This window comes from Schistocerca nitens, chromosome 9, assembly GCF_023898315.1.
Source record: "Schistocerca nitens isolate TAMUIC-IGC-003100 chromosome 9, iqSchNite1.1, whole genome shotgun sequence".
Lineage (NCBI taxonomy): Eukaryota > Metazoa > Arthropoda > Insecta > Orthoptera > Acrididae > Schistocerca > Schistocerca nitens.
The window spans coordinates 339,698,429-339,770,517 of NC_064622.1; the positions used below are offsets into that span (position 1 = coordinate 339,698,429).

General features: G+C 42.9%; 1 protein-coding gene across 1 annotated transcript; it reads left to right on the plus strand.

Moving 5' to 3' along the window:
- Positions 1-17,414: 17,414 nt before the first annotated feature.
- Positions 17,415-40,404, plus strand: LOC126203186 (calcium-binding protein P-like). Its single transcript, XM_049937428.1, has 3 exons — positions 17,415-17,524; positions 34,837-34,939; positions 39,581-40,404. The coding sequence occupies exons 1-3, from the start codon at positions 17,513-17,515 to the stop codon at positions 40,237-40,239; spliced, it is 774 nt and encodes a 257-aa protein (XP_049793385.1). The 5' UTR covers positions 17,415-17,512; the 3' UTR covers positions 40,240-40,404.
- Positions 40,405-72,089: the final 31,685 nt, after the last annotated feature.

The window sequence follows — 72,089 nt, forward strand, 5'->3', positions numbered from 1 at the left end:
GGGCTGATGGCGACAGCCCAACCAGAACATCAGATTGCAGCAATGGATGTGAAGCTAGAAACAGTCTAGCACACAGCGCCATAAAGTTAGAACCCCAGAGTGCCGCAGGTAGAGGAGACAGCCAGTGGGGATGGGTTTCCACAGCAGGTGACGATGGGCTTGAGGTGATATGCAGTGGGGTGGGCTGTAGCGATGGGGGCTGCACCCATGAGCCAGTAGCTTCCAGTGGTGTGTGGAGGCGCATCTGATCAAAGTGGGGCATCACCAGTCCATCAGCCATACGGACGTCACAAAAACGGCGTGCACAGTGGCGGACAATAGTGGCCAGTACCCATTTTGGCGATGACCAAACTCTCACGTCCACGTCAGAAACCCCGGAGCGAAGCAGCCAGATGAACCTGTCAGGTGCAGCATAGGCAAGTGGAGGAGCATGCATGGCTGCTAACCAAGAAGCAACCCAGCCGGACTCCACTCCACAAGAGGCATGACGTGATAGGTTCTCGGAAATGGAGAATGGCTTTGTCTGGCGAAGAATCCACAACAACTTATTTCGTTTGGTACTTGAATGTGCGCACTAGTCGTTCCACCTCGCCATTTGACTGCAGGTGGAATGGCAGCGCCATAACATGATGAATGCTGTAATGGGAACAAAACAATTGAGAGGTGTGAGAAACGAACTGGGCCCATTATCAGAAACTAAGGTACAATGCCCCCCCATGAACCATGGACCTTGCCGTTGGTGGGGAGGCTTGCGTGCCTCAGCGATACAGATAGCCGCACCGTAGGTACAACCACAACGGAGGGGTATCTGTTGAGAGGCCAGACAAACGTGTGGTTCCTGAAGAGGGGCAGCAGCCTTTTCAGTAGTTGCAAGGGCAACAGTCTGGATGATTGACTGATCTGGCCTTGTAACAATAACCAAAACGGCCTTGCTGTGCTGGTACTGCGAACGGCTGAAAGCAAGGGGAAACTACGGCCGTAATTTTTCCCGAGGGCATGCAGCTTTACTGTATGATTAAATGATGATGGCGTCCTCTTGGGTAAAATATTCCGGAGGTAAAATAGTCCCCCATTCGGATCTCCGGGCGGGGACTACTCAAGAGGATGTCATTATCAGGAGAAAGAAAACTGGCGTTCTACGGATCGGAGCGTGGAATGTCAGGTCCCTTAATCGGGCAGGTAGGTTAGGAAATTTGAAAAGGGAAATGGATAGGTTACAGTTAGATATAGTGGGAATTAGTGAAGTTCGGTGGCAGGAGGAACAAGACTTCTGGTCAAGTGACTACAGGGTTATAAACACAAAGTCAAATAGGGGTAATGCAGGAGTAGGTTTAATAATGAATAGGAAAATAGGAACGCGGGTAAGCTACTACAAACAGCTTAGTGAACGCATTATTGTGGCAAAGATAGATACGAAGCCCACACCTACTACAGTAGTAAAAGTTTATATGCCAACTAGCTCTGCAGATGACGAAGAAATTGAAGAAATGTATGATGAAATAAAAGAAATTATTCAGATAGTGAAGGGAGACGAAAATTTAATAGTCATGGGTGACTGGAATTCGAGTGTAGGGAAAGGGAGAGAAGGAAACGTAGTAGGTGAATATGGATTGGGGCTAAGAAATGAAAGAGGAAGCCGCCTGGTAGAATTTTGCACAGAGCACAACTTAATCATAGCTAATACTTGGTTTAAGAATCATGATAGAAGGTTGTATACATGGAAGAACCCTGGAGATACTAAAAGGTATCAGATAGATTATATAATGGTAAGACAGAGATTTAGGAACCAGGTTTTAAATTGTAAGACATTTCCAGGGGCAGATGTGGACTCTGACCACAATCTATTGGTTATGACATGTAGATTAAAACTGAAGAAACTGCAAAAAGGTGGGAATTTAAGGAGATGGGACCTGGATAAACTGAAAGAACCAGAGGTTGTACAGAGTTTCAGGGAGAGCATAAGGGAACAATTGACGGGAATGGGGGAAAGAAATACAGTAGAAGAAGAATGGGTAGCTTTGAGGGATGAAGTAGTGAAGGCAGCAGAGGATCAAGTAGGTAAAAAGACGAGGGCTAGTAGAAATCCTTGGGTAACAGAAGAAATATTGAATTTAATTGATGAAAGGAGAAAATATAAAAATGCAGTAAATGAAGCAGGCAAAAAGGAATACAAACGTCTCAAAAATGAGATCGACAGAAAGTGCAAAATGGCTAAGCAGGGATGGCTAGAGGACAAATGTAAGGATGTAGAGGCTCATCTCACTAGGGGTAAGATAGATACTGCCTACAGGAAAATTAAAGAGACCTTTGGAGATAAGAAAACCACTTGTATGAACATCAAGAGCTCAGATGGCAACCCAGTTCTAAGCAAAGAAGGGAAAGCAGAACGGTGGAAGGAGTATATAGAGGGTCTATACAAGGGCGATGTACTTGAGGACAATATTATGGAAATGGAAGAGGATGTAGATGAAGATGAAATGGGAGATACGATACTGCGTGAAGAATTTGACAGAGCACTGAAAGACCTGAGTCGAAACAAGGCCCCCGGAGTAGACAACATTCCATTGGAACTACTGACGGCTTTGGGAGAGCCAGCCCTGACGAAACTCTACCATCTGGTAAGCAAGATGTATGAAACAGGCGAAATACCCTCAGACTTCAAGAAGAATATAATAATTCCAATTCCAAAGAAAGCAGGTGTTGACAGATGTGAGAATTACCGGACAATCAGTTTAATAAGCCACAGCTGCAAAATACTAACACGAATTCTTTACAGACGAATGGAAAAACTAGTAGAAGCCGACCTCGGGGAAGATCAGTTTGGATTCCGTAGAAATATTGGAACACGTGAGGCAATACTGACCTTACGACTTATCTTAGAAGAAAGATTAAGGAAAGGCAAACCTACGTTTCTAGCATTTGTAGACTTAGAGAAAGCTTTTGACAATGTTGACTGGAATAGTCTCTTTCAAATTCTAAAGGTGGCAGGGGTAAAATACAGGGAGCGAAAGGCTATTTACAATTTGTACAGAAACCAGATGGCAGTTATAAGAGTCGAGGGGCACGAAAGGGAAGCAGTGGTTGGGAAGGGAGTAAGACAGGGTTGTAGCCTCTCCCCGATGTTATTCAATCTGTATATTGAGCAAGCAGTAAAGGAAACAAAAGAAAAATTCGGAGTAGGTATTAAAATCCATGGAGAAGAAATAAAAACTTTGAGGTTCGCCGATGACATTGTAATTCTGTCAGAGACAGCAAAGGACTTGGAAGAGCAGTTGAACGGAATGGACAGTGTCTTGAAAGGAGGGTATAAGATGAACATCAACAAAAGCAAAACGAGGATAATGGAATGTAGTCGAATTAAGTCGGGTGATGTTGAAGGTATTAGATTAGGAAATGAGACACTTAAAGTAGTAAAGGAGTTTTGCTATTTGGGGAGCAAAATAACTGATGATGGTCGAAGTAGAGAGGATATAAAATGTAGACTGGCAATGGCAAGGAAAGCGTTTCTGAAGAAGAGAAATTTGTTAACATCGAGTATAGATTTAAGTGTCAGGAAGTCTTTTCTGAAAGTATTTGTATGGAGTGTAGCCATGTATGGAAGTGAAACATGGACGATAAATAGTTTGGACAAGAAGGGAATAGAAGCTTTCGAAATGTGGTGCTACAGAAGAATGCTGAAGATTAGATGGGTAGATCACATAACTAATGAGGAGGTACTGAATAGGATTGGGGAGAAGAGGAGTTTGTGGCACAACTTGACCAGAAGAAGGGATCGGTTGGTAGGACATGTTCTGAGGCATCAAGGGATCACCAATTTAGTATTGGAGGGCAGCGTGGAGGGTAAAAATCGTAGAGGGAGACCAAGAGATGCATACACTAAGCAGATTCAGAAGGATGTAGGTTGCAGTAGGTACTGGGAGATGAAGAAGCTTGCACAGGATAGAGTAGCATGGAGAGCTGCATCAAACCAGTCTCAGGACTGAAGACCACAACAACAACAACAAGGTACAATGGAATCCTGGAGTGAGAGAAGATTGGTACGGGGCGCACTCAGGTCAGCTGAGAAGCTACTCGGCCGACCAGTAACTGTTCGATGCTCAATAAACTCGACAACGATCGGGAGAGCGGTGTCCTCACTACTTGCCCGTCCACAGCGCATCCATGACACCATTGGTCAAAGATGACACGGTGGTCGCTCGGGCCCAATTGGTCTGATCCTGAGCACTATGGCCTTAACATCTGAGGTCATCAGTCCTCTAAACGTAGAACTACTTGAACCTAACTAAGGACATCACATACATCCATGCCCTAGGCAGGATTCAAACCTGCGACTGTAGCAGCAGCGCGGTTCCGGACTGAAGCGCCTAGAACCGCTCGGCCACAACGACCGGATCCCAATTGGTCTTTCTGCGACCAGAGCGCGGTACTTTCCCTTCCCACCCAGCATTGTCAGTTACTTTTTGGATATATTCCACTCTGTGCCTTCACTTTCCAATTTTACGCTCTGTAGCTTTCAAGTACCATGGAGTACTTAACACATGTCATATGTCCCTGTCCGTTCCTTTTGTCATTGTTTTTCCCATGTTCCTCTCCTCGACGATCCTTTGGACAACCTCCTCATTTCTTATTTTACCAGTCTACCTAAATTCATACATTCTTCTTTTGCACCACGTCTAAAACGCTTCTACTATCTTATTTTCGAATTTTTCGACAATCCATAGTTCACTTTCATACAATACTGAACCAGAAACCTAAATGCTCAGATACCTTTTCCTCAAAGTAAGGCCGATGTTTAATATTAGTTGACTTCTTTTCGCCTGGAAGGCCCTATTTAGCTGTATTAATATAATTTTTATGTCCTCTTTGCTTCATACATCAGTTGTTTCGCTTCCAAGCTAGAAGAATTCCTTCACTTCAACCTCTTCGTGGTCTCCAAAGTTGAAACGTTGCTGACCTCACATCTGGTACTCCTGCTACCTTCCGTCTTTCCTCGGTTTACTCTCATTTCACACTCATCAGGCTGCTCATTCCATTCAACAGATCTTGCAACCCTTCCTCACTTTCACCGAGAAGAGCAATGTCTTCCACCTGTTTTTGCTCCCCTACCTATTAAGTTTGAATAAGGAATGCAACCCGGGGTCTTAGGTTATTTGACTGTGGTGAGGAGCCGTTACTAAGAGCCTAAAATACAAACACCTGAGAATATTAATTTAGCAGCATAATAATGACTGGGCCCTAGGATACGCATGTGTTCTCTGTTAATAAAGTTCCGCCGCTACGAGCGTCACTTACCTCAAAAGAATACTCAATGATAAAAATACGATTAACCATCTGCCTGAATCACATACGGAAACTGCTAATAAAAAGGAACTGCACTCCCTGCAAGTAATTGGAAATAAAAGAACCTCACTTTCGCTTCATTTAGTTCGTAAACAAAACGAAAAACTACTGAGAATAAGTTCAAATGGCTCTAAGCACTATGAGACTTAACACTGAGAATAAGTAAAATGGTACATTATTTAAAGAAAATTACAGGCACTGCATCTCGTAGAATTAAAATTCCTTACCATTAACGAATGTTAATAATAACAGTAGCATCCTTTGTCCGGCGCAACCATAAACACGTCAGTCCAAATCTGGGTACGTATATAAGACGGACGATTACATAGTTAAATTACTCTTCCTTTTTTCCGTGAGAATTGCAAATTGTTGATTACTTGATTGTAGGGCGCCCTCACCGCGTAGACTTCAGTTTCCCGAGTATTGCATTCCCCGGAACTGACAGCTGGCTGATGATTCGGAAGCCCTTTGCACCAAATCGATTGTTCTGAAAATATTGATATAAGGATTTTTTCCAACTTGCATCCTGTCTCCCATTGCTCAGCAATAGTTTCGAACAAATATTTTTCCTCATTTATACACTCCTGGAAATTGAAATAAGAACACCGTGAATTCATTGTCCCAGGAAGGGGAAACTTTATTGACACATTCCTGGGGTCAGATACATCACATGATCACACTGACAGAACCACAGGCACATAGACACAGGCAACAGAGCATGCACAATGTCGGCACTAGTACAGTGTATATCCACCTTTCGCAGCAATGCAGGCTGCTATTCTCCCATGGAGACGATCGTAGAGATGCTGGATGTAGTCCTGTGGAACGGCTTGCCATGCCATTTCCACCTGGCGCCTCAGTTGGACCAGCGTTCGTGCTGGACGTGCAGACCGCGTGAGACGACGCTTCATCCAGTCCCAAACATGCTCAATGGGGGACAGATCCGGAGATCTTGCTGGCCAGGGTAGTTGACTTATACCTTCTAGAGCACGTTGGGTGGCACGGGATACTTGCGGACGTGCATTGTCCTGTTGGAACAGCAAGTTCCCTTGCCGGTCTAGGAATGGTAGAACGATGGGTTCGATGACGGTTTGGATGTACCGTGCACTATTCAGTGTCCCCTCGACGATCACCAGTGGTGTACGGCCAGTGTAGGAGATCGCTCCCCACACCATGATGCCGGGTGTTGGCCCTGTGTGCCTCGGTCGTATGCAGTCCTGATTGTGGCGCTCACCTACACGGCGCCAAACACGCATACGACCATCATTGGCACCAAGGCAGAAGCGACTCTCATCGCTGAAGACGACACGTCTCCATTCGTCCCTCCATTCACGCCTGTCGCGACACCACTGGAGGCGGGCTGCACGATGTTGGGGCGTGAGCGGAAGACGGCCTAACGGTGTGCGGGACCGTAGCCCAGCTTCATGGAGACGGTTGCGAATGGTCCTCGCCGATACCCCAGGAGCAACAGTGTCCCTAATTTGCTGGGAAGTGGCGGTGCGGTCCCCTACGGCACTGCGTAGGATCCTACGGTCTTGGCGTGCATCCGTGCGTCGCTGCGGTCCGGTCCCAGGTCGACGGGCACGTGCACCTTCCGCCGACCACTGGCGACAACATCGATGTACTGTGGAGACCTCACGCCCCACGTGTTGAGCAATTCGGCGGTACGTCCACCCGGCCTCCCGCATGCCCACTATACGCCCTCGCTCAAAGTCCGTCAACTGCACATACGGTTCACGTCCACGCTGTCGCGGCATGCTACCAGTGTTAAAGACTGCGATGGAGCTCCGTATGCCACGGCAAACTGGCTGACACTGATGGCGGCGGTGCACAAATGCTGCGCAGCTAGCGCCATTCGACGGCCAACACCGCGGTTCCTGGTGTGTCCGCTGTGCCGTGCGTGTGATCATTGCTTGTACAGCCCTCTCGCAGTGTCCGGAGCAAGTATGGTGGGTCTGACACACCGGTGTCAATGTGTTCTTTTTTCCATTTCCAGGAGTGTATTTTCAATTAGTACTTTAACGGAGACAAAAAAGGAAACGACGGGACCGTTACACATCGTGAATTATAATCCCATTACAGAACATTTTTTTTCAATTTCCGTCATTGCTTTTTCGATCTATTAGACTAAACTGTTGGGGCGAAGGACTAAATATCTGATTATATCCTAATTCGGCCGGTTCAAAAATGGCTCTGAGCACTATGGGACTCAACTGCTGAGGTCATTAGTCCCCTAGAACTTAGAACTAGTTAAACCTAACTAACCTAAGGACATCACAAACATCCATGCCCGAGGCAGGATTCGAACCTGCGACTGTAGCGGTCTTGCGGTTCCAGACTGCAGCGCCTTTAACCGCACGGCCACTTCGGCCGGCCTCGGCCGGTTCTTTGTTAGTCTTCCATTCTAATTCCTCCCTGTGGGTTCTTCAAAACTATCTGGCTTGTGCCAACAAAAATATGAGCGACATCCCTACTAACAACAGGAATCTGTTTCAAAGATAGCTGATCGTGTTTCGTTAGTCCTATATTATAAGCTTCTTAGACAGATTAATAATACTGAAGCATTTGCTGGACGATGGTCTAGTAAGTGACCTAGATGGAACAAACTTTCCGAGAACTGATTTTCACGGCTGAAGTTAGAATTGATAAATTCCGTGTAGAGAGCAACACACTTCCCGAAATCAGCTATCATTTGAAATCGGTGATGTGCTAAGATGAACTAGATGCGTTCAGACGTCTAACGACATTTTTTTACTCCGTACGCAGTGACTTGTACTAAAGAATACCTGAGCGTGTGGAGTATCTATCCAGGCTGAACTACAGACGTTATCTTTGTTGGAGAACCATCTCCAGACAGAGAAGTATTTCTGGTTAACGGCGACAGGGTCATTTTTAATGTCTTAACACAGACCTATCATGCTGTCACTTCTTATAGTCAGTGTTTTATACATATTCCTGTCCTCGGCGTTTTCGCGAAGAAGTTCCTCAGTACACGTTCCATTATAGTTTTCTTTGTAGAGGTGCTTTGATCCAGCTTTCATTTCTGACCCGTACGAGTGTGCGGAATCAATAATGTGTGTGTGTCGGTGCCTTTGCTGGATTCGCGAGTACGTATTAGGTTCCTTGTCTAGAGGAGACAATTAGCATACCCTGACTGATGCTCAGCGGTCGGGTTCGCCGAGGCAGTAGTGTGCTGCAGAAAGCGCGGACAGTGCCTGCCCTCATGGGACAGGAGTGCCACTTCCTTAAGGACGCAGCTGTGCATCGCGAACCAGCCAGTACCTTGGTCACTACAGGTTAAATGCCTGGGGATCATACTAACTTACACACCACATATTCAGGAAGGAAAACTGAATACCACGAAGGTGTTTCGGACTCTGATCTCCTTCTTCAGCAGCCGCAGTATCAACCTGTAAACTACATTGAAAGGTACAGCCGTCGCTCCTTTAATGGTTCGACTTCATGCGGTTCTGCTTGCGCCACCAGTAACCGACGACTGCAGTGAAATCCACAAGCAAACAGGAGACAAGATCAAAGATCAGGCAACGAAACTCTTCCAAAGGGTAGAAGGGAATAGAGGAGCTATCCGCCAACGAGTGAGTGTAGGCGAAGCGTTGCCTCAACCATCACACAAATACAAACTGCCTAGTGCAGTAATTACGAACCCACAGGACCATCCTGGTTGAGGGATCATCGACGTCAACACGTCCACCTCCGCATCTATCTAGCCATTACTCATTGTAACCACCACGTCTACAAAGGACTGAAGGATCCACTGAGATGAAAACCCAAGCCTAAGTATATCTGAATCTGCAGTTAACAAATAATGTGGAACCCTCTCCCAAGCCATCACTACAGAACTACAAATCGCAAAACACGATCACTCTTCGGAAAAAAGTGCTGCTTACTGACATCGCCTCCTGTTGTGGCCGAGCGCGTTTCGTCACAGGGTTATTTGGTAACCGTGATAGCGTTACGGAGATGTTTAATAAACTCAAGTGGCAGACTCTGCAAGAGAGGCGCTCTGCATCGCGGTGTAGCTTGCTCGCCAGGTTTCGAGAGGGTGCGTTTCTGGATGAGGTATCGAGTATATTGCTTCCCCCTACTTATACCTCCCGAGGAGATCACGAATGTAAAATTAGAGAGATTAGAGCGCGCACGGAGGCTTTCAGACAGTCGTTCTTCCCGCGAACCATACGCGACTGGAACAGGAAAGGGAGGTAATGACAGTGGCACGTAAAGTGCCCTCCGCCACACACCGTTGGGTGGCTTGCGGAGTATGAATGTAGATGTAGATGTAGATGTACTTACGGCCCTTGTTCTTGGTGCGTTTGCTGCGGTCCAGGCCTGGCTGTTAACTTCGAGAAGTGCCTCAAGAAGCAAATTGCCCCAAGTGCACTAATAGTGGCGCACGCCACAGGCGGTTATAAAATCGTCATTCCAAGGATGGTCACAGAGTAAAATTATCTTGGTGAAAATCTTTAACACGTAGTGATATTCTTCTGAGTTGCATGATAACAATTCAGTATTGTGTTTCTTTTTATTACTACTTCAGCTCCTATAATGTTTTTAATATAATTATAGTTTGTTGTACTTAAGCTATGTTGATTTCGGGACTGTCAAAGCCAAATATAGTTAACAACACTCAACCATAACTATCTTGTGTGTATGCAGCTGCAATTATAAGTGTTTTAAGGTTTTAGCTACGTATGTTTGTGCAAGCTGCGTGTGTTCTGTGGCCAGTTTATGTTTTCAAAGGTATAAATGCTGTTTTTAATTCTGTTGCTTTCATTCTGTTATAGTAGCACATTATTTGTTATCCCGTTCATTTATTATTACCATTTCAAGATGATAGTACGGTTTTTAGGCCAACGCCGGTGAACCAGAAGTATACGTCATTTATTGTTTTTGGAAACAAGAGCGCTTCATTAATACAACTAGTTAAAATTTTTATTACTTTTATTGTTTAATACTCTGATATTTGAGCTAAAGGCCATTAATCAACTCGTTTGGCTGAAGGTTGCATTTATTATTAAATTCATAGATATTTTTCTTTTACTGCTTTTGTGATGAAATCTCAAAATGTGTTTGCAAAAAAATATTTTACATTTAGTGTAAAATTAAGTCAACAAAAACTTTGAGCTAATATTCTGGTTAAAATTAGCTCCGTCACTTTATCATCAAACCCTCCGCCCACAATCTTCATATCAATTTCGCTGAATTATTCCAGGTATGGATAACATATAAGCCGCGCAGAGAGAGTCCAGAGCTGTATGCTGCTCGCCAAATGTTTCCAGAGGAAATTTTAAAGTTGGTCATCTGTGCATAGCTTTGAATCGACAAGAATAAAGATAAGTTCTCTGTCATTCTGAAAAAGCAACAGTTACTTCTCCATGACAATCAACTGATCCTCATGAATCCCAGATTTACTGAATTTGCTGTATTTACAGTTTTACATAATTTTTGGTAATCACTGTAAGTTCTTTTCAGGCATGTTAAAATCCTTTTTAGCCGATTTTTGACACTGCAGTACACCTTTGAGTATGTTTGTACAGGTGCTGCCCGTCATTACGTTTCATAGGTGAAAACATGTTGAATGAGACCATAGTTTGTTGTCCTCAGACACTTGCGATGACCCTAGAACCATTGCCGTGAATTCACTATGTCTGTTAAAATTACATTTACGCCACAGGCCGGATATTCTATACATATTTGACAGGCATAAATACAGTAACTTTGAATCTCTGGATCTCTTTAAGGAATAACGATATCACAAAAAGTTTCGCAGTTCCGCGAGGACATCATCCTAAGAACATATGGTATAAGATCCGACGATTTTTATTTAGAAGTGGCCATCACCACAACTGTTACTTTCGGTACTCAAAAATCATGAATTTTCGACTGTATTTTGATACTGGATACATATTTTCGAAAACGGCACAATAGCTATTCAGGATAACAGCCATTTGCTATGATTAGTTATTTGGGTAATTGCTGCCCACGGTGCGAAACCAGCTAATTATTAGCTTTGTGCGGTTTTCAGCATAAAAACAATAAATTTGAATTTCTGAATCTGTAACGGATTATGATATCGAAAAAGGTTTCGAAGTTTCCAGAGAATATCATCTTCAGAACATATGGTAAAAATTTCTATGAACAGAATTCACAGATATGCCCGTCCCCACAACTGTAACTATTCGTAACTAAAAATCGTTGTTTCTCCGGATTTTCTTCGGAACCGCACATGAGCAAATCGTGCTTTTATAGCCGCATGAGGTCCACCCTAGATCACATCTAATTCAAAAGAACCAGCTGATTTGCTCTATTTTCCTGGGTGGGAGTAAGTGTGTGGTGGTTAAATTTTGACCGTATTCTGTAGGATGGCTACGGCATGCCTATTCTTCAGTGTAGGACCGACAGCAATTTCCCCGTTCAACGTAATGAGTTCAAATTAAATTGACAAGGATATTCTTTAAATAACTTTATGTGGCTGGAAAATGTATACTATGCAGAAAATACCAGGGATAGTCAAAATAACTTGAGCAGTGGTAAGGATACCTGTGTTTGACCGTCAACAACGCAGGTACGGCACGTGTAACGCTGGACTCTGCGTGTTCAGTACAGACTAGGCATCAGTGTAGGTCGTTTACGAGTAGTGCACACTTCGTATTTGCATTCAGAGACGGAGGTCGATGTGCAATGAAATACCTAACAGAGTTCCAGAGAGCAGATTGTGGGGGCCCGATTAGCTGGAGTGTCACTAACCAAGACAGCCAACTTACTGAATGTTTCAAGAGCAACTGTTTCAACAGTCATGACAGCCTACACAAAACATGGAAAGACCTCATCCTGTAAACGTAATAGAGAGCGCAAATGAAAACTAAATGACAGAGATCATAGTACACTAACACAAAAAATGGTTCAAATGGCTCTGAGCACTATGGGACTCAACTGCTGACGTCATAAGTCCCCTAGAACTTAGAACTACTTAAACCTAACTAACCTAAGGACAGCACACACATCCATGCCCCAGGCAGGATTCGAACCTGCGACCGTAGCGGTCGCGCGGTTCCAGACTGTAGCGCCAGAACCGCTCGGCCACCAGCGGCCGGCACACTAACACAAATTGTTTCAAAACAACACAAAACTACGGCGGCTTAAGTGACTACAAAGCTCAACAGCCGTCTTCGAGACCCCATATCTATCGACCCTGTCCGCCCAGAACTCCATAAAGCGAATATTCATGCACGAGGTGCTATACGGAAACCATTACTGGCTACAATCAACGAAAGAAGCGTAAAAAGTGGTGTCAGGAGCATAAATCTTGGACAACTGATCAGTAGAAACACGTCATACAGTCCGACGAGTCAACGTTTTCGTTATTTCCATCACGCCTGGTTTACGTCTGGAGAACACCAAAAGAAGCCTATAATCATGGTAGCTTGATTCCAACGATTAATCATGGAGATGGAAGTGTGACGGTGTGGGCAACCATATCATGGTATTCTTTTGGTTCCATCATTGCTCTCAAAGGCCGTGTTACAGCCAACGATTATGTGAACATTTTAGGTGATCAGGAGCCTCATGATTCAAATGTTGTTCCCCATCAATGATTCCATATTTTAGGACGATAATCCAGACTCGAGGAGAGTACAATAGTGATATGAGGAGCATGCAATTGAACTGCAGCGTCTTTCCTGGCCAGCACAGTCCCCGGACTTGAACATTATCGAACCATTGTGGGCGGTATTGGAGTGCAGGTTCCGGAGCAGAATTCCGCCTCCCTCGTCACTACAGGAGTTAGAAGAGGCTCTACTCGAAGAGTGGTATGACATTCCATTGGAGTATTCCAAGAAGAATCACAGCTGTATTACGGGCAAATGTGGGTCCAACCCCTTATTAATAACATTCCCAAGTAAATACAGGTGTTCACATTATTTTGCCTATCCGCTGTAGTGATGATAACGCTACATAAATGATGTACCGATCAAGAATCATAGACGCGTACGTTTTTGGATACTTCAGATAAAAGCAGATAATTATAGGCCTGTTACAATTTCATCAAACCTGATTTAAGTTTAAGTATTTGTCGCATATGTACAGCACTAAAGCCACTAACTATTATTCATTCGAGCTAATTCTCTGAAAGTTTAATGCTGTCGTTAGTGTTAGTTGCTGCTGATAATGCGCTTCGTGTGTAGGAGATGAGCGTCTGACGCTTAATCAGTATCGTGCATCTGTGACAGCGCCACCAACTGTTTTCCAAAGAGATTCAGAAAACACCTTTCAGTTATTAAATGGATGGCAAAGTTACGAATCACTCAGATATTAGATGTGTTATATACTTACATGGGATCTTGTTGCACGTTTGAGAAATACAATCGTTTTCCTTGAACTATTAGCCTGTAGCGAGAATATAGTTGACTTTATGTTTGCGGAAAGCATGACATTACAGGAAAATAAGTAAGATCTTCTTAACGCAATGAAGGGAAATATACACCGGTTAAAAGGAACCTTATTTTAGCAACAGTACAAACTCCTTATGAAGAGGATCTAAGCTTTCTTACATACGAGTAGCTCATACGGGAATTAATCAAACACATGTATGATGTTATTTCGTAAAGATATTCACCTTCTCTGTAGATGGTAACTTTAAAAACTTTGTGCTCGGCATTAAGGCAGGTCTCGTCATGTGGGAAGCTGTGACCGTACGTCACGTAAATGGACATTTGGAGAAATGGAAAAGAATTTTTTTTTATGAGATGTGTGAACCATAAATTACCTAAGGACAAAGTACGTCTGCGCGATGTATAACAAATAGTAAAGATTGTAAATTATTATTATTATAAAAACACAAATATCGATGTAATTAACAAAACACAGTTTATTGTATAATCTCTGTCTAACGTAGGCCATGAAGATCAGAGACAATGCTTTGATTTAATCATCTCTCCTGTTTTTGTTTCGTTTAGCGGTAGGCCGCCATTGTAGTGCTGTCTGATAATTAACGTAAGTTTTATCTGTATTTTTGAAAAATATAATAGAAATTGTTATTAGAAAGTGTGTATTATTGACTTAATTCTAACCTCTCATGATCGCAACCAGTAATTCTCATTAACCAAGGTTTTACAGAACTTCGTAGTGCAGGGATCTCACTTCCCCTAACAGGATTTAGTCGGTCATTACACTGACGATTAATGTTATTAAATGTAAATGCGAGAGACTTCTCAGTTTTGGTCTTTCATTAATTTCAAATTTAACGACAGTAGTGATAGATTTCATTTACCAAAATTCACAGCACTGAATGAGTCCAGTATGTTTCATTTTGGCCGCCTAAAGGCAGATGAGATTTTCTCCACTTTTTCCTTGCAAAAGATGAACAAGAAATATTGAAAATATTTTCATTCAATAAGTTCCGCAATATGTCTGTTAATCTTTATGTAGTTTGGTACATAAATAACCAGTAGCTCCTGAGACCCATATTAATAATTACAGTTTGCGTAAGAATACGCATATTTTCTTTTCTAAATAGCAGCGCTCACTCAAACTATCTATTAGAAGGCGGTGAGACATTTAAAGCTCCCCCAACAAAATCATAAAATATAATTATAAAAATGAAAATATATAATTATCCCGTGATTAAGTGCACACCCACCCACACTATATATATATATATATATATATATATATATATATATATATATATATATATATATATATGAGGGGCGTTCAGAAAGTAAGCTCCGATCGGTCGCGAAATGGAAACGACTATGAAAATCCGATAAAGCTTTGCACAGATGTGTTGGGTAGTGTCTCTAGTATAACCCCAGTTAGCATCACGTCGCTCTTCTCATTTCTGAGCTCGCAGTGAGTGCGTAAAGATGTCTAGAAAATAGTGTCTGCCGCCAAGTACGAGGGCCTGGTGAGAAATTTCGCCTGAAGCTATGCAGCTAACATTACATAACTGTCGTGCTGTTTCTTCTTCAAGACAATTCTCAGCCGCATTCTGCAGGGGCAATGAAGATGCTCCTGCATCGTTTTCAAATGGAAATGTGAGATTACCCACAATACAGTCCGCAATTGTCTCCCCCTGAGTTTCATCTCTGGTCACATGAACCGCTGTCTTTGAAGACAACATTTTGACACAGACAACGAGGTGTAGGCCAGCGTGGAGAATTGGCGGAAAGCACTGGCGGCTGCCTTCTATGATGAGGCTATTGAAAAGTTGGTACAAGTCTAAGTCAGAACGGCGACTACGTAGAGAAGTAACTGAAAGGTGTAGCTAATTGTTACAAGTAAAACATTTCTGATGTTCACTGTGGTTTCAATTTGGCAATCAATCGGAGCTTACTTTCTGAACAGGCCTCGTATATATATATATATATATATATATATATATATATATATATATATATATATATATATATATATATATATATATACCGTGTTGAAGTATTAGCCTGTAGCGAGAATATAATTGACTTTATGTTTGTGGAAAGCATGACAGGGAAATAAGTAAGATCTTCTTAACGCAATGAAGGAAAATATGGACCAGTGAAAAGGAACCTTATTTTAGCAATAGTCCAGACTCCTTATGAAGAGGATCTAAGCTTTCTTAAATACGAGTAGCTCATACGGGAATTAATCGAACACGTCTATGATATTATTTCGTAAAGAGCTTCACCTTTTCTGTAGATGGTAACTTTAAAAACTTTGTGTTCCGCCTCACGGCAGGTCTTGTCATGGGGGAAGCCTCGTCAGAGAGGTCCACGGCAAGAGCGTCTAGGGGAGTGGTTCCAGTGGTGCTTCCGCGTTGCCTTCCACTGACGATGATGAAATGATAATGAAGACAAACACCCAGCCCCTGAGCGGAGAAAATCTCCGACCCAGCCGGGATTCGAACCCGGGTACCTTGGCGGACTGACCTCCTCGCTGACCACTCAGCTATCGGGGTATGATTTTTCCTGTTGAGTAAATACCTTTTTTTTTAAGTGGTAAATTACGGTAGACTTTTCACCTTCGATACTTCAGTTAGCTACAACTGCATTTATGTTCAGATATCCTAGATACATTCGTTGTGAAATGGTGACCAGCAGCTAACCAGAGAAATTTATGTTCAATATTCTCTACTTAGGTCTTTATGGTGGTGTCATTAGACAGTGTTCTTATACTGAGGAATCGACAGAGCTGAATGAAGGTGATGGGTATACATGCTGAGTAGTCGTCTAAAAGATGATTTACACAGATGACGTAATACTTCTCGGAACCGTATTCTCTCAAAAACCTGCCTGCAACTTTTTGTTTCCACTGTAAACTAACAAGTGTTTATTCACGCAGCGAGCCACGCAACTTGTTAACGTCGCCTAAAATTCAAAGGAATATCGTATAATTGCTTACGCGAATGTGTCGTTGCACAGAAGTAGCCTTTTTCAACTCGTTAAAGAAGGGAAATTTTTGTTTTCCTGTTACATATTATCATCAATTATTAATATTCGTGACCCCTACACATGCAACAAATAATACATAAAAGATAGTAGTTTTCATATTTACAGATTATTCCGCCACTTCTTGGTAGAACAATTTATATTTAAGGTCGAGAACCATGAAAACTGGATATGTTCTTCGGTCGTAGTTGAATAGAAACACTAATAGTCGTTTTCATGCCTGATTTAGAAGCGGTGCGACTGCAGTAATTGCGCTTTATGCTTTCCGTCGTCCGCCTAATTGAGACTGCCCGAAACCAGTTCCTCGGATAGTTCGCACGTAGTTTATGGAGTAAGTAAAATTTATTTTATCTAGATCTTTAGGGAAAAAGCACTAACCATCTGTTAACCTAATCACGGGTCTTCCATATTTTATCGAACGATTTTCGGCAGAGAAAAAATCGACCACGATCTGAAAGGAGGGTAGAGCAAATGCCACCCGGCGCTGGTGACCCGACGTGCCCACCAAGTACCCAGGGCCGGCAGCCGCTTCCCTCTCGCCTCACCTTGGTCCAGACTCTCAAAGAGGATGCGCCGGCAATTATTCGTGAGCAACGGCCGGCCGCCGGGTCGGTCCGTCTGTTGCGTCGGCGGCTCGCGATGGAGGGGCAGACACGCACGGAACGGAATCCTTATAAAAGGCAAACATCCCACAGTCTCACCTGTCAAGATCCTCCGACGCAACAGAGATGGCACACCTGGTGAGTACAGCGCCGTCAGCTGTAGTTGTTCCGTCTTACGGCAGGTCGAGGCATGGTACTTTTTTCTTCTATGCCTCACGCTGTCCCTTAGTTGGCATCTTACCCTATTTATCTTTACCATCCTTGCAATTCATTGATGGAATATGCTATGTCGTCTCAATATGTGGTCTAGCGATTTTTTTCATTTTCCCATATAGCGTCTAAGTGATTTCTGTTCTCCCTAACTCTTCTCAATACCTTCTAAATTCCCTCACTCTGCCTTCTTACACCTAATCTCCTCCCTACAAAAATTTCCAATGGCACAATCCTTTTCTCCTCATCTTTTCGTAATATCCAAATCTGCCTTTCTTCTTCTTCTTGTTTCTGTGGGTATTATTAGTCATTTGACTGTTAAACCCCCTTCGTAGTATTATTGATCTTAACATCTTTTCCTAGGCCTTTCTATTCTGCTCGCTGGGTAATAATTCATGAGTAATTTTGGTATTTTGTCATCTTCTAGTTGTTCCTGTGTGTTTCTTAATCTACTCCATAAAGGTTTTCACTCCAAGTACTTCTTCAATGCCAGCATCTCCCGTCCTCCCGTGTGTACCCAGCTTGTACCCACCTACTCTTTATGGGAATCGCACCTCCGATTCTTGTATTCTCGGCTTATTTCTTTTTAATACACTACACAACTCGTATCTATATGTTATGGTTAGTATCGACATTGTTTTGTAGAATTTAACTAGAATTCTGTTCTCACTTTAGTTCTGTCTGTTCTATAAATTGTTCTGTTAAAACAATTAAATCTTTGTAAATTCTTTTCTATGTCCATTTCTGTCATGAATGAGACAATATTTCCCGAGACGTTGAACAAGTGTAGCTTTTTTATTTTCTAATAATTATTTTCAAGGAAACTGGTTTCTGACCCCTGAAATCGAAATTATTTTTTGTTCCTTGCTGATACTAACAGATTACTTAACACATCTTTTATGTTTAAAATATGAACAGCTGTTTGGAGTTCGCCCTCGCAATCAGCAATCATGGTGTGATCATGAGCAAAACAGGTAATGTCACAGAATAATTCATCATAGGTACAAAAAAGTAAAGTACTTATTCATTACTTCAGCATTTCGTAATTATATATATTAAAAATAATCTGAGACAAATTCCATTCTTGTGTGACTACCAAATTTGTTCTCATCTTTCATTTTCCGTTTGCTGCAATAGCAGTTTATGACGTTTGGTACATGCTTTTTACTTCGTTATTTTCGTTGTAGAGTTATTCCTCTTCAAGTACCTGCGCTGCATCATACTACGCTCCATAAACAGGAACTGACCAATCTTTTCCTCAGGTTTTGATTCCATGTTCTGCATATCAATTTCCTCTTCTTTAGAAAAATTTTTTATGAAACGATGATAGGCCTAGACGGCAAATGCGAAGAACTGAGAACCAAAATAAACGAGGAAAAGACCAAAAGCTTGCTACCGTGAGACAATGTCGAGGACGCCAAAATCATGACAGACATACTGCTACTAGAACAAAACTTGCTCTGTTTTGCTGTGTTTTTCAGACAAGAGTGTTGTCGTTGAGAACAAGTGTGAGGGACGATTTTCGTGGATAAGATATTTGAGAAGACGGACAGTATAGAAATCTTCGACCTTGTCTGTATGCAACCAGGATACCAGTGCATGTGATAGTGAAATATGATCAAAGAGTAGAACATCACAGATGTAACTAATACAAGCATCCATAACCAGTTCCAGGCGCCTTGAGTTTTCTTCCGAAAGAACTTGCAAGATAACATCGCTTTAATCGATAATTTGAGGTGTGTGTGCTTCAGGTCAAGAGGGTGTACAATGTCATATTTTTGTAGGGCATGGAGAGATGCTGATACCTTCTTGCACATTGCAGTTCCGAGCTCAGTCCGGTTTATATATTCGTCTATTATTGCTGCTGGACTCCTTGGTGAAGGAGAGAAGTTAATATTTGATCACTTTAGGATTTTGGATGGATTGAGTTTTCACCTTATATCCTGTGCCCATTCTGATAGTGTAGACAGGTCGGTATCGAAATTCACAATTAATGTCTTCAGCCTTATTGGTTTTGCGTTTAAATACTACTGGAGATCATCAGCATACGTGTAGCATTTGCAGGAGGACAAAACTAATGACGTATCACTGACATAAAACGAAAGGAATGCAGGACCTAACACAGTACCCTGTGGGACGGCTGATGCTACCTGCCTCCATTGTGGGCACTGTGCGCCTCCATCGCTGGCGAGACAACAGGTATGAAGGAAACCACGCCACTGCACTTATCGAGCAATTTAGGCCTCTAAATTTGGCAAGTAAAATGTTGAAGTCGGCAGTATCAACGGGTTTTCTGAATTCTGAGGAGCACATAATAGTTGTCTCTTGTGCATCCATGGCAAGCTTCAGTTTGCTACCTTTATTAAGGCTGATGCTGTGCTGCGATGATTATGGAAATCTGACTGATATTCGTCTAGTAGGTTTTCTGTAGTTAGGTACTTTGTTAGCTGGTCGCGGGCTATATATTCTAAGGTCTTGGGCAGTGCAAGCAGAATTCAAATACGTCGGTAATCAGAGCAGAGTGTGTGGTGACAAAGTCCTTTTTAGGTAGCATCTTAACTAGTCGCTGTTTCCAGAGCTAAAGAAAAATTTTGTTGGTTAAGGAGTGGTTGAAGCTATGTGTTGTAGAGGGTAGTGGCAGGTCAGTAATAAGCTTCATAATTTGGACTGTCATGCAGTCGTCTCCAGTAGATGATGATCCGATATGCATGATGGCTTTTCTGACGGTGCTGTAAATAACATGCTGAAAAGTATTTTATTATTACAGTCGTTTACCCCCATGAAGTAATCAATTAGACTGTTACTTTGTCTTTTAATATATGGGCTTGTCTGAGTTTAGGACTTCTCACATCTTCACTGGCTGTTCCGCTTCTGCTTATAAGGAATATTATTTTCAGGAGGAGAGCGTAGTGTGCATGCCCAATGTGTAGCGTCTCTGAGGTTCATGAGCTGTTTTAATTCTCTATCTTCTTACTTTTCCGGTCTTTATAGAGCATAATTGTCATATGGTTTTGTAAGTTTGTTAGTAAATCAATGAAGTTTTTCATTTATCATCGAGAAAGGAATAGAAGACGTCTCGCAAATCATTACTTTTTTACTATTAAATCTATTTGTCACACATGTTGCTGACACTGTCCACATATACCACGGGAATGTACCTGCAACATTATATCATTATCCGACACACGGTTCAGGAGATATGAAATCTTTAATCATTAAGATGTATGAAACCTAGTTTTTCTTAAACCGGAGCGCAAATAATCCAGACTATACAATCCATTGTTTGATATAGTTGTTGGATGTCCTCCTGAAAGATAACGTGCTAAATTCTGTCCACTTGGCACTTGGCACATTGGATTGTTGATAACTGAAAACATATTCCCTGGTCGAACGAGTCTCGTTTCAAATTGTACCGAGTGGATGGACGTGTAAGGGTATGGAGACAACCTCATGAATCCATGGATCCTGCACGTCAATGGGGAACTATTCAAGCTGGTGCAGGCTCTGTGATGGTGTAAGGCGTGATGTGGGACCCCTGACACGTCTAGATAGGACTCTGACAAGTGGCACGTACGTAAGCATCCTGTCTGACCATTTGGATCCGTTCATGTGCATTCTGACTGACTTGGCCAATTCCAACAGGGCAATGCGACAACCCACATATCCAGAATTGCTACAGAGTCGCTCCAGGAACACTCTTATGAGTTTAAACACTGCATCTGTCCACTAAACTCCCCAGGCATGAACATTATTGAGAGTGTCTGGAATGCCTTGCAATGTGCTATTTATAAGAGGTCTGCACCCCCTCGTACCCTTATAGATTTACGGACAGCCCTGCAGGATTCATGGTGTCAGTTCCCTCCAGCATTACTTCAGAAGTTAAGTTAGTCGCGCCCATGCCACATTGGTTGAGGCACTTTTGGGTGCTCAAGGGGGCCCTACACGATATTAGGCACGTGTACCAGTTTCTTTGGCTCTTCAGTGAATGATGAACTTATAAAGTTCGTGGCGCTTTAGTTTTGACAACATATACGATGTTGTTCTTTAAATACAACATGTTCCACAATGTTTTGACGATATCAAATTTGAATAACACATAAACTAATAGCGGAACTAAGTTGAACATTTTACACCAGATACATTATTTATTCAAATTTTCTTATGAAATACTGTATCGGACAAATGACGACCATTCTCGGTTACACCTACACGAGACGTTTCACCCAGTTTTTGAACAGCTCTTTTGTAACTGCTGGAAGACTTATGGAAATTTCATCGTGAATTTGACCTTTTAACTGCTGTAAGCTTTTGGCACGTTTTCGTAACGAACAACTAGGATTCGCTTGTGAACTGTTACTCACACGTGCGATGTTCTCAGGAGTTCGGACGGTGCTCCATGCCTGGTTGTCATTGGACTGGATGCGCTGGAAGTTGCGTGGAACTTTTTTACGCAGTTCAGTGTTACTGCGCGAGCAGAAATTGGATATCGCGGCTGAATGTTGAAATGCATACGAAAAGCACGTTGCACGTGCATGACAGGTTCGCCGTAGCGAAAATAGCACTCCAACGCGAACGCACGATGCTACTTCGACTAGTTTGACATAATTACTAACCTGAATATGGGATTAAAAGTTGACAATCCGCACTATTAATAGACGGCATCACGTCGCTGTATCTTGCTTTTGGCACACGTTATTCAAATGGGAAATCGTCGAAACATTGTCGAATACCCTGTAGGTAAGAAAGTTAGTCTGTGTTATTGCAGTACCTGTTCATACCCACTAGCAACATAAGATATTAAGATATTAAGTCATCACAGCCAATGAAAAATGAAACATTTCTTCTTCTAGACTGAGCTATGAAGTAGATGTTGTCAGGTTGCACTTTCCTGAGTAATTGCTGTTACATGGTGTAACTATCATTTAACGCTACTAAAAAGCTAAGATTCTGAAAGTATTGATGTTTCCAAACCAAACGTTTGCTGCATTTAGCTGACGCTACACCAGACAAGATCACTATCTTGGAAAATCGGTACAATGAAATACACTCACGGAAAAAAAAGAAACACAACACCAAGAAGAAGCGAAATAAACGAATGTATGTAGGCGTGTTTCTACAACTCAGATGTCTATTCAACTCTCGCGCCAATAGCATAACAGAGGCGCTAGTAGTGCCACATGAGGACGTAAATCAGGTTGGCTTTAAATACACGCTGTAACGGTCGTGACCGTTTGAGATTGGGCTTGGTGAGTTGATGTTAGTCAAGAATGCCTCGAAGGTCAATCAACACCTCGCTGAGTTTGAAAAAGGTCGTGTAATAGTGCTACGAGCAACTGGATGTTCCTTCTGCAATATTACAGAAAGACTTGGTAGCAATCAAGCCACAGTACTTTATTGCTGGAAGCGCTGGTCCCGGGAACGTGCGATCGAGAGAAGACCAGGCTCGGGGCAGCCACGTGGCTCGGTGTATGGCTCTGGCGCATTGTATTGCGTTTGTAGCAGCGATTTTAGCAGCCATTGGCACCACAGTAACGCAACGAACGATTATAAAATGGTTACATCGAGGACAGCTCCGAGACAAACGGCCTGTAGCATGCATTTCAGTGACCCCAAACCACCACAATTTGCCACGAGGTGTCAAGCGAGAGCTCATTGGTGGGCAGGGTAGAGATCTGTTATGCTTTCTGATGAAATATGGTTCTTCCTCGGTGCCAGTGATGGCCGTTTGTTGGTTAGAAGGAGGCCAACTGAGGACCTGAACCCAACTTGTCTGCGCGCTAGACACAAAGGACTTGTGTCTGCAGTTATGGTCTGCGGTGCGATTTCGTATGACAGCAGCAGCTTTCTCCTGGTTATCTCACGCACCGTGACAGCAATTTGTACGTCGGTCTGGTGATCCGACCTGTTGTGCTGCAATTCACGAACAGCATTCCAAAGGGTATTTTCCAGCAGAATAACCCTCGCCCACATACCGCTGTTGAAACCCAACATGCTCTAGAGCGTGTCGACATGTTGCCTAGGCCTGCTTGATCACCAGTTCTGTCTCCAATGGAGCGCATATGGACATCACCGTACAACTCCAGCAGCGTCATTCACAACCAGCATTAACCGTCCCTGTTTTAACCGACCACGTGTAACAGGTATGGAATTCCTGCCCCCGCTCCCACGAACTGACGTTCAGCAACTGTACAACACAATACATGCCCGTTTGCATGCCTGCATTCAATATTATGGCTGTTACACCAGTAATTAATGTACTAGCATTCCGTATTTGCAGTGTCGTATCTAGCGCTTACATAAACGTGTTAATCACTTAAACATGTTACCTAGACAAACTTATTTCTGAAATTTCATACTCTACATTAATTATTTTTTATGTTGCGATTTTTTTGTCAGCGTAGAACGAAATACGAAACCGTCTGGGTGTCGCAGTTGCTTAGCTTAGAATTTCACGGAGTACTCTATTAGTGAGTTTGATACGCAATGTAGAGAACAGCTGAGCTGCAGTCAGTCCAAGTCCACCGATGGAGAGCTTGCGGATAGCGCAGATCTGTTCCGAACAGACTGCCATTCATCCCGCCGTCAGAAACTAAAGTTACATTGATCTCTTGCCTGACAGTAATAGCTCATTTGCGAACAAGAGAAAATCAGAATCATGATCAGCTGGAAACGATAAATCTGTGGAATGTGCGGGATTATAGGGTTCATAATGAACTCACTGGCGTTGCGGATTCGCCTTACCGTCCGTAGATGGCCAGAGCCTCCCATGGAGGTCACCTAAAGCGGCGGCTTCTGCCAGACTTCTAACGAGAGCAGTTTTCCAGCTGATAAGTGCAGTGAAAGTGTGAAGAACGAAAGCACCTGGAAGTTATTTTCGATAGAACAGAGGCTGTAACAGAGAGATCCATCTGAATTCACACGACTGTACTTTCTACACGAATAAAGATAGAGACCTGAGATGAATTTTATTCATATGCATCGAAACTAAAAGCTTACCTAGGCGCAAGTTCTAACTCACAGGCTGATGTGGTTGATGCAAAAGATCTCCCTCCTGCGCCTATCTTGCTCGCTGGTTCATTATACGAACTGCGTCTAATCGAGAAAGCGAAAACACAACAACAAAGGAATTTTGTGTTCTTGTTTCAATAGGTACAATTCAGATCAACTGTGCGACGAGACTTTCGTCATGAGTGCCGCGTCAACGATGGATCTTCAGTGAGGAACGCGCGGAGCGAACGTTGCATCATGGCTTCCAAGACCGCTTAATTTCGCGGTATGCGATTGTTTTTGTGGAGTTTCTGGGAGGCTACGTTTCTGTGCATACATTTGAAAAATGTGAATTGATGCAGATGAGTAGCAGAAACAATAATGTGATGTAGAATGAAATTTTCTCTCTGCAGCGGAATGTGTTGAGATGTAAAACTTTCTGGCAGGTTGAGTACTGTGTACTGCACCGAGACTCGAACTGAGGATCTCTACCTTTCATGGGCCAGTGGTCTACCAAATGAAATATCCAAGCACGACTCACGACTCACACATTTACTTCCGCCACTAGTTCATCTGTCTTCCAAATTTCTTAGAAGCTCTCTTGCGAAATTTGCAAGACTAACAACGCCGGAAACTGAAAATTTCATTCTGGAAGCATCTTCCAGGCCGTGGCGAAGCCATGTCTCCGCAATATCCTTACATCCAGGAGTGTTGGACCTCCAATTTTCGCAGGTGAGCTGCTGTGAAGTTCAGAAGGTAGGAGATGAGGTACTGGTGGAATTAAAACTCTGAAGGTGGGGGAGGGGGGGGGCGTGAGTCATAGAGATGGTAGAGCACTTTCCCGAGAAAGGCAAAGGTCCCGAGTTTGAGTATCGGTCCAACACATAGTTTCAATCTGCCAGGAGATTTGAATCATGTGATTTTTGTATATAATATAAGTGATGTGCCTTAACAGATTCACCTAGATTACCAGAAGCGGTGAATCATCTACAAACTGAGCGACGATATATAAACAGCCGGGTAACCTACGGAACATTTTTCTTCGGCGTAATTGTCCTGTCTGTTACTTAACTGTAAAGAGTATTTACAGCAAAACTGAAATTGTCAATGTTTAATTTAGTTTTTATTCCAGACTGGTTGAACTGTAGCATGAAACAGAGGGATGTTGTAGTAAAAATGAATCAAACAATACAAATCTATCATATAGAGTTAGAGTTTTCTTCAACAAAAAGATAAGAAAACCGCAACACAAAAATATATCAATGATCCTTGCAATGTAACAATAATAATAGGGAAGTCTTGCCTTTGAAGACGATCAAGAACGTTCTATTGAGCATAAAAGAACAACAACTTTTTTAGAAATTGGAAATTTGTGGTAAGCTTCTATGGGACCAAACTGCTGAGGTCATCGGTCCCGAAGCTTAAACACTACTTAATCTAACTTAAACTAATTTACGCTAAGGATAACTCACACACCCATGCCTGAGGGAGGACTCGAACCTCCGACGGGCGAAGCCGTGCGAATCGTAACAAAGCGCTTAGACCACGAGGCTTCCTCGAGCGGCAATTTGTTTTCCCACAGTGTACATTCTCTAGGGATTGGTCGATAAGAGCATATGTAACAAAAAAGATCTAATGAGCGTATGTCAGGAAATGCATGCTTTCCACGCTAGAGAACTTTCATTCAATCATACATTCTTACAGAGACTGTAGTCTAATACGTTGTACCATGCAGCCACAATTACAGTCTGTGTTGAATATGGTTTCCATGAGCCTTAACGCTTGCATGTACACGCAGTAGCAAGTTCTGTCTCAGTTGTTCATAACACCCAGGCTGCATCCGTATAGTGTCCAAGACAGCGTGAATACGTTTCTCCACACCTGGAATTGGCTCTGCGTACACGATACTTCTGAGATGGCCCCATAACCAGAAATCACAGGAGTTGAGATCCGGTGAACGAGCAGACTATGCAACTGGACCCCTTCTCCTATCTGTCGACCAGGGAATACGTGATTGAGAGCGTCCGGACGTTAACGGTAAAGTGGGCTGGAGCACCATCGTGTAGCAGCCATCTAACTGTTCCAATAATTAATCGCACTTCTTCCAGCAGGGCAGGTAAAGACACCCACAAGAAACATCTATAGTTACGACTTGTTAGGTGACGTGTAAAAAATACTGGTCTCAAAATACGGTCGCCCATTGTCCTGGCCCAAACATTCTAGCTGCACATATGCTGACGACTCGCTGTCACCATACCATGGGGTTTCTGCAACTATCGCGAAGACGCTGTTATGAAGATACCACTCCGCGTAAATGTGGCCTCATCTGTGAATAGGATCGCAGACACAAATCCCGAAATCGCGGTTGCCTGGTGAAGAAACCAGTGGCAAAACTGCTCCCAATGTGGAAAGTCTGCACACGTTGCAAGCGATAAGGGTAGTGGCAGTTGTGATGGAGGATGTTCCACACGGTCTTCTGGTTTACCCTTTACTGGCGGGCCAACTGCCTGGTACTGACGCGGCGGCACCTTCCACAGTATCGATCACATTTTCCTCCAAGTCTGGTGTCCGAACATTTCGGGTACGTCCTTCATGATTTCCTGAAATGACCCTCTCTCAGACAAACGGCGAAACACTGTTACAGACATTGAGTGCAGTGGTTGGCAGGCCGGTGTGGCCGAGCGGTTCTAGGCGCTTCAGTATGAAACCGCGCGTCCGCTATGGTCGTAGGTTCGAATCGTGCCTCGGGCATGGATGTGTGTGCTGTCCTTAGGTTAGTTAGGTTTAAATAGTTTTAAGTTCAGGGGACTGATGACTTCAGATGTTAAGTCCCATAGTGCTTAGAGCCATTTTTTTTTAGTGCAGTGGTTGTTTCCGGCGGGGATATGTCTCCTGATACTGCCCGCTGCCCGCCGCTCGTTGCCATTTGCCTTCCCCTAACAAGGGAACCTCCCCATCGCATCCCCCTCAGATTTAGTTATAACTTGGCACAGTGGTTAGGCCTTGATAAACTGAACACAGATCAATTGAGAAAACAGGAAGAAGTTGTGTGGAACTGTGAGAAAATAAGCAAAATATACAAACTTAGTAGTCCATGGGACATACAGGCAGCATCAAGGAGAACGTAAGGAGCGCCGTGGTCCCGTGGTAGCGTGAGCAGCTGCGTAAGGAGAGGTCCTTGGTTCAAGTCCTCCCACGAGTGAAAATTTTACCTTCTTTATTTTTGCATAGTTAGTATCTGTCCGTTCGTTCATTGACGTCTCTGTTCACTGTAATAAGTTTAGTGTCTGTGTTTTGCGACCGCACCGCAAAACCGTGCGATTAGTAGACGAAAGGACGTGCCTCTCCAATGGGAACCGAAAACATTTGATAGCAAGGTCATAGGTCAACCGATTCCTCCACAGGAAAACACATCTGATATATTCTATACGACACTGGTGACGGCATGTGCGTCACTTGACAGGAATATGTTGTCGACCCACCTAACGTGTACACTTGGCGAATGGGTAAAAAGATTCTTCTACATTGCCCGATTTAGGTTTTCTTGTGGATGTGATAATCACTCCCAAAAAAGTGATGAAAACATAAGAGTTTGTCACATAAACTGAAAATAAAAAATTAAAGTTTTCTCTCGATGGAAGATTTGAACCAAGGACCTTTCGTTCCGCAGCTGCTCACGTTATCACGAGACCACGGCGCTTCTGCCGTCCCAGTGTCCTTGATGTTGCGTATCTTCCGATGAACTACTCAGTTTGTATATTTTGCTTATTTTTTCACAGTTCCACACAACTTCTTCCTGTTTTCTCAACTGATCTGTGTTCAGTTTTTCAAGGCCTATCCACAGTGCCAACTTATAACTAAATTTGAGGGGGGTGCGATGGGGAGGTTCCCTTGTAAGTAACACAACGTCGGCAAGCTCTAGATTGGAATACGGAACCATTGTGTGGAACGCTGTATCACATCCACTACAAGGTGAGAGAGCAAGACACGTGAATCGGACACAACATTACCTATTACTATGGTAGAAGAGGGCGCTAGGGCATGACGTGTGACGAACAGTAGCGTCCTCTAGGAGGAAACCATGCATACTGTAATTGTGGCTCCATTCTACAGCGCGTAATAGACCGCGGTCTCTGTAAAAATGTATGGTTGAATAAATAGTCTCTAGCATGGAAACCATGCATTTCCGGACATAAATTAGACTTTTTTTGTTCCGTATCCTCTCATCGAACAATACGTAGAGTTTGTACACGGTGAAAAAAATAATGTGCATGTTTCCGGACATACGTTTATTAGACTTTTTTGTTCCGTGTCCTCTCATACAACTATACGTAGAGTTTGTACACGGTGAAAAAAATCAATAACTGTACTTGCATCATAAGTAATTGCTTTGATTACATAAAAGCGCAGAGGTTACGCCATTAACTAGTTATTAATATTTTCAAAATACAATCTGTATTCGGTAAGAATATACACTCCTGGAAATTGAAATAAGAACACCGTGAATTCATTGTCCCAGGAAGGGGAAACTTTATTGACACATTCCTGGGGTCAGATACATCACATGATCACACTGACAGAACCACAGGCACATAGACACAGGCAACAGAGCATGCACAATGTCGGCACTAGTACAGTGTATATCCACCTTTCGCAGCAATGCAGGCTGCTATTCTCCCATGGAGACGATCGTAGAGATGCTGGATGTAGTCCTGTGGAACGGCTTGCCATGCCATTTCCACCTGGCGCCTCAGTTGGACCAGCGTTCGTGCTGGACGTGCAGACCGCGTGAGACGACGCTTCATCCAGTCCCAAACATGCTCAATGGGGGACAGATCCGGAGATCTTGCTGGCCAGGGTAGTTGACTTACACCTTCTAGAGCACGTTGGGTGGCACGGGATACATGCGGACGTGCATTGTCCTGTTGGAACAGCAAGTTCCCTTGCCGGTCTAGGAATGGTAGAACGATGGGTTCGATGACGGTTTGGATGTACCGTGCACTATTCAGTGTCCCCTCGACGATCACCAGTGGTGTACGGCCAGTGTAGGAGATCGCTCCCCACACCATGATGCCGGGTGTTGGCCCTGTGTGCCTCGGTCGTATGCAGTCCTGATTGTGGCGCTCACCTGCACGGCGCCAAACACGCATACGACCATCATTGGCACCAAGGCAGAAGCGACTCTCATCGCTGAAGACGACACGTCTCCATTCGTCCCTCCATTCACGCCTGTCGCGACACCACTGGAGGCGGGCTGCACGATGTTGGGGCGTGAGCGGAAGACGGCCTAACGGTGTGCGGGACCGTAGCCCAGCTTCATGGAGACGGTTGCGAATGGTCCTCGCCGATACCCCAGGAGCAACAGTGTCCCTAATTTGCTGGGAAGTGGCGGTGCGGTCCCCTACGACACTGCGTAGGATCCTACGGTCTTGGCGTGCATCCGTGCGTCGCTGCGGTCCGGTCCCAGGTCGACGGGCACGTGCACCTTCCGCCGACCACTGGCGACAACATCGATGTGCTGTGGAGACCTCACGCCCCACGTGTTGAGCAATTCGGCGGTACGTCCACCCGGCCTCCCGCATGCCCACTATACGCCCTCGCTCAAAGTCCGTCAACTGCACATACGGTTCACGTCCACGCTGTCGCGGCATGCTACCAGTGTTAAAGACTGCGATGGAGCTCCGTATGCCACGGCAAACTGGCTGACACTGACGGCGGCGGTGCACAAATGCTGCGCAGCTAGCGCCATTCGACGGCCAACACCACGGTTCCTGTTGTGTCCGCTGTGCCGTGCGTGTGATCATTGCTTGTACAGCCCTCTCGCAGTGTCCGGAGCAAGTATGGTGGGTCTGACACACCGGTGTCAATGTGTTCTTTTTTCCATTTCCAGGAGTGTATAATACGAATTAGACTAACGCTGGACATGTGCAGTATGTACAAAACAAACAACAAATCAAACAAAAATCAAAGAGAAGCCGTTGGCTCCCAGTTTCTATCAGACAAATTCATTTACGTTTCTTGCCCTAAGAATGCTCTCAGTACAACCGGTATCTCTGCCGTTTACTGAGACATTTATGTAGCGTACCAAAACTACCGAACTATAGTTTGGGTAGAGGGTAACTTTACAGCGAAGCAATTCAGATACGTGCCACTAGGATTGTTTCCAGTAGATTCGATGAGCACGCGAGTATTGGGGAAATGATCCGTGGAATCAGATAGGAATCCAAGGGGGGAAGAAGACGTTCTTGCTGCGAAACACTGCGTGCACTCGTTCTCTCTCTCTCTCTCTCTCTCTCTATCACACACACACACACACACACACACACACTCACACACACACAATGTAAACAGTAGCACCACGAAATAACCAAAGATGGTCGATGTCACTATCGGTAACTTCTGTCACCACTTCTTGTGTCGTGGCGCTAGTGTTTACAGTAGGGTATGTGTGTGTGTGTGTGTGTGTGTGTGTGTGTGTGTGTGTGTGTGCGCGCGCTATCTTTCCGGAACTGACTGCAAACGAAGCTTTAAATTTCCTTGCATAGTGCATACTTGCTGCCTTGAAAAAGGCACATTATATGTGTGGCGACAAGTCAGGTCTCGCTATTGAGAAAGCTCAGAGAATCGAAATTTGCAACTAACTGCAGTATAGTTATGCTGCCACAAATGTATATCTTGCACAAGAACGCCGAAGACAAGGTAAGATTAATTAAGGCTACCACAGAGGTATATCGGTAGTCGTTTTCCCCTTTCTCCAATAACAAGTGGAACCGGGAAAGGAATAACCAGCATCGGTACAAGGTGCCCTCCGTTATGCTGTGTGTGATGCTTGCTTGGTACGTGTGTAGATATAGAGATGGAAACATTAGGTGAATGTTGACATGCTCGCAAAAGTACGGGACGAGTTTGACTATCGTCCGGTTGTTTGTCGTGCGTCTGATGGAGAGGAAATTGAATATTCGGGAAAAGTATATGAAACTTCGCCGCTAAACGTAATTGTAAAAAGTACTCCAAGCTTGTCTGGACATGAATTTGAAAGATACAGCCCTGCACAATGGGATGAATATTTTGGAAATCAAAACTTTGTAGACCTCTGGGTAAGTCAAAATTCACACAAGGTTTCAATTGTTATTCGAGTTGCAGGCATATTCCTGCGCCAGGGAAAAGATCTTGCAAGAACGGGACAGACGGCAACTGAATACAATAGTTCAACGTGACAGAAGTGCAGCCCTTCCGCAAATTGCTGCGTATTTCAGTGCTGGGCTATCAGCAAGTGTCAGCGTGCGAATCATTCAACGAAACATCATCGATGAGCTTTCGTAGCCGAAGACCCACTCGTGTACGCTTGATGAATGCACGACACAAAGCTGTACGTCTCGCCTGGGCCAGTCAACACCGTCATTGAACTGTTGATGATTGAAAACATGAGCAGATGGACGTTTACGGGTATAGAGACAACCTCATGATTCCATGGACCCTGCATGTCAGCAGGAGATTTTTCAAGTTTGTGGAGGCTCTGTAATGGTGTGGGGCGTGTGCAGTTGGTGTGATATGGGACCCCAGATACATCTAGATACGACTATGACAGGTAACACGTACGTAATCATACTGTCTGGTCACCTGCATCTATTTATGTCCATTGTGTATACCGACGGAGTTGGTCAATTCCAGCAGGACAATGCGACACCCCACACATCTAGAATTGCTACAGGTGGCGCCAGGAACACTGTTCTGAGATCCGCTGGCCTCCAATTTTCCCAGTCATGAACATTATTGAGCATGAAACTTCCTGGCAGATTAAAACTGTGTGCCGGACCGAGACTCGAACTCGGGACCTTTGCCTTTCGCGGGCAAGTGCTCTACCAACTGCGCTACCCAAGCACGAATCACGCCCCGTCCTCACAGCTTTACTTCTGCCAGTACCTCGTCTCCTACCTTCCAAATTTTACAGAAGCTCTCCTGCGAACCTAGAGCACTTGCCCGCGAAAGGCAAAGGTCCCGAGTTCGAGTCTCGGTCCGGCACACAGTTTTAATCTGCCAGGAAGTTTCATATCAGCGCACACTCCGCTGTAGAGTGAAAATTTCATTCTAGATTATTGAGCATGTCTGGGATGCCTTGCAACGCGTTATTCGGAAGAGATCTACACCCCCTCGTACTCTTACGGATTTATGGACAGCCCTGCAGGATTCACGGTGGCAATCCCCTCCAGCATTACTTCAGACATTAGTCGAGTCCATGCCACGTCGTGTTGCGGCACTTCTGCGTGCTCGCGGGGGCTCTGCTCGATATTACGCAGTTATATCAGTTTGTCTGGCTCTTCAATGTACACTCCTGGAAATTGAAATAAGAACACCGTGAATTCATTGTCCCAGGAAGGGGAAACTTTATTGACACATTCCTGGGGTCAGACACAGCACATGATCACACTGACAGAACCACAGGCACATAGACACAGGCAACAGAGCATGCACAAAGTCGGCACTAGTACAGTGTATATCCACCTTTCGCAGCAATGCAGGCTGCTATTCTCCCATGGAGACGATCGTAGAGATGCTGGATGTAGTCCTGTGGAACGGCTTGCCATGCCATTTCCACCTGGCGCCTCAGTTGGACCAGCGTTCGTGCTGGACGTGCAGACCGCGTGAGACGACGCTTCATCCAGTCCCAAACATGCTCAATGGGGGACAGATCCGGAGATCTTGCTGGCCAGGGTAGTTGACTTACACCTTCTAGAGCACGTTGGGTGGCACGGGATACATGCGGACGTGCATTGTCCTGTTGGAACAGCAAGTTCCCTTGCCGGTCTAGGAATGGTAGATCGATGGGTTCGATGACGGTTTGGATGTACCGTGCACTATTCAGTGTCCCCTCGACGATCACCAGTGGTGTACGGCCAGTGTAGGAGATCGCTCCCCACACCATGATGCCGGGTGTTGGCCCTGTGTGCCTCGGTCGTATGCAGTCCTGATTGTGGCGCTCACCTGCACGGCGCCAAACACGCATACGACCATCATTGGCACCAAGGCAGAAGCGACTCTCATCGCTGAAGACGACACGTCTCCATTCGTCCCTCCATTCACGCCTGTCGCGACACCACTGGAGGCGGGCTGCACGATGTTGGGGCGTGAGCGGAAGACGGCCTAACGGTGTGCGGGACCGTAGCCCAGCTTCATGGAGACGGTTGCGAATGGTCCTCGCCGATACCCCAGGAGCAACAGTGTCCCTAATTTGCTGGGAAGTGGCGGTGCGGTCCCCTACGGCACTGCGTAGGATCCTACGGTCTTGGCGTGCATCCGTGCGTCGTTGCGGTCCGGTCCCAGGTCGACGGGCACGTGCACCTACCGCCGACCACTGGCGACAACATCGATGTACTGTGGAGACCTCACGCCCCACGTGTTGAGCAATTCGGCGGTACGTCCACCCGGCCTCCCGCATGCCCACTATACGCCCTCGCTCAAAGTCCGTCAACTGCACATACGGTTGACGTCCACGCTGTCGCGGCATGCTACCAGTGTTAAAGACTGCGATGGAGCTCCGTATGCCACGGCAAACTGGCTGACACTGACGGCGGCGGTGCACAAATGCTGCGCAGCTAGCGCCATTCGACGGCCAACACCGCGGTTCCTGGTGTGTCCGCTGTGCCGTGCGTGTGATCATTGCTTGTACAGCCCTCTCGCAGTGTCCGGAGCAAGTATGGTGGGTCTGACACACCGGTGTCAATGTGTTCTTTTTTCCATTTCCAGGAGTGTATTACAGAAACGACAGAAACCATGGAGGTTTACACAGTACCTGTGGCGAGAAATTAGAAAATCGTGGGCTCTGTTGGATAGAAACTACACTATAGAAGAATAATGTAGCTACATTACGTACAAAAAATCTGTGTGATCAAGTAATTGATACTACTGAGTGAGTTGCCAGTCCTTCCTCCTCTTACCTACTATAAAAGCAATGTTGGTGGCTTGTTGTCGTCCCATGCATGTGAGGAAGAGGCTTTTCGCTGCAACATTCCAGCTGCTTATTCACACAGCAGTGAATGGCAGTGTTCTAACTATACAAAGCATTAATAACTTTGGATACATATTTTGAAGTGAGCATCATGGTATCATTTGTACTGCGTACATACGACAGTAATACTACTGACACTAAAACCTGTAGGTAACTGTTCTCGCTTATTCGCACATAAACCCCGACAGCCAACTTTTTACGGCGCAGCTAGCTACGTTCTCACCCTCGCTTTATTTCGCTGTTGCAGGTGTTGTTGGTGCTGGCGGCGTTAGCGGCCAACGCTTTATCAGCCGACGTGCAGAACGGTGACGCCGAGCGCACTAAAAAGGCAGCCGAGGGCGCTGCGACGGGTAAGCGACTGCATCCATCCCCACAGCCATACTTCCATTCTGTGGGCGACCGTTTACTGGAACAAATATTCTTGTCAGTTTAGCAGTGCATGTCAGCAAGGGACTTACTGTCTTACTTTAATTGTATATTCTACATTAGAGACTATTACCGAGTATTTTACATCAGACCACATTTTCCGTCTGAAGTAATTGTACGTCTAGCTTCAAGTCACATCAAAAAGTACACTACGGTTGAAACTAAAGCAAGATAAAACCATTACGATTCCTACCAGTACCCTTACAATCGCCATTACAACTAGTTATTCTGCCTGCGCCTACGTAATCCCTTTGCCATTCACACTTAAGTGCTGGGCGGAGGGTACATGGAACCATTTTCGAACTATTTCTCGATCCTTTCACTCGCGATTACCACGTGCGACAAATGTACACTTAAACCTATTCGTGCGACCTCCGGTTTTTCTTGATTCATTGCAATAGTCATTTCTTCCTCTGTAAATGGGAACAAAAACTTTAATAAATAAAATAAAAAGTAAAAGATTTTCTCCTTCGGAGGGCAAAAGTGGTTATTGAACTTCCGTAAAAAGGACTCGCCGCAACGAAAAACGCCCTTGTGTTGATGATTGCCAACCTAACTCATGTATCATATCCGTGACACTCCCCCCCCCCCCCCATTTTCTCTATTTCCCATTAACACAAAACGAGCTGACTACGTTCAACTTTTTCAGTGGCTTCCGTCAATAACATCTCCTATGGATGCAACACCGCGCAGCAATGCCCCAGAAGGGGACAGGCAGGCGTAGTCTAGGCTGTATCTTTAGTAGATTTGTTGCCTCTCGGAGTATTCTGGCAATAAATCGCATTTTTTTTTTGCCTTGCCTTAACGTTCCCTATCTGATTGTCCCAGTTTAAATTATTCATAATTGCAATTCTAAGGTATTTAGCTGGATCGACTGCCTTTAAATTTGTGTGATTTATCGTGTAACAGAAAATTGACGGAATATTTTTAGCACTCGTGCGGAGGAACTAACGTTTTTTACTGTTTAGTGTCAACTGGCATTTTTCGCACTTAACAAATAACTTGTCTGAATGATTCCGCAATTCATTTTGATTTTCTGATAACTTTACTAAACTGTTAACAAGAACATCATCTCCAGAACAATCTAAGAGGTCTCCTCGGACTGTCTCTTACAACTTTAATGCAGGTTAAGAGCAGCAGGAACTCTGTACCACTTAAACTGGGAATTTAGACGTCTCTTCAGTTTCAGTCGATGGCTTCTCATCATTTACTACCAACTGTGCCATTTCTGCCAGAAAATCACGAATTTAGTAGTGCAGTTGAGACGATACCTCATTCGCACCTAATTTCATTAAAAGCGGCGTGTGAGAAACGGTACCGAAAGCATTCTGAAAATCTAAAAACACTGAATGAAGCTGACATCATCTCTCAATAGTATTCATTATTTCGTGCAAGTAAAGAGCCAGTTGTGATACACAAGAACGATTCTGTGCTATTTTTATGCCATTCGGTTACTGTCTTCCAGATATTTCATAATGTTTGAGCATCAAATGATCCAAACCGCGTTTGCTATTTTACTCATTCATGTATTGCCGGTTTGAGTACCGTGGCTGAATGAATTATTTGGACTAAATTAAAGTTTCGTCTCCATCTGTGGAGAACATCTGCAAGGACTTGATACCTTCAGTGGGAATCCAAATTGTATCATCTTTCGCTATTGACTCATGTAAGTTTTTGACTTGGCGCCATACGTTTTGACTGCTGGAGCACTGTTGGCGATTGGCGATTGCTATTAGTAACGTCCCATTGTGAAAGTCCACATCTTCATTAACAATGAAATCCAGGTATTTGCAATTTAGTTAAGGAATTGTAAATGTACTGATGAGACAACATTGTGAACACCTGCCCAATGAGCGTAGTCCGCCTTTGGAATGCATCGCAGCAGTTATTCTACGTGGAAGGTAGGTTTCTGGAGGCGTGTAGCAGGCAAGCCTCCGACCTCCAAGGTCTGTGATAAGAAGTGGATGTCCAACACCTTTTCATCTACTCTAAGATTTACTCTACTTCCCATAGATGCTCACGGCAGTAGCATGTTAACAGCCGGCCAGCCTCACCATTCCCGAAAATCTCGTTCCCAGGCACGGGACCGTTTCCCCATGTCGTTTACATCAGTGGCGTTTGTGGCCCGTATCGTCGCATTTGACGCCGCCAGGCAGCGTTCATTGTTGCTACGGACAGTGGCTGTACGTCCTTTGGACTTGAAGCCTTGGTCCAAGACATATTTCTCTATCTAACTCATCTCAAGAACCAGCTACAATATCAAAGGAACACAGCAAGCCCAACAGTTTTGCTTGCTGAGTATTTTTGAGATTGTTACTGCTTTCTGATTAGTTATATCCTCTAATGGTGTCTCTGGCATTGAAAGATGAATCCTTAGACTGAAAGATATGCGTTGGACCGTGGCCTAAAGTCCATCAACCAAAAATCAGCAGGGACACAAATATCGGCCCTGAAGTGGTCATAACTACTATGGTCAGACGAAACTACAGTCGTCTGGCCATAACTGTGAGCTCTCTGATAATTCTGGAGGATGTGTCTTCTGAACTACGATACAATCCTTTGCCACAGCAGTGCTTGATAATTTACAGCTGTCACTGACTATTGAAGCATCGCTTGATGCACTAATTAACAAACTGTTCTCTTGAAGTAAAATTTCAGCATTTACTAAAGCACATTTCCACCTGAAACTTGAATAATTTTTTAGTCCTACTCACTGATGCTGACAGCTTAAGCTAAGGTCACAAACTGGGCAGGGCGTTTACATGCTCGGCTCCATATTGACCTCCATGTGAAGGTGCTGCTATGCCGAGAGAGAGACCCATTCGCCGTTGCGGATTGCAGCGAGACATCGCTAATTTCTGTGGTAACGATGTTGTCGGCTTTGGTGCGGTGCTGTGACCTCTGGACGATATCACAATAACGATATCACAATAGGCCCATCTGTGGATGTGAATAGGTCATACGTATAGGGAGAGTCGTGTAAAATGTTCCACCAGTTTCATTTCGTAAGCGCTTCTAGTTATCGAAACTAGGCTTTCGGCAAATGATAGTACACAGAGTTGCAAGTAATTTTGTTATACGTTGTCCTCCTAACGCTTGCATCAACCGAAATATTGCGTCCTCTTCGGATTTATGGTGGCTCCTTATACATATTCACGGCAGCGGAAAACACTTGAAAAAGGAGAGTATGATACATTGCTTCTTAAACCTCGGAATATCAAAGGGCAAGGAGGGGGGGAGGGTATTTTATGTCCACTTTGCGAAATTCCTAATTGATTTCAATGTTACGGTAAAACTTACCCCAAAATTTAAGTACTTATAATGAAATTGACTTTTCACAACAAATGTCAGGTACATATTTCCTGCTTCAAACCTTTCTTACATAAGGACATACCTTTAAAAAGCACGTTGTGAAAAATAGGCAACGACAGTTAACGAAATTTGTGTTTTTTAAACACTTTTTTGTAGTGCTCATAAAGCACACCTCCCCTCAGTGTATACATTACGGAAAATGCGTTGGTATTGTTAAGATTGCGGTAAAAGATATTGTCACGTGTGGACGCTGCTTAGCCGGCCGAAGTGGCCGTGCGGTTAAAGGAGCTGCAGTCTGGAACCGCAAGACCGCTACGGTCGCAGGTTCGAATCCTGCCTCGGGCATGGATGTTTGTGATGTCCTTAGGTTAGTTAGGTTTAACTAGTTCTAAGTTCTAGGGGACTAATGACCTCAGCAGTTGAGTCCCATAGTGCTCAGAACCATTTGAACCGTTTTTTTTTGGACGCTGCTTATACATAAGTAACTATTTAAAAATTAAGTTGTTAAAAAAGTTAAAGCAGTTATGGATTTTTCAGGTTTCGCCGTTATACGCAGCAACCCAGCTTGATGATAGACCTCCACCACTAAGATTAAACATATTTCCTCGTGGTCCTACAGTATACGACACAGATTCAAAGTCAGCTAAGGTTGTTGTAAATGAAGCTGTATGGTAACTTTTACAATACCGGAAGAGACGTTTAAAAACGTGGATGTGTACTCATGTTTAACTTAACAGCTTTTGTGGAAACAATTAATCAGTCATAGGCCTGATGCAACAACAGAGCTCCAATTAAAGCCGCATTTGGCGGTATTTACACTGTAACAGCCGATTTCGACCGGCTTTCATTTCAGTACTAGCACATTTCTCAAATACTTTTTGCAAGACGTTTGAGTACCACCATTAACAAGAGTTCTATCATTATACTCGCACCTTTGCTTTCGACACCCGCTAAAAATGTATCGTTTCACTAAAAAGAACATTCTTGCTTCAATATGACAGTTCATGCAGCCATTAAGATATGCACCGAAATTACGTGTATCTGTGCGTACTATGTTTTTCTACGAGTACAAACGTCATTTCGATATCTTAAATCCTGCAGGAAATAAAATGGGTGTTATGTATTACGAACAAGTCCTGTCTACAGATTGTCCTTATTTTTTAGTGTGTTGCCGTCTGATTTGAATTATAAAATTTGTTTTCTTTTGAATATAAACGAAAAAAAAAACACTGCATGGCACCCCTCTGTTGCAGCTGTGCCGTCGTCAGCGGCGTACAGCCCCTATTACGCTGGAGCTGCTGACCGCCACAACGCCGGAGGCTACCCCTACAACCGCGCCGCAGTGGGCTACCCTGGTGCCTACCCGTACAGTGCTGGAGTCGATCCCTACAACCGGGCATCGTACCCTTACAACGCTGCAGCTACAGGTTTCCAGGGCAGCTACCCGTACAACACGGCAGCATATCCTTACAATGCAGCTGGTAAGGGTATTGCAGGTGCCTATCCATACAACGATGGCACCTACCCTAACAATGTAGCTGGTAAAGGTGTCTCAGGTGCCTATCCCTACAATACTGGCGCTTACCCGTACAACGCAGCTGGGAAGGGCGTCGCAGGGGCCTATCCCTACAACACCGGCACCTACCCTTACAATACAGCGACCACACCATATCCAGGCTCGTATCCTTACAACACTGGTACCTACCCGTACAACAGAGGCGCCTACCCAAATACCGCCAGTGGCTACCCAGCTGCCTATAACTCGGCAGCCTATCCGTACACCGCTGGTACTGATGGTTACCAGTCTGCAGCTGCCAGCTACCCTTACAACACGGCGGCATCTCGCTTCGGCGCTTATCAAAACTATGGGACATCAGCTGACGGCTCATACAGGAGTGGAAAAGTCTATTAAATTCAGCTCTTACGACAGTCATAACGCAGTTTCCTGTTGCCTTGCATTTTCTTAACAATTTTGCTTTTCGCTCGCAAAAAAAGAGATTATCTAATATAAATGCTTTTGTCAATAAGAAAACTGTTTCTCATCATTTTCTAATAATAAATAACTGTGGAGAACACATTCTTTTGTCATTATTCTTTCCTGTGTATGATGTGCGTTCTGTTGATCTGAATCCACACAACTATGAGCGGAAAGATAAAGTTTAACCTCACAATCAGTTCGAGTGGACAGTGGTAAGAAAAGAGACCAGCGTCCGTTCCAGCATTCCCCTGCACATAAAGTGGGGAAACCACTGGAAAGCGAAATCAGGACAGACAGATGGAGATTGAAGTCCATGCGCCTAATCTATGCCACGTAAATATTATATGACACGGATCTCTTAATAAACACAGGTAATGGAACAAATATTTCTTCCTAGTAAGTAAAGAACATTGATGAAAACGTTCTCCTCGTTTTTCTAAAAGAGAGTCACTTAGTCAAGTGATTTATTTATGTAATTATTTATTTCACGTATTAGGCCTAGGACCTTACAATCCTCTGTTACATTTGAACATGGTAACACGTTTTTAGAACATTTTTCATTTACATTTAAGTATATAAGGGCAATATTTACAATATTATACATAAGAGAAGTGGAAGGATACATCTAAAGTCATATGAAATCACAATACAGTCAAGGAACTAATAATAATAGAAATATTATTGTCAATATTTGTAGTAATAACAATAACAACAACAATAATAATAATAATAATAGGAGTAATATTAACAATTTGATATAGATGTCATTTGTCCAAACACATAATTTTCAAATGACCTTCAATGTGATGGCAAGGACCTTGTGCGGGATACAAGTCCTAAAAAAGCACCCTTAACTCTGTTGACAACTGCAGAAGACAGCCGTGCTGAGTATCTGCAGAATACTTAATCTAGTTCTCGGAGAACACAGACAAAAATGGCTCTGAGCACTATGGGACTTAACTTCTGAGGTCATCAGTCCCGTAGAACTTAGAACCATTTAAACCTAACTAACCTAAGGACATTACACACATCCATGCCCGAGGCAGGATTCGAATCTGCGACCATAGGGGTCGCGCGGTTCCAGACTGTAGCGCCTAGAACCGCTCGGTCACTCCGGCCGGCGAACACAGACAACCTACAAGGAATCCCTTGAGTGCCAGGTCGCAAGTTCAGTCATTAGTAAGCCTCACTGGAAAGTCTTGTGTTAACAGTTGTGACAGGAAAAATATTAGCAGGCAATGACTCATCATCTTCATCAGAAGGGCAAAAGAAAATGAGTGACTGGGAGGTTCGGAGATCTACCATATATAGGACGTATGTATTACACTTCACAAATTGGACATCGCCGACATTCAAGAAATGTTCAAAACAAACCATTAACATAAACCGTGAACGCCGAATGAGAAATGTTGCATCACAGTAATCACAAAGGTTCGTACCATGAATATCGAAGGCCATCTCCTTGTGAGTTACAAACCGTGCAGGGCGATCAGCTAGGCATCGACTCTTAAAGAATGCATATACAATCATATTGGTGTAACAGGTGATGAGAACTCATGGATTGTGATGCATGCAACCGAATGTGAAACATCTGTCGTGGAGCTTATTGTGAAACTGACTACTGGAGACAGGATTTGTGGCTCCCTGTCCAACAAGGATGATGAACTACATAGCACTATACCTGTTTCACTATCACTTTTACTTGTACTCCTCATGTGCATTATCCGCAGAATCGAGCACGTACGATACTACACATTCCACTGACTCCTCTTGCAGAAACGCTAATATTCCATAGGCCACTCCTTTCACACTCTGAGAAATTTCTTGTGTTCGCTTCTGACAAAATGTCAACTACGGCAGTTGTTTTACGTTGTTGTTGTTGTGCTCTTCAGTCCTGAGACTGGTTTGATGCAGCTCTCCATGCTACTCTATCCTGTGCAAGCTTCTTCATCTCCCAGTACCTACTGCAACCTACATCCTTCTGAATCTGCTTAGTGTATTGATCGCTTGGTCTCCCTCTACGATTTTTACCCTCCATGCTGCCCTCCAATGCTAAATTTGTGATCCCTTGATGCCTCAAAACATGTCCTACCAACCGATCCCTTCTTCTAGTCAAGTTGTGCCACAAACTTCTCATCTCCCCAATCCTATTCAATACTTCCTCATTAGTTACGTGATCTACCCACCTTATCTTCAGCATTCTTCTGTAGCACCACATTTCGAAAGCTTCTATTCTCTTCTTGTCCAAACTATTTATCGTCCATGCTTCACTTCCATACATGGCTACACTCCATACAAATACTTTCAGAAACGACTTCCTGACACTTAAATCTATACTCGATGTTAACAAATTTCTCTTCTTCAGAAACGATTTCCTTGCCATTGCCAGTCTACATTTTATATCCTCTCTACTTCGACCATCATCAGTTATTTTGCTCCCTAAATAGCAAAACTCCTTTACTACTTTAAGTGTCTCATTTCCTAATCTAATCCCCTCAGCATCACCCGATTTAATTTGACTACATTCCATTATCCTCGTTTTGCTTTTGTTGGTGTTCATCTTATATCCTCCTTTCAAGACGCTGTCCATTCCGTTCAACTGCTCTCCCAAGTCCTTTGCTGACAGAATTACAATGTCATCGGCGAACCTCAAAGTTTTTACTTCTTCTCCATGAATTTTAATACCTACTCTGAATTTTTCTTTTCTTTCGTTTACTGCTTGCTCAATATACAGATTGAATAACATCGGGGAGAGGCTACAACCCTGTCTCACTCCTTTCCCAACCACTGCTTCCCTTTCATGCCCCTCGACTCTTATAACTGCCACCTGGTTTCTGTACAAATTGTAAATAGCCTTTCGCTCCTTGTATTTTACCCCTGCCACCTTCAGAATTTGAAAGAGAGTATTCCAGTCAACGTTGTCAAAAGCTTTCTCTAAGTCTACAAATGCTAGAAACGTAGGTTTGCCTTTTCTTAATCTTTCTTCTAAGATAAGTCGTAAGGTTAGTATTGCCTCACGTGTTCCAACATTTCTACGGAATCCAAACTGATCTTCCCCGAGGTCCGCTTCTACCAGTTTTTCCATTCGTCTGTAAAGAATTCGCGTTAGTATTTTGCAGCTGTGACTTATTAAACTGATAGTTCGGTAATTTTCACATCTGTCAACACCTGCTTTCTTTGGGACTGGAATTATTATATTCTTCTTGAAGTCTGTGGGTATTTCGCCTGTCTCATACATCTTGCTCACCAGATGGTAGAGTTTTGTCATGACTGGCTCTCCCAAGGGCATCAGTAGTTCTAATGGAATGTTGTCTACTCCCGGGGCCTTGTTTCGACTCAGGTCTTTCAGTGCTCTGTCAAACTCTTCACGCAGTATCTTATCTCCCATTTCATCTTCATCTACATCCTCTCCCATTTCCATAATATTGTCCTCAAGTACATCGCCCTTGTATAAACCCTCTATATACTCCTTCCACCTTTCTGCCTTCCCTTCTTTGCTTAGAACTGGGTTGCCATCTGAGCTCTTGATATTCATGCAAGTGGTTCTCTTCTCTCCAAAGGTCTCTTTAATTTTCCTGTAGGCAGTATCTATCTTACCCCTAGTGAGACAAGCCTCTACATCCTTACATTTGTCCTCTAGCCATCCCTGCTTAGCCATTTTGCACTTCCTGTCGATCTCATTTTTGAGACGTTTGTATTCCTTTTTGTCTGCTTCATTTACTGCATTTTTATATTTTCTCCTTTCATCAATTAAATTCAATATTTCTTCTGTTACCCAAGGATTTCTATTAGCCCTCGTCTTTTTACCTACTTGATCCTCTGCTGCCTTCACTACTTCATCCCTCAGAGCTACCCATTGTTCTTCTACTGTATTTCTTTCCTCCATTCCTGTCAATTGTTCCCTTATGCTCTCCCTGAAACTCTCTACAACCTCTGGTTCTTTCAGTTTATCCAGGTCCCATCTCCTTAAATTCCCACTTTTTTGCAGTTTCTTCAGTTTCAATCTGCAGTTCGTAACCAATAGATTGTGGTCAGAATCCACATCTGCCCCTGGAAATGTCTTACAATTTAAAACCTGGTTCCTAAATCTCTGTCTTACCATTATATAATCTATCTGATACCTTTTAGTATCTCCAGGATTCTTCCAGGTATACAACCTTCTTTTTTGATTCTTGAACCAAGTGTTAGTTATGATTAAGTTATGCTCTGTGCAAAATTCTACAAGGCGGCTTCCTCTTTCATTTCTTCCCCCCAATCCATATTCACCTACTATGTTTCCTTCTCTCCCTTTTCCTACTGACGAATTCCAGTCACCCATGACTATTAAATTTTCGTCTCCCTTCACTACCTGAATAATTGCTTTTATCTCGTCATACATTTCATCAATTTCTTCATCATCTGCAGAGCTAGTTGGCATATAAACTTGTACTACTGTAGTAGGCATGGGCTTTGTGTCTATCTTGGCCACAATAATGCGTTCACTATGCTGTTTGTAGTAGCTAACCCGCACTCCTATTTTTTTATTCATTATTAAACCTACTCCTGCATTACCCCTATTTGATTTTGTATTTATAAATCTGTAATCACCTGACCAAAAGTCTTGTTCCTCCTGCCACCGAACTTCACTAATTCCCACTATATCTAACTTTAACCTATCCATTTCCATTTTTAAATTTTCTAACCTACCTGCCCGATTAAGGGATCTGTTTTACGTGTAATGCAATATTTACTTTGTTTATATCGTTGCCACTGGTCCGGCCAAACCAATTTGACTCACAGGCATGATAGTGCTCGCTGCAAATGTCAAACGTCAGACGGACGACTCAGAACGAATAAGCTCACCCTCGTGACACTTGATAAGAGGGTATTTTTAAAAGTAAGGTTTCCTGTTTTTTTTTTATAAGTACACAAATCTGTCTGTGTGGCAGTTGGTCACACTGTTATGAAGAGTGTTTCATCACACTGTTACGAAGAGTGCATAACGCGCTGTGTGTAAACATGCGCACGCCGCGCTGAGGCGCTCAATCTTGGCTTGGCAGCCGTTGAGAATAGAGCTCAAAATGGTTCAAATGGCTCTGAGCACTATGGGACTTACTTCTGAGGTCATCAGTCCCCTAGAACTTAAAACTACTTAAACCTAACTAACCTAAGGACATCACACACATCCATGCCCGAGGCAAGATTCGAACCTGCGACCGTAGCTGTCGCGCAGTTCCAAACTGTAGCGCCTAGAACCGCTCGGCCACCTCGGCCGGCAGAATAGAGCTCCCGTTGGATGTTACCACCAAGTGCGAATTGCTCGCAGTTATTCGGTTTTTGAACGCAAAGGGCACTGCACCGATTGAAATCCATCGCCAATTGACGGAAGTGTGTGGTGTGTCGTGCATGGATGTCACAAATGTTCGTAAGTGGTATTGAGAGTTTGCAGCTGGTCGGACCGAAATTATGACGAACGAAGGATCGGGAGACCGTCAATTTCTGAGGAGACAGTGTTGAAGGGTGAGCAAAGCATGCGTGAAGATCGGCGGATCACCCTGGATGATCTCTGCACGTTGGTTCTTGAGGTTTCCTGAAGCACCGCTCACAGAATTTTAACGGAAACATTGAACTACCGGAAGGTGTGCGCAAGATGGATGCCACGCATGCTGACTAAGGACCACATGCGGCAACGAGTTGATGCTTCCCGCGCATTTCTTCACCGCCTTGCTGCCGAACAGGACATCTTTCTAGACTCAATTGTCACGGGTGACGAAACCTGGGCATACCACTTTACACCTGAGACCAAGCAACAATCACGCCAGTGGCGGCATCCTTCTTCGCCAAAGCCGCGGAAATTCAAACACAGTCTGCCGGTAAAGTCATGACAGCAGTTTTTTGGGATCGGAAAGGGGTATTGTTGGTCGACTTTATGCCCACTGGGACCACAATTAACGTTGACAGGTACTGTGAGACTCAGAAAAAAACTCAAACGGGCAATTCAGAACCGGAGAAGAGGAATGTTGATCAAGGGCGTACACATTCTCCATGACAACGCTAGCCCACACATCGCTCGGCAACAGTTTCAGTGGAACATAATCACCCACCCACCCTATAGTCCTGACTTGGCCCCGTGACTGTCACCTGTTCCCGCTTTGGCCGGAAAGTGATTCCGCTCCGACGACGAGGTGAAAGAAGAGATTCATTACTTTCTGAACAGCATGGCGGCGAGCTGGTATGACGTGGGTATACAAAACTGCCACAGCGTCTACAAAAATGCATCGACAGAAATGGTGATTATGTCGAAAAATAGCTAAATGTTCAAGCTGTAAACTGATGTAAACCATTGTAGAAATAAACAGGTCTATGTATTTATAAAAAATAGGAGACCTTACTTTTGGGATTACCCTCGTACGTCAGAGATGATATGCAGTCCACTGTTGGTAGAGCTGGAAACTGCAACAGGCTCTTAGTTCACCACAAGGTACAGACCACAACTCTCACCCACTAGGGAAACACCTGAAGTTCTCCGCCAGAGGAAGACCAGAAAACGAAGTTTTAGAAGAATCACCGCCACTTTCCGCCAAGCCTTGGTATGGCCGCCAAATCACCAAAACGAAACTGCCCTCACATTATACAAACCGATAGAACTACCCCATACTCATTGAATCTCCGATCTTGACTGTTCTGTTGGCCTGGTAGTCAATCCAGACACAGCACCACAATTATCACGCTGTGGGAATAAACCTCTACTTTGTATATCCTGAGAGCAGCCAGTCAGCGACTCCAATTCTCTCTTTTCTGAACGAAAGAACATTTTTAGACTAGGGAGGAGTCGTTCTCACGGTAAGCATGCCCATGTTTTAACAAAAAACATCTACCTAGATGGGACCACAGTCTTTCATTTACAGAATGATCTGATCTTTCAGGGTGAATGATTTCTAAATTTTTGAAAGAACACTGATCACTAAAACAACCCTGGTGACTTCCTGGCGTCAGGGGAGGGGGGTTACAGACCTGCCTGCATTAGACACACACTCCAGCCGCGCTGTCTGTATCGTCCTAGCTTCTAACATGAGAATGCACGGAGTTTTATGACATTCCCACCGTTTGCACAAAAGCTCAGTTCACAGCAACCTCTCTTAAATCGCTTCCTCCGCCCTTTTTAGCCATCCAACGGTCTTCTATGATCAACTGGCGCCTGGTCCAGTTAAAATGTTTTGTGAAACATCGCTCTTTGGTCAGAGGGCCCTCGGCAGGTAAGAAGCACGGACAGGTAACTGCGCTCGGCATTTATGGCTCCAAATTCATCTCGTTCCTTGTTCTCAGTCGCCTCTGCTATTACCCCCCTGGGTAGAAGCTCTCTATAGCTTACACATGCAGTTACAAGAACATTCTGCTCACAATCTCCTCATGTAGAAACATTCGTTAACAATACATAGCAAATGTAGTACAAGAGAACACTGAGATCACGGCCTAAAATATGAATGTTAATCTGACTGACAATGTTGTTATAGTGAGAGAGTGGCATGCCACCTTTCAAAGTTGCTAAGCTGCAAAGCAGCATCTGCCCATCTCTGTACAAATTTTCTGTATTGTCTGTAAGATGTTGTTGACAACTGACAATATTTGACCAGGAATGTATCCTGTCATTTTCGAGGCATAACTGCAATAGGTAAAAGCTGTGCAAGGGAATTTGAAACCTCGGTTTTCAGAGAAACTAATACTCACGCACACACATACACACACTGTAAGCACCAGAGCCATTACATACCACAGATGAGCACGTCAGACGTTATCGATAGTGAAATTAATAGTCAATATTTGAAGTAGCATTAACTTGTGATCCTCTGTATTTTGACAAAGAAGAGAGCAAAATTCCATGCACAATTTAAACGGAAACCACCATCTCTCTTTATATGGTTACTTTCTAATTTAATTTCAATGGCTTCCTTAGCAAGGCTATCCAAATAGCTGCAAGCGCATGCCAGAACTCTCTGTTGCTACATACCGTAGGATGACTGGTGCCAAGACAAAGTTCTGCAATGGTGGATTTGCTCAACTGTTGTAAGCATGCATGCCAATTACACTAAGTACACCGAACTGTAGTGGTTAATAAAAAAAAGTAAAATAAGAAGAGAAGAAAAGAAAAAGGTTGAAAATTGTGGGAAGAAATCGTAAGTGAAAATGGTTTTTCTAAAATCGTTAATGACCGTGCAAAAAGGAAAGAATGAAATGCAAATCGGACTTAGTATTACAGAAAAGCTATAGTTGGGGTGATCCTTGTGGCGTTTTTGAGCAAAAGTTAAACCAATTTCCACTACAAAACTTACTGAAAAGAAACAGAGAATAACAGAATGTAACTGACAGGGAGAAGTGGCGTAGATGAGAGATCATCCTTTACCCGGTTAACTTGTCTTCTTTCGGGCGGCGTCCAGGTCTTCAAAAATCTCCTTCATTTCTGCGTGAAAAGTGTGCTCCGAAATCTTGCAATAGTCCAGGAATCACTAATTTATACCAATTAAAATCATCTTGATACTGTATGCAATTTAATTTACTTTGCTACTTCCATCCTCCGAATTTCTTATCAACTTCCACAACATGTCTACACAATAAAATCAGATCAAGACTGGCTAATAAGTTTTTTTAACGTCTTCATCAGATCACGTCTGCCTTAAGCTTCGGCTATCAAAAGACAATTGAAAACGGATAGAAAACAAAAAAGGTTACAATTTTGGTATTTTCTCTGCCGTCGAGCGCTCATACCGCTGCGACGGGATATTTTTATCTGAGGGAACGAGTGTAGCGCGGCGAAATTCAAAGTCCCGCTACAGAACTAATGTATGACATGCCACAACTGTAAGGAATACAGCAGACACCCGCCTTAAGCAAACGAAGATCGTCTTTTACGCAACCGAAAAGTTCCTGATCTAAATGGTGGTCGGAAAGAAAACTTCACATCATATTTCCTAAAAACATGACCAATCTTGTTCGAAATTCTCCCTGTGTAAGGCAAAAAGGGCGTAGACTTTCGTGCCACGTCGATGTTACCATCACTCAACCGGTACACATTTTGACGATATCGCAACGCACGGCTGATTTGTCTTTCACTACTACCATTTTGACGGAAGGCGACTTCGAGATGGGCTAACTCAGCAGGCAAACTCTTAGGATTCGGGATGACGTGGGCCCTGTGAACCAAGGTACGGAGTCCTCCTTCACGTTGAGCATTTATAGCTGCTCTGATAGTGTTATTAAGAAAGCTGTTGAAATTAAATTAACAATGTAACCTTATAAATAAAGGTGGTGATTTTTGTTTAAATTCTGCATGGAATCCTGCTCTCGTCCTTGTCGAAAAACAGAGGACAGAGTATCAATAACTTCTAATGTCGGTCATCTTCGGTTTGTGACGGCGCTACTTTTTACAGTGTGTGTGTGTGTGCGTTACCTTCCCTGAGTTTCTCCGAAAACAGAGGTTTTAAATTCCCTTGCACAGTGCTTACTTGCTACAGTTATGCCTTGAAAATGGCGAGGTGTGCTACTGTCGAAATATCGGGTGGTTATCGATGACGTCACCCGGCTGCATTTCCCTAAGTTACTTGATCATTGTTTACGCTGGGAGTAACTAAGGTTCCAATGTTGTTTTATGTTTACTTATACCTGTCATCTTTTGAAATACCAGCTGTTTCGTTACATAAAACGATTTGAGCCGAACTTAGCTATAGCACATATCACTATGTAGATTATTCACAGTAAGTCGAATGGAGGAAAGAAAGTAAAAGTGGTAGACTTCAGGTGCATACACTATCCAATCATATTGATGTGATAGCCTGTCAAAAGTGTCAATAACAACATTTTGCCCTGCGGACGGCTATGAGACGTGCAGGAAGAGATCCAAGGAATTTTCGTAAGGTACCGAGAGAAATGTGGAGCCATGACGATTTCAGTGTCGTGGTCAGCTGCGCTAGGATTCTTGATTGAGGATCCACAGCACGAACATCCCGCTCGAGGTGGTTCCATAGATTCTCAGTTGTGTTTAAATCTGAGGAGGTTAATAGCCACGGGAGTATGGTCAAACTCGTCTTGGTGGTCTTCGAGCCACGCATATACAGTGCGAGGTGTGAGACACGTTTCATTGACCTGCTGGTAGATGCCATCATGGCGAGGAAACACAGACTGCACGTAGGTGTGAACATGGTCCCCAAAGATAGATGCATAATAGTGTGGACCCATTGTGCCTTCCAGAATGATGGTATCACCAGAGGAACGACACGATGGTATTGGCTTCTAAGCACTATGGAACATCTGAGGTCATCTGTCCCCGAGACTTATAACCACTGAAACCTAACCACCCTAAGGACATCACACACGTCCATACCCGAGGCAGGATTCGAACCTGCAACAGTAAAAGCAGCGCGGTTACGGACTGAAGCTCCTAGAACCGCTCGGTCACAGCGGCCGGCCAGGATTGTATTCCACAGGCCACAACGCACGCTCCTCCAGCCTGGACCCTTCCGCCGATTGTTGCTGGGCGTTTGCTTTCAGACATTTCACGTCTTACACTCCAAAGCCATCCGTGCTGTGGAGAATATAACGTGATTCATCTGAAAAGTCCACCTGTCGTCACTCACTGAACGGCCAGTTCCATTCCTCCAGTCCGAAGACTGGTTTGACGCACCTCTCCACACTACTCCATCCTGATCAAGCCTCTTCATCTCCAAATAACTACTGCAACATACTGAACTCTGAATCTGCTTACTGTTTTCATCTCCTGGTCTCCCACTTTCACTTCTACCACGCACACTTTCCTCCAATACTAAATTGGTGATCCCTTGATGTCTCAGAACGTGTGCTGTCAACCGATCACTGCTTTTAGTTAGCTTGTGCCACATATTTATTTTCTCCTCAGTTTTATTCAGTACCTTCCCATTAGTAACGTGATTTACCCATAGATTCTTCAGCATTTTTCTGCAACACCAAATTTGAAATCCTTTTATTGTCTTCTTGTCTAAGATGTTAATCGTCCATGTTTCACTTCCATACATGGATAAATTCCTGACAAACACCTTCAAAAAGACTCCAAGACTCCCAAACACTCGTTGTGAATAAATTTCTCTTCTTCAGAAACAGTATTCTTACCATTGTCAGTCTACATTTTATATCCTCTCTATTTCGGCCGTTGTCAGTTATTGTGCTGCCCAAAAAGCAAAACTCGCCAACTACTTTAAGTGTCTCCTTTCCTTACCATTACCTGGTTTCATTAGACTACACTCCACTATCCTTGTTTTCCTGTTGTTGATTTTCATCTTATAGCCTCCTTTCAAGACACAGTCCATTCTATTCAGCTGCTCTTCCAAGCCTCTGACAGAATCACAATTTCATCAACAAACCTAAAAATTTTTATTTCTTCCCCTTGGACTTTAATTCCTACTTCAAATTTTTCTTTCGTTTCGTTTACTGCTCTTTCAATGTACAGACAATAACATTGGGGATAGGCTACAACCTTGTCTCACTCCCTTCTCAACCACTGCTTCCCTTTCCTGCCCCTCTACACCCCGAGTGACGTCTGTTTTCTGTACAAATTGTAGATAGCCTTTCCCTCTCTGTATTTGACCCCTGACACCTTCAGAATGCGAAAGATAGTATTCTAGTCAACATTGCCAAAAGCTTTCTCTAAGTCTAAAACTGCCAGAAACGTAGGATAGCCTTTTCTTAATCTATCTTACTCGTAGTGTCAGTATTGCCTCTTGTGTTCCCAAATTTCTCCGAAATCCTGAACTCATCTTCCACGAGGTCGGCTTCTATCAGTTTTTCCGTTCTTCGGTAAAGCATTTCTGTTAGTGATAATTATTTGAAACCTTCAGCTGCCGACAGGTGTTGTTGATATACCTCGATGGGGACAGCTGAAAATGTGGGCCCCGACCGGGACTCGAACCCGGGACCTCCTGCTTACATAGCAGACGCTCTATCCATCTTTTCTTTTTTTTCTCGTTGTTGATCAATGGGTTTGGTCGTTGCGGACGTCACGTGACATCCGTTAAAGTTCGCTTGTTGATCCTTCCATTCAGTTTTTTTATTACAGAGGCGAACCAGCTCTCTGGCCGAACACGCTGAGCTACCGTGCCAGCTTCTGAGCCACCGAGGACACAGATGAATAGCGCGAAGGCAGGGACTTATCCCTTGCACGCTCCCCGTGAGGCCCACATTCCCAACTGTCCACAATCTACATTCGTAATGTACCTAATAGAGATTTGAATAGTTGGGAATCTGGGTCTCACGGGGAGCGTGCAAGGGATAAGTCCCTGCAGTCGCGTTATTCATCTGTGTCCTCGGTGGCTCAGATGGACAGATAGTCTGCCATGTAAACAGGAGATCCCGGGTTCGAGTCCCGGTAAGGGAACGCATTTTCAGCTATCCCCATATCAACAACACCTGTCGGCAGCTGAGGGTTTCAATTGATTATAATTTATTCTAGAGAAGCTGCACGGTCATCGATGGTATCTGTTCTTTCGAGAACAGTTACTATCTTCACATATTTGTGTTAGTATTTTGCTACCATGACTTATTAAACTGATAGTTCGATAATTTTCACACCTATGAGCAACTACATGTTTTGGAATGCGCTATTGGCGACCAATTTCGAAACTTCGTCGCCGATGAACAGCAGACATCATGGTTGCGTGAACCAGTCGCTCAGATATTGCACAGCTATTCGCCGTATAGCAGTATTCGTAAATCAGTCACCTAAATTTACAAAAAATTTTATCGCAACACGACAGTGACATGCAAAGACTATTTATAAAATGTGATATATGAGATGTTAGAGTATTTTGATAATGTATATTTGAAACTTAGGTAAAGAGGTGTGTGAAATGTATAATTTACTAAATAATATTTTGTCATAGATTAATCAAAAGAAAATGTTTGTGTGTGTACTTTTCTATATTTGTGCAAGTTGTCATTTGTATAAAATGGTACACGCTTAGGGACAATGTGTAGGATATGTGTTACTTAAAAAAATAGAGTGCTTTTGTACTGTACGGAAGTCACGGTGGGGAACGTAAAAGGTGGCTTGGGTTTTTAGAGCGCTACCTGTACAGCGAAGGGCGATGTTCGCATTGTTATTTATTCCCAACCAATCAGCTATAGGGTCTTTTCCTAGTGTTCGATTATTCCGAATAAACCTTTTTTAAAAACATTTGAAGTGCTTTAATCATTATTTACAAGCACCAATTTTCATCTTTGAATAAATGTCCGAAAATAATTGTTGTGAACTTTTAAATTAGGGGAAAGTGAGTAAATAAGTTTTGAGTAAAGTACCGATAAAATTCTTTAAGTTATAAATGAAATTCAGTAATGTGGCTTAGTATCACTGGTTGCATAGATATAGACATTGAATGACAAAGTACAATGAGTGATAAAGACTGACGAACTGAAAATTACTAATGCCATTATATATATATATATATATATATATATATATATATATATATATATGTGTGTGTGTGTGTGTGTGTGTGTGTGTGTGTGTGTGTGTGTGTGTGTGTATGGGGGTATAGTAGCTAAAACATTGTTGTATCTTTGTTAGAACTTTATCCTTACAGTTATATTTATTTGTGAAGTTATACGAGGGTCAGTCAAAAAGTAATGCCTCCTATTTTTTTTTCTACGTTTAATTGTCAGGAAATTTAAATGCAATTACATAGGTTGAAAACCACAACATTGAGGATCATTTTGTCATTTTTCAATGTAATCTCCGCCCATCTCTACAGTTTTGGTCCATCTTTGAACAAGGGCATGTATCCCAGCACGGTAAAAATCACAGCTCTGCTTCCTAAGCCATTGACGCACGGATGTTTTGACAGCCTCCTCATCTTCAAAATGAATCCCACGATGAGCTTCTTTTAGTGGCCCGAACAGATGGAAGTCTGATGGTGCCAGGTCAGGGCTGTATGGGGGATGAGGCAAAACTTCCCATCCAATTTTGACAATCTCGTCAGAGGTGTGACGACTGGTGTGTGGTCTTGCATTGTCATGCAAAAGAAGAACATCTGCCATTGATTTTGTTGGGCGAACTCGCTGAAGACGTGCTTTAAGTTTTTTGAGGGTTGTGACGTATTGAACAGAATTTATTGTGCATCCCTGCTCCAAAAAATCAACCAGAATCACACCCTCTGTATCCCAGAAAACTGTTGCCATAACTTTCCCTGCCGATCGCACAGTTTTGAATTTTTTCTTCCTCGGCGAGCTTGTGTGACGCCACTCCATTGACTGCCTCTTTGATTCGGGTTCAAAAAAATGCACCCATGTTTCGTCCCCGGTCACAATTATTTTCAGAAACTCATCTCCCTCCAAACGGAAGCGCTGCAAGTGTTGGGAGGCTATTGTTTTCCTTGCCTCTTTATTCTGATCGGTTAACATTCTTGGAACCCACCGTGCACAAACTTTTGAGTACCCCAATTGTTTAATAATCGTGATCACACTGCCTTTACTAAGAGAAATAATGCGACACACTTCATCTGCAGTCACCCGACGGTCACCACGAATGATGTCATCAACTTGCTGAATGTTGTGTGGAGTCACTGCACTCACCGGCCTGCCGCTCCGCTTTTCGTCAGTCAACGGTGTTTGCCCTTCAGCTTCCTTACAACGACGAACCCATCGTCTAACAGTGCTGACATCCACTGTCACAACACCATACACCTTCTTCAGTCTTTCATGAATGCGTATGGGCGTTTCACCTTCTGCATTCAAGAATTCAATCACACAACGCTGTCTCAAACGAACATCGATGTCGGCCATCTTACAAACTTCTGCTGTGCTGCCACCTGTTGACACAGAAAGTTACTACTGCAGTGGATTGCAGAAGAAGGTTTGAGGAATGGCGCCAAATTCAAATTTTTCACTTAACTTAATTTCTTTAAGTAGAAAAAAAATGGGAGGCATTACTTTTTGACCGACCCTCGTATTAGGGAACGGCAGGAATGTATGCTATATTTACTTGTTCTGCTTTTCTGAAACAAACATTTCTTTGCCTATATAGGCTGGCGACGGAAAATCCATTACACACGCCACTTAATGAACGTCGTCTAGAAAGGTCCTGGATTCAGTATTGTTCCATTTTTACTGCGTTTCTTTCTATCAGAAAACTCTTAGAAAAAGGCACTAATAATGTGATTTCCATATTCATTAGTCATACGTCACGGTCAAGTCTTGTAAAAGGGATAACATTATACCATATGCACAATTCCCCGTATAACAGAGTTATTCGTGACTTTTCCGTTAATAGGACTATTTGTTCTGTCGAAGTGTAATGTTATAGCCCGCACACATCTCAGCACAGTTGCCCCAGCGCGGCGCCGATTTTGTTTAGCGCCTTATTTTAACCATGGCAGCACGCAAACAGTTTAAAAAGTTTGCCGATTCTGAAATGCTTCCATCCTTGACCCAAAAGCCAACGATCATGATTTTTGGGCGTCAGATAAATCGCTCCGTTCCTGCATTACGTAAACGACTGTACTGTTTTGCGCGCATCGCTGACAGTCTTTGTACACTGTTACTGCTGCGACCTTCCGGCTGAGAGTGGTTACTATCAGTTGACGCCGAGCACAGGCGGTGATCACGTTAATGCGACTGGACCGTGTATCTGGGACTATTTGGAACAGCGAGTGAAACGTAGGAGTTAACAACTCTGCAGTTTGGCGGCAGTGCGGGATCTTAACGTCCATGACTGGCTTCAATTGGAGAAGTCACAGCAGGAGAGACTTGTGAACTGGCGTGCTCGCCGAAATATGGCCATCATAAGGGCCATAGGTGTTGCTATACCGTATTAGTGCGATTTCTCCAGAAAGTGAGTACTTTTTTGCCCATTGTGCTTAATACGTGATATCACATGCAAACACCAGCATTAAATTATTCAATTTTGAAGTGATTTCTAGGTAACTAATGATTTCAGCAAAATTTAATCCCAGATGCTTTATTACTCTGATAGTGTTTCATTACAAGTATTGTAATTATATACTACTGATGATGGTTTCGCTGTGTCGCCAACATAAGCAAGCGGTTGTATGAAGCTTGTGTGAACCGCTGAACACCCTCTGAAACTTATCAATTCAATAAACTTTACCAACAGCTCTACACGTTAAGATATTTTATTTTATTCTGAAAGAAACCAGTTTCGGCAATTCATTTTGCCGTCTTCAGGCCCCATACGCTTTTGCCAGCGAATTGCCAAAATTGGTTTCTTTCAGAATAAAATAAAATATCTTAAAGTATACGGCTGTTGGGAAAGTTTATTGAATTGAAAAGTACGTACCAGCCGATGCCCCTGGCTGTAATGGACCAACAAAATTTGAAACTTAGGTTAATGGAAACACTCTGTTTATGGTGTAAAGCAAAAAATTGCTAGTTCGCAATCCTCGCTGTTACTAACAAAACACACTTTAGCACAGCGTTTTCGATTGCTGATTTCAGGCTTGCCTTATTTGGAAGAATCTTAATGGTTACAACGATTGAACACGATATTTTCATCAACTGGAACTATAGCGCCAATGCAGATTCCTAGAGAATTACGATCATAGCATGCAAACACTTTTCTCCTTTTCTTTCGAATTTTCATTGAAGTATTTGCCTTGTTTCAAAAAAAAAAAAAATTACGATTTTCTATTCTGACTCAAATAGGGTCTTCTTTAACGCCTGTTCGAATCTTCGATTCCAGTCGTTTTCATTCTGTTGTAAAGGCATGTTTTTCCCAACATTTCTGTATTACTCAATTGTAGAGGCCATTATTTAATCATATGGTCGAAAATTCCTCCCGAAAATGCAATTTTCCACATTTAACAAAATGAAGTAATTTGGAGCTAATGAGCACAGGTAGTATGTGATATCGGATGTCGTCACAACAATTTTATGTGACGATAGCCACAACCGTGTAGTGAAATAAATACTAAAGCGACAACTGAAAATTTGTGATAGACTGGAACTCGAATCTACTTGATGTGATCAGTCGCCCTAAGTGTTTTGTCTATCGAAGCACACTTGACCCCAGTCCAAATTCCCAGTGTGTAGCACACTACATACGAAGCGTTCGCCGTTCATTATACCATTGCTCGGAACATCACACTGATTCCCGCAAAAGGTTGGACGAAGAGTGGTTTTCCATTGAATGACCGGAAAGGCTCAAAATCATGAAAAGTTCAATTTTTACTTTTTTGCGTTTTCTGAATCTGCAGACTATTACCCTTTAATAGATATATAATTTATTCAATTCCGAAGACTACAACTATTTTTAAATTTTTTTTGAAATGTGTTCTACATGGGCGTGACCCACTATGGCGCTGTTAAACTGCTGTCAAATGGTGTTATTATTAACGTCCGTGTTCATCAGGTACATTTTAGTGATGTGAGATAAAGTATGTGTTGTGGCTAACCTGTGATGGTTCAATATATATCGCTGGTGTGATTGTCGATTGTTTCATGTTTATTTACTCTGTCGTTATCTCGAAAATATTCGTAATTAATTCTGTTTCTTGAGTCTCTGTTTGGTTGAGGTACAATAATGAGTAAAAGTAAAGTTATTAGAAATCCTCTGAAGGCTTTTAAGAAAAGGAGAAATGTTGGAAAGCCAAAGGTATTTAGAAATATGGGAATGAAGATAGGTTCTAACATGGTACGAGCGATGCTTGCTTTAGACAAGGAACGACTTCGGGCTGCAGACAGGGCTGTAAAGAGTCTAGAAATACAAGCAAGAGTAAACAGGAGGAGGAACAAGAGGAAGCTGGAGGAGGAGTTTGCAGAGGATGAAGATAATCCATCCTATGGACCTGGAATGCACTAAAAAGTTAATCCAATCTTTGTCGCTCGATTCCCAAAACTTTTATTTTCTCATACTAATTACATGTTTTCTAAGGATCTTCCAAACATATTTGTTTCAAACTTTCAGTAAATGTTACACAGTACCTTCTGCATAATTTAACACAGCCTTTTTCCAAAAAACTGTATATTTTTGAATATATAAATAAAAAATTGCAAACAAATGTTGTGAATTTTCATTACAATTGAAAAAAAATCATCTTTACTAACTGAACTAAAATTTTGTAAAATCCCTGTGTTAAGTTGTAGCCCATATTCCAATAAATAATCTGCAAAAAGTTCAACTTCCTACCTCAAATACTTTGTGAGGAAAGATGTAATTTATAAGCGTTATTTTAACATTGCAAGTATAGGGCGTTCCGGAGCCCCTTAATTGCCATTAAGGCATGTATGTCCGAAAAAACAGACGCGATACATTTCGATACATATGAAGATATACTTGACCCAGTGATCTGGGCGTACCACAAGGTCTGAAATGTAGTCGACATAGCCACGGCACTAACCCAGCTGGGCACTGAGTCAAGTGGTCTTGGATGACAGACAGGGATGCGTCGATTCATATTGCTTCAGTCAGTAAAGGAGCCCATGAATCCTGGTGGCACGACAGTCTCTCGACAAACAATGGCCAGCTGTTCTCAGTGAGTGAGAAATCTTGAGAATCGGCTGCCCAGGGCAAATATTGTATGGAAGTAAATCAGAACAGTACAGGCAACATTCTGTCTTGCGTTATTTCGTTGAAAAACAACATCACAGTGACCTCGGTGATAGGGCACAGCAGTCAACACTAATAAGTTAGAACTTTAATGGCTGTTGCCATGTTGCCAACTATGTTGTAACTTACCCACTATGAGTTTCTCTATCAAATTTAGCCCAAATTTACCTCCCATTCTGTGGAACTATGAGTCCACACACTGTCATCCAAGTTAAACTCGTATGCTAACCTTTGACTAAACAATGCCTAATTTGAATTGAACTGTAACTGGTCTGAATACAGCTTCCTTTTACGTTAAAAGCGGAACTGAAGTAAAACAATTGTCTGGCCCTAGTCAAAATTTCCACTTACCTCACGTCTTGCCAACATTATTGCAAATTTCTCGAAGGCACAAGAGCAAACAGCAAGGAGGCAGCTGTTAAGTTAATTTCTATTTTTAAATAAAATTTTCAAACAATATTCAAACCGCTGCATACCATATGGTGCGATGTAGTAATGCGTAGTCACAAACCTTGTTTAAACACTGGAATGGCGACAGTAACTATTCCTATGAAATGATATTCAAAGACAACGATTTTAGAATGAGGTATGTATTCAGTAAGAGAGAATAGAAAACTTCTCGTAATCTTCACACATAACATTGGTCTGAACAATAGTATGCTTAATAAAGTGAACAATGATATAAAAAGGATGCAACGTTAACAGAGAGTTTCTATAAAAACTAAACAGCTTAATCAGTTGATAGGTTAATGCATGACTCTTAGCAAGTGAACAAAGTTGACTGTCTAACAATATTCATTCCGACAAACTAGTTGCGCAATGCTGCAGTCTTATCTGAAACTATTTCTTTTCAAAAAAAGAAAATAACATTATTCAAAATTTATATTCTTGTCGCCTTTCAATATATATATAATATTTTGTCAAGACGCGAGATAAATGGAAATTTTGGTTAGGGCCAGACAATTGTTTTACTTCAGTTACGCATTTAATATAAACAGAAGTTGTATTCAAACCAGTTACAGTTCAGTTCAAATTAGGTTCTTTTTCATCAAATGTTTATGTTGGTAGGTACCTTTGAGTTAAATTTCGTACGGAAACTCACAGTGGGGAACTTACATGATTACAACCATTACACAAGATATTGAAATTGCTCATCAACAAATGCAATAATTGAAGATGTTTTTATCGGATTACACTGGACTCGTATTCTGGAGAATTCATCGAGACAGATTTTCTACTGTTTTTTCTCTAACTCGGTTAAGGCTAATACTGTGATGCTTCCCTTGAACAGACAAGATCGACTTCCTCCCCCCCCCCCCTCCAACAATGTGAACTGACCTTCGTCTCTAATGAGGTCGTAAGACAATAATATACCTTCATGAAGTATTTATAAAATAGGTGCAATCATCGTTATATTTCGTAGGACATACATGAAAATCATTCGTCAATTTCCAAAAGAATGGCCTCGTTAAAGGCCCACTAGCGTACAAAGGGAAACGATGCAGATGCTGTAATATATCACATCTTCGCGGGCTGCAACGTAACTCCTTCCATTTAGATCGGTCGCATTTTTGTCGTCAGTTATTCGTTACTGTATATTATCCGTTCACTTGGACAGTTTATCTCTGTTGCCACCTCTTTTTCAATTTTTTCAGAATAAATGAAGAGAGGCAGTCCTATTTTGTCTTCTCCTGGTAGCTGTAGAATTGAGCAGTCGTAAAGAAAGGCGCGGCTCACGACACTGTACCATATTTACTAAATAAACGGTGAGGGTCGAAATACGCTGATATGGACTACATTATTCACTAAACTGCACTAACTGACAAAAACTGTGAAGCATCCATAAGATGAGAAGAAAAGGGTAGGCGTTTCACGCACTGAGACTGTATGTAATGCTATTTCAGTGATCACAAAATAAATTTACAAATAACTTGACAGTAGAGCCCACTTTTGAGGTCGCACCTCCTCTGACCTGGATACACGTAATAGTTCCGTTGGGAAGAGCGTCATATAGTCGTCGTATCGTCTCCCAGTGCAACCTGACCAACAATTGTTCTAAGTGGTACTTGGCATCCTGGATTCTGATACTGGGATGGTTTTGCCATCCGAGGTGTTTGGACACATGTTCTGTCGATGACATATCTAGGCATCTTGTGGCCACGCAAACAGTTCATACCGACACGGATCATGTGTGGAACAGCAATGACATGTTTGTAAACACCATGGCGATACTGAAGCAAGAGACACGAGGAGACAGGATGTCCGTGAGGTGCCGTTGTAGCTTCTGAATTCCCTCAATCGCTACCGTACGTGATCTGAACACATACCCGGTGACTCCCGCACAATGTCACCAGGAACAAAACGTCACTGGCTCTCCAAAGCACTAGGAGAACGGGACCTCTCCTTACGTCGCCGCCATACTCACAGACTGTGATCAGCTGGGGCCTTACAAAATCGTGGTTTATCATTCCTCATGAGTCCATGACTCACGATCACAGTACTACTCTAAACGCCTCCTCATAGGAACCTTTGCCCAGCTTCTGCTCATCTCCGAACAGTGTTGCAGGATCAGAAAAACTTCCAGAGAATGACACAATTTCTCATACAGATATAATTTTGTGCACATAGAATGAAGCAGCGAGTGAAAATCTGCACCGAGGCCTGGAATCGAACCCGGGTCTCCTACTTCCTAGGCAGATGCATAGGCACTGCACAACCTTGCCACAGCGGTTCACACAACTGCACGGATTATCCTGGCTCGCCTCCTCCTCAATCCAAACGCTCATTGCCACCCCAATCTGCTTTACATCCCCCCTCACACACGAACAAAATTGTCGAAGCTCTTCATGTTCTGAAATAGCACCTCTGAAACGCTAATCATTTACACACTCGCTGATGGTGTGTGTATGTAAGAAGTTGCATTCATATCCGACCATATCACCTGCGTTCATCTCTCTTCTTCTTCGGAAGCGTATTTAATCAGGCAGTAATCTCCCACCAATCTCAGCAGCAGTAGCAGTAGAAACAGTTATAAGATAATGTTTGGGTAAGGACATGATTAACTGTGTGGTAATTGCTTGGTTTGGAGCTACCGAAATTGATCGAAGAGTCACAGCTTGATCTCGAGAAATGTGGAACAATGGATGGCAGAAATTCTTGAGAATGTGACGAAGAGCTTACGCACAAGTGTAGACTTCGTTATCACTACGTCGCTGATATGAAGGTTGTGAATCATTAGGGATCTTCCAAACATTTATCACACTGATTCAATCATGGCTGTTTCAACAATGCATCTCTTGTACCACATCTTCTCTGTGTTCTAGAGGAGAGGTTGTCCACAAGGGTCGCTGTTGCGAGACCTCATAAAGGAAAATATGTACAGGGTATTTAATCACATCGACATGTTTTTAATTAACGTGATCCTCTGCCCTTAATATGGGGCTATTATAACAAGAAAGGAATATTAGTGTTTAACGTCCTCTGGACAACGATGTCTTGATAGGTGGAGGATGGATGGATGGAGGAAGCCTTAAGCCATTTAGGAAAATCCCAGAATCCTAAATCAGGATGGCTAGACGCAGTTTTGAACTGACGTTCTGTAAGTAGGCTGTTTATGTTTTCTTATTGGCAACGTTCCGTAGCGCTCTGTATGAAAATCACTGGCTGTGCTGTGTGCAGTCTGTGGCTAGTTTGCATTGTTGTCTGCCATTGTAGTGTTGGACAGCGGCAGCTGGATGTGAACAGCGCGTAGCGTTGCGCAGTTGGAGGTGAGCCGCCAGCAGTGGTGGATGTGGGGAGAGAGATGACGGAGTTTTGAAATTTTTAAAACTGGATGTCATGAACTGATATGTATATTATGAGTTTTCAACATTATTAAGGTAAATACATTGTCTGTTCTCTATTAAAATCTTTCATTTGCTAACTATGCCTATCAGTAGTTAGTGCCTTCAGTAGTTTGAATCTTTTATTTAGCTGGCAGTAGTGGTGCTCGCTGTATTGCAGTAGTTCGAGTAACCAAGATTTTGGTGAGGTAAGTGATTTGTGAAAGGTATAGGTTAATGTTAGTCAGGGCCATTCTTTTGTAGGGATTTTTGAAAGTCAGATTGCGTTGCGCTAAAAATATTGTGTGTCAGTTTAAGCACAGTTTTGTAAAATTGTTCAAAAGGGGACGTTTCAGTTCTACCAAGTATGACTCCATTGTGTTAGTCACTGCCATTCTTCCCGTCACTGCCATTCTTCCGTGTACATTACTCTCTGTTGTTAAAAGCAATTTGCAAACTAGCGTCCATATAACAAACAATTCTAGATGCCAATTAAAGAAACTGACTTAAGTCCGTTGCACATCATTAACAGCGCTCATGCAAGTGTTTTGTACAGTTAATTTGAGATAATGCGCGCTTTCGAGACGCAAATTGCTCAGGTTGCGCAAATATATGTGGCAGTGGTTAGCCACAGAAATTTTCAGTTACAGAAGTTAGATGTAGAATATCTAATCACGACATTACACGTAGTTCGCTTGGGCTGCTTATTTTCTTCAATTGTTTCGGATATCATTGTAAATGTAGACGTTGTATACGTTTCGTGCATGATGTCACACAGAAAAGACAAATAAAGAAGAGTCAGGGCAACTCTCGCGTCCGGGTTCCAGATGAAAATGCCTCCAACCAACACGGAGTGTTTGAGGGAACAGCTGGCATGTCAGCTCTATACAATAGATTGTCGGTCTTCCACACGCGATGTTCCGGTAAGGCGCAGAAAACTGGTTGGCCGCACGATTTACCTGACTCACCAGTTCCGGGTTTCTAGCGAGAATATAATCAACAACTCACCTGGTAAGGCCATAAACAGTAAATATACTGGATCTTAAAGTTGTGCACTGAGAATATAACAAAACAAATATCACATGGTTCACATGTCAAGCGTTACATTTTTCATGAAGTTATATTAATCGGGAGTAGGAGCACAGCTCCTACAATTTCAAATTTTTCATCGAATCAAAACGTGTTATTCACGCATTGTTATCTTGAACCCACTAGAATGAGTATATTTCAGTCATTAAAGTTATTTTCACACCACATATTCCAAATGTTAGGAACTACGTAATGTGGTAAATTGTTTACAGTTAATTCCTTTCTAATGCACATTTGATAATAAACATTGTGGAGAACTGACAGAATTAATATTAAGTTGAAATGTTACACGTCAGATATTATTAAACTTGTCCGTGGTATATAAGACATGATACGGGGCAAAGAAAGTATGCAAAACGATTGTGGCATTTTGATATAGCAGAAGAGAGGGTCAGTTGTGATTTATACTAAAACACGAACGCATACGTGTCTTACTATGAATAACATTGTAAAAGACCTCAATAAGAAGTAATGTGAACGTACTGTAGTTACTGTAAGCTATTGTTGGCTCGAATTTCCCCCCGTAGCTCAGCTTCAACGCAAAACCACACTAGGCGTATAGATCGCTGTGGGGTTTGCGTCCGCGACCGCCACGTTGTTTTCGTGGAACAGACATGACGTCCATCATTCCTAAAGGTAACTTGCCTGTGAATGCCTGGAAAAATACTATCAATTTTTATAAAGTTTATACAGCTCTGACTAAAAACAGTGAACTGTTAATGGTATGCCGGTCGGAGTGGCCAAGCTACAGTCTGGAACCGCGCGACCGCTACGGTCGCAGGTTCGAATCCTGCCTCGGGCATTGATGTGTGTGCTGTCCTTAGGTTAGTTAGGTTTAAGTAGTTCTAAGTTGTAGGGGACTGATGACCTCAGAAGTTAAGTCCCATAGTGCTCAGAGCCCCTTGGTTAATGGTATAAAAATTGTAGAACAATAGAAGTGTTTCTTGTTGAATTTTTTGATAAGCAATTAATCACGTTATTTCTCACGTTGACTGTACTACAATTTTTTTTGTGAAGATCAGTAAATTATTTCTTTTATATCCCTGTCCATACTTGAAATCTATGTACCGAATAACTATCTTACTTAAGCGCTTGAAGCTTTAAGTACACATTAACAACATGTCTAAAAATAAGACTACGATCACGTCATTTCATTCTAGAGCCGGCCGTTGTAGCCGAGTGGTTCTAGGCGCTTCAGTCCGGAACCGCGCTGCTGCTATGGTCGCAGGTTCGAATCCTGCCTCGGGCATGGATGTGTGTGATGTCCTGAGGTTAGTTAGGTTTAAGTAGTTCTAAGTCTAGGGGACTGATGACCTCAGATCTTAAGTCCCATAGTACTCAGAACCATTTGAAGCAATTTTTATTCTAGAAACGTTTACATGTGATGATCAAAATTAAGGTTACTTTTTTTGCAATTAATCACTATGAAGTTTCCTTTCTGTTCATAGTACTTTAGTGTCTGTAGCCCACTTTCCTCCAAGTAGTATCAAGGAACGTCTCAAAAATTTCCGGTCTCTAGCTCAAACAGATTTTTTGTACATAGAAGATACATGTCACAAAGCTCTTGGGGAATTCAATTCAAAGCTATAGAATGGCCTATGACTCATCTCTGCTCTTCCATATACATTGCTTACATATTCATCTTCTTTCTTTTCTTGTTTTTCTTTGTTTTGTCGCCTCTTTAGCTGCCTCAATGCCCAGTTTTTAGTTTCAGCCACTCTCATGGAATCAATTTCCGAGAGTGGCTGTCTCATATTAAACCCAGTATACCTTACCAGTAACTGTATACCTCCACATTTGCTAATTTCCAATATTAAAACGAATTACAGGCATAATCACTTACAAAATAGCGGCAACAGTAACTACAAAGAAATTTATAAGGAAAACAACGATAGTTCAAAATGGTTCAAATGGCTCTGAGCACTATGGGACTCAACATCTGAGGTCATCAGTCCCCTAGAACTTAGAACTACTTAAACCTAACTAACCTAAGGACATCACACACATCCATGCCCAAGTCAGGATTCGAACCTGCGACCGTAGCGGTCGCGCGGTTGCAGACTGAAGCACCTAGAACCGCTCGGCCACAAACAAAGCATAGATACAAAATGGTTCAAATGGCTCTGAACACTATGGGACTTAACATCTGAGATCATCAGTCCGCTAGACTTAGAACTACTTAAACCTAGCTAACCTAAGGACAGCACACACATCAATGCCCGAGACAGGATTCGAACCTGCGACCGTAGCAGCACCGCGGTTCCGGACTAAAGCGCCTAGAACCGCTCGGCCCCAACGGCCGGCACCATAGATACACATGGGAAAAATAGTAACATCGCAAATCGTATTTTCTAACAGGGCTGTCAACTTGAGAATCAATTGTATAGTGTGTCTCGCACAGGAGTCTAATAACAACACTAACATCTGAAAGCAGTGGGAACATGAATGCGGACGCAATCCAAGAAACGTTTAAGCTGATATTTAACTAACGTTGATGTCTAATTTATTTCAACCAAAATTTTGTTGCAAATACTATAAACGTCGGTTGAAGGTGAAAAGATTTTTGAAACAGATTCACTGGCAAGTTACCTTAAACATGAGGATCGTTGTAGCTGTAATTCCTTTAAACAGTAGTTAAATTTGTGTCTTCCACGATACCGGTACCCTCAGTTACCTATAGCAGGTTGACGGTTTCACCATGAGAGTTAAACATTAGGAAGTACAGAATTAAGTTGTGAAACTGAGTATTCTATGTTTTCATCATATGTCATTGTCAGCCTATTTGCTGTGGAATAAGGAAATAAGCTTTGTGAGGTTAGTACCTGAACTGAATCTGTAATAGTTATGGAAACGTTACAGAGAACAAAAGTTTTCTGGAGTTGTTGGTCAGTCTGTGGCAGTTATTTGCCATTGTGTGGAAGAACACATATTACAGTCCTCAAGGCAGATGTTACATCTTTTCCTCGCATGTGAATTAGTAAATCAACCTCTCCCTTTGGTAAGGCTGAACATGCCAAGTAACTTATCCACAATTACAATTCTTAAGAATTAGTTTTCTACATAGTTAACAAAAATCTCAGTAATTGTCCTGCTAATGATTTTTCCATTGCGAGGTCATCGTTTTGTTGATAGTGTTTGCTGCAAAGCGTTATACGGTAATATGACAATACGAACTTGACAGATAAACGTCCATAAGTAAGCAAAACTTTCTTGTATAGCAGCAGTGAATTCGCCTATCAGGATGTTTGTCTAGAGGTTTGCGATGTCCTTGACGTCTTATGGTATATTCCCGTTTTTGAAGTCATCAGCTAAGCTTGAGCTATTTTTTACGCTGTGCGATTCTGTGAAGTCAAATAGGCCTTCAGTTCCCTGTTAATCAAATACAAAGTGTTTCCAAATTATGTTTACACCTTTAAACACCTATTCTTAAGAAACTGTGATTGGTGGAAATATGCGGCATGATGTTCATACATATCTACAATTTTAGAAGCTGTTTTGCACAGCCCTACGTCTGCACCATCTATAGCACGCAGGATGTCTTAGGGATATTCTAGTCCTTCCCATATCTGGCCCAGCATGTCCTCATTAACGTGTACGACTGCTGACGCTATCTCACTGTTCCTGCAGGTCTCCTCAACGGGGTTTGGTGGGGAGCATCCTTCATAAAACCATAACTCCAAATTGAATTAAAAAAAAAGGTTACAGTGTAAGTGAACATAATCCCACAAACTGCGCCTTTTTACCTATCCAGATTTCTGAATTTCTGATATACATGCGATCAACGTTGTAAAGATCATTTTAATTCTGTAGATACACTATTTTCCCGTCGTTTGTCTAATTCAGGATATAATCATACCATCTGTCAACCAAATATCCGTACGATCGTGTTCTGCACGTAAGACGCCATCCTGATCGACGGACAACCATGCCAACGATGACATGAATCAAGGTAGGTTTTGCCGTGTAGCCCCACATCCACAGTCAATGTGTACACAGTCACAGACGGCGCAGTGTGGCATAGAGAAGATTCCTGCCGGACTCACTGTGGTGGAGGACGAAGGAAGGAAGCAGCACAGGCGCAAACTGCTTTGTCCCGATGGCTTAATGTGAATCGTTCTGTTGTTTCTCTGATGTGGTGACAGTTTATGGAGACAGAAACTGTATCCCGAAGACCAGGGCAGGGCCGGTGACTTCAGAAGAGAATCTTCTCTATGCCACACTGCGCCGTCTGTGACTGTACACTTTGACTGTGGATGTGGGGCTACACGGCAAAACCTACCTTGATTCATGTCATCGTTGGCATGGTTATCCGTCGATAAGGATAGCGTCTTACGTGCAGAACACGATCGTACGGCTATTTGGTTGACAGATGGTATGATTATATCCTGAATTAGACAAACGACAGTTATTTGGCTGTAGGGGCACGACAATACCGCCTTACTACTGCACGGCAATTGGCATGTGAAGTCGCAACGTCCGCTGAACGTGTTGCATCGAAAATGTTCAGATGTGTGTGAAATCTTATGCGATTTAACTGCTAAGGTCATCAGTCCCTAAGCTTACACACTACTTAACCTAAATTATCCGAAGGACAAACACACACACCCATGCCCGAGGGAGGACTCGAACCTCCTCCAGGACCAGCCGCACAGTCCATGACTGCAGCGCCTCAGACCGCTCGGCTAATACCGCGCGGCTTGTTGTATCGAGACAAACGGTGTGCAGAAGGCTTTTACTGTCGGAGACCTACTGTATGTCCACCTATAACTCGTCTTCGTAGAAGGGAACGCATACAGTGCCGTCATCAGCATGCTGCATGAATGGTCGAAAAGTGGGCCAACGTTTTCACAGATGAGTCCCGATTTAGTCTGGAGAGTGATTCTCGATGAATTCGCACAGTCAACATGTGTTTATAAGACATCGTTCCTGTGAATCAGCCCGCATCTCGTGGTCGTGCGGTAGCGTTCTCGCTTCCCACGCCCGGGTTCCCGGGTTCGATTCCCGGCGGGGTCAGGGATTTTCTCTGCCTCGTGATGGCTGGGTGTTGTGTGCTGTCCTTAGGTTAGTTAGGTTTAAGTAGTTCTAAGTTCTAGGGGACTTATGACCACAGCAGTTGAGTCCCATAGTGCTCAGAGCCATTTTTCCTGTGAATCACAACTAGCTCTTTATTCGCATGAAGTGTTGAGTGGTATTGACAAGGTATTTCAGTTCGATTATGTATTTCTGGATTTCCGGAAGGCTTTTGACACTGTACCACACAAGCGGCTCGTAGTGAAATTATTCTATAAGCATGAAATTTCACATATATATCGTCTCGGTTATGTGACTGGATTTGTGATTTCCTGTCAGAGAGGTCACAGTTCGTAGTAACTGACGGAAAGTCATCGAGTAAAACAGATGTGATCCCTGGCGTTCCCCAAGGTAGTGTTACAGGACCTTTGCTGTTCCTTATCTATATAAGCGATTAGAGAGACAATCTGAGCAGCCGTCTTCGGTTGTTTGCACATGACGCTGTCGTTTATCGACTAATAAAGTCATCAGAAGATCAAAACAAACTGCAAAAGGATTTAGAAGAAATATCGGAATGGTGCGAAAAGTGGCAGTTGACCCTAAATAACGAAATGTGTGAGGTTACGCGATAAATCAGTCTAATCTAAAAGCCGTAAATTCAACTACATACCTAGGTATTACAAGTACGAACAACTTAAATTGGAACACATGGAAAATGTTGTGGGGGAAGGCTAACCAAAGACTGCGTTTTATTGGCAGGACACTTAGAAAATGTAACAGACCTACTAAGGAGACTGCATACACTACGCTTGTACGTCCTCTTTTAGAATACTGCTGCGCGGTGTGGGGTCCTTACCAGATAGGACTGACGCAGTACATCGAGAAAGTTCAAAGAAGGGCAGCACGTTTTGTATTATCGCGAAATATCGGAAAGAGTGTCACAGAAATGATACAGGATTTGGGCTGGAAATCATTAAAAGAAAGGTGTTTTTCGTTGCGACGGAATCTTCTCACGAAATTCCAATCACCAACTTTCTCCTCCGAATGCGAAAATATTTTGTTGACACCGACCTACGTAGGGAGGAACGATCACCACTATAAAATAAGGGAAATAAGAGCTCGTACGGAAAGATATAGGTGTTCATTCATTCCGCACGCTATTCGAGATTGGAATAATAGAGAATTGTGAAGGTGGTTCGATGAACCCTCTGCCAGGCAGTTAAATGTGATTTGCAGAGTGTCCATGTAGATGTAGATGTAGATCTGGAGGGAAAGTGGAACACGATTTCGAGACGCAAACATTGTTCGAAGAGACCAATATCAAGAAGGATCCCTAATGGTGTGGGCAGAGATTATGTTTAACGCTCGAACCCCTTCATGAAATTGTTCAGGTGAATCGGCAAGGTTTAGATGCTGTCAGGTATCAGACGAGATCTTGAGATCTTATTTACTGTTGTTGCGAGTTTCTGTGGACGAAAATGCTCGACATAATGGAGCATGAGTGGTATATGTTTTCTTGGAAGATATTGCACGCATGGTCTGGCCTGCTCGCTCTGCCACAGAACATGTCAGTGATGCACTAGGGAGACGGCTGACGCAGCTCTGCAGGAAGAATGGGCGTTATTGCCTCTAAATGAGACTCATGATATCATTCACAGCATGCCTCGTCGTTGTCAGGCCTGTATTGGCGCCAGAGGTGGTGACACTCCATACTGAGTACATTAACCAGTTTTCGGAAAGTGTGTGAAAATCTTTGAAGTTAGAAAAAGCAAAGAACATTTTTGTTTATCTTTATGCATGTTCCACTTGTTTACATTGTGTATCTTTCACATTGTTTCTACTTTACTATCATCCGTTTATACTGTTTTCTGGTAAAATAAACGGAACCCTCCAAAATTGACGTTTGTTGCTTTAATTTCGGACACCATGGTAGTATTAAACTTAATATTTCCAGTGGGCATATAGGATTTATTGATTTCTGCCGTTAAATCTGCGCAGGTAAGGCTGCTGTGCACGCGTTCATTACTTTATATCTATAATTCTCCACTTACGAAATGAGGAAGCTCTAGTTACCTCCTTTCTGTTTAACAGCTTATTAAAATTCTTAATCGGATCATTCTAGAGTTATTCTAGAAAAAGATGTTTATGTACAAATATCATCTTTGCATCTTTTGAGAATTTCACTCCTTTTTATGACTGTATTAATCTGTTTACACCAGTCTGGCCTTACTAAGTCACTTGCTACTTTTAACTCAGCCATCGTTCTTTTGAATGTTATGAAGTTCTGATTACTTTTTATTTTTTATTGTAGTCCCTTGTTCAGAAGTTATTTTTCATCATTATCCAACGTTGAATCTGTTACAGTAACATTACATACATGACATATTCTGAATACGTTCAGTTTTACATATTATTCGAGTCCTGACCTACATTTGAGGTTTTTTGAGTGTTTGGAAGTAGTCAAATGTCGTTACCAATCTCAGTGGCTTTCCTTACTTCAGTAATCTGCAAACGGTGTAGCACATTGAACAAATCTAAAAATGCACTCCAAGAATTTAATAATAAGCACATCTTTCATGTATACACCTCACATATCTCTAAATTCTACCACATCAGTTTTTTTCCTTCCTACAACATGAGCAATATTGGAAGAATTCTCGATTTCAATTTGTCCGTGTACTGGCCGATTTCTGTGTGGATATAGTATAATATTTAATTTTCAAAATGTCTCGGGCTAAATTTCATTTCAAATTAATGATCTTTCTTATATCCCTTAACTCCAGCATAGGCGCACGTAAGGGAAAGAGTACCATTTCAGTCGTAAGGGATTCACTAGGAAATGCTTGTTTTGAAAATATTTTGTTATTTGGCACGATCACAAATGTAATAAAGGATTTTTTCATACAGTAAAATAAAATAAGTAAAGAAAGACGGCAAAAAGAATTTCTTAAGCTGTTGAAAAATAAAATACGCAATCTGAAATTTCTCTACATGTGTTAATCCACACAGAGGAGGCATACGAATATGCAAAATTGTAAGTAATAATTGCAGGGCTATATATTTGCTTACGCAGAAGTTGAATAAAAATCTGAACAACAGTTTCACATTTGCAAACTCATATAGCATAAAATAAGCTCGAGCTTAGCTCTTGACATCAAAGAATGGTGTATGCTGTAAGGTGCCTTCCTGGTATCCATGGACATCGCAAGCGCTTATACGTACTACCCAACAGATGAAACCTTTGCTAACATAAAAGAAAATTTATTGGAAAACGTGTGTCTCTCCATATAATCACAGAATCAAAC

Excerpts from the sequence above, each read along its gene's own strand:
- LOC126203186 (XM_049937428.1), top strand. Across the intron at positions 34,940-39,580 it reads AGCCGAGGGCGCTGCGACGG|CTGTGCCGTCGTCAGCGGCG; the intron begins GTAAGCGACTGC and ends CCTCTGTTGCAG.